Consider the following 65,265-nt stretch of genomic DNA (forward strand, 5'->3'; position numbering starts at 1 on the left):
AGCGCATCACTTTTCTAATGCTTTGCTTATGGTTTCCCTTAAACAGATTGATTTTGATCATGTAATGTAGAAGGATCAGGCTAGCCTCAGGGTTCCTGAATCCGATCTTCCAGTTTCCTCTAAAGCTGATGCCCGACTTTCCTTTCTCGCCATTTCTGCCATGTCTGCTCTCATTACAACAGGGTATCCTTTTCAGAAATATCTCTGTGCACAAATATTCTCTTACTTTTCTTTATTTCCTTGCTTTGTGCAGAAGGTGACTCTTGATTTTATTTCTGCTCTCAATCTTCCCAAACATCAAAGCTCACATTGAGATAAAAGTCATAGAGGCTCCCTGAGGTCAGGTCTAAATAGTAAAAGTTTCACAGAGGATCTTCGCCCCCATTTGAACTATCCCATGCTTGCAAACCTTGTTTTCCTCATCATATGACTTCCAGCGTCTTGCCGCTGAATGGGGAGTCATGGGACTGGCAAAATAAAGAGATGCAATTTCAGGATGTCATTTCATGTCCTGCCAACCAATGCATATTTGACAGAAACGTTGGAGGAGGAGCTGTGTTTGTGTAATACTAAATGTGATGAAGGGGGCGGGGCATCTCTTCATTCCGGTGGAGTAGAGGCTGCGCCTCTCATGTTAAAAAGAAAAAAGGATCTGAAAGGTGAGTTTGAGTCCATGTGTTCCAGCATGTCTGCTCTCTGAGGAAAAGCAGCTGGAGGGAAGTCCTCACGACTGAACACTTAAATGCCATGATTGGAAAATGTTGATGATGATGATGATGTTCTCAAACACAGAATTAAAGTCCTTTTAGTAGGAAATGTGCATGCTGAAAATAACACCAAAAAAGAAGCGTAAATGCAAAACAGAATGCAGATAAACTGTAAAAAAATGCAGTGTAGATTAAAACAGAAGTCAAAACTAGGGATATCCCAATCCGATCACATTATCGTAAAATAGGCCGTATCATATGGATCATGACTCGATCGAAATCGGATGTTGTGGTCCGATCAGTATCGGACATTACATTTATTCTATTATGATCAGTGATTTTATTATCAACTTTATTCCAGAAAAATACTCTACTAGAAGTAAATAAATCTAATAGCCAACCCAGACAGACTGGTGATGGCTAATGCGTTCATTCTGTATTGAAATTCAGTCACAAAATGCAGAGAAAAACAGATGAACATTGTGGGATTTTGGAAATGATGAGACCTGGGGACGTCCAAATCAAGTGTTTTTTGGGCCCCATCAGATTACGTGTCATTTGAATTTAAGTATCTGCTGATACCGAGTCCCAATCTGATACTTTTATAACACATTTAATAAAAAGTGGGTTGCTGATGACAGCCATCAGTGACCACCTTCCAGTATTTGCAAACTATCAATGTGTTTGTAAACTCAAATACTTTTTATATGCCGACGACACAAGTATAGTATGCAAAAGGGAGAATCTCAGTGAAGTAGTAAAAATGGTAAATATAGAATTAAGAAAACTTAAACAATGGTTCAACAAAAATAAACTCTCACTCAATAGGAACAAAACAAAATTACAGGTAATGATTTTTGGACATCACCATATTCCTGCAGACTTACAAAATGCATTCATTTTACAAAAAAGAAAATGTGCTTATCAATTTGTGGTATGGATTTATGTAACAGATTGGATAAAGGTTTAAAACAAACCAAAAGTTTACATCCATTCAAAAAAAAATACAAGATGTCACTGATGGAACTCTACAAGGCTAGAAATGATCAATAAAAACAAAATTGTCACTTCTGCATAGGTGCAATGCAGAATGTAATGTTAATGTTTTGAACAAAACTGTAAATAGAAATACGTACAGCATCAGGTGATGTAAATAAAGGTGTGGGATCACACAAGATTTCTCTTCAACCCACTCCTTATCAAGTACACTGTTTTGTTTTATTTGTCTTTTTAGATAGATTAGATAGATTTGCTTTTTTTTGTCACTGTCCATTGTACAAAGAAATTGAAGCATCACCATTTCAGTGCAGAAATAATGAAAAGAGCGACATATAATATTAACCCTTGTGCTATCCTAGGCACTTTAACATTGGGAGTTGGGTCATCTAGACCCACTGGACCAGGGGTGGCGAACAAGTTTGACACCAAGAGCCGAATTTTCACTGTGAGAGTCAAAGAGCCACAACACACACTGACCTGCCAAGACGTACACACACAAACACGCAATTAAAGCCATATTATTTTCCATAAAACACTCCTCTCCCCTCAACAAAACAGCAGTATTGTACTTGTGTTTATTTCAAGGAAAATGTCCACCCTCAATACACACATCAAATGCAGCTTAGCCAGAGTTAACACAGCAACTAGCCTGGAGGTCAGATACCCCCCCCCCCCCCCCCATACACACACACACACAGGCACCTCTCTCTCATCTCATACACACACACTCTCTCTCTCTCTCTATCTCACTCTGAATAACTGAATATTTCACCATTCATCATTTAACTGGTAATTCTTTGTATCTCAAAATTCCTCTTTCAACGACCCTTGCACCAACAAATACACAAACATTTGGACAGACCATCCTTCTGGTGTCTAAGTGATTCATATTCACAATGAACACATTAAATACATTACATTTCAGTTATGTGGAACTTAAATTATTTTTACCTTCATTATAATATCTTGCTTTTATATGTTTTTTTTTTAAATTGAATGACTGACTTTTTGCATCAAAAGTCTTAGGGGCTGAAGGCGGGGCTAACCCCCAGGCCAGTTATTGCCTGTCTGATCGGTTCCTTTATGTGAGTGTCAGTCAGAACGGACCGATGCCTTGATTTCACGTGTTTCAAGGTAATAAACAGGGACTGGCAGACATATATTGAGGAGACCATCGGCAGCAGCTTGAGAGCAACTCTTTTAGAAACGCGGAATTTTTCTGTTCTCCAAAACGTGGTCATCTAAGATAGCATAAGGGTTAAATAAATGAGTATGTCCAACACGTACAAGTGTACAAATATAAACTGTAATAACGAATGTCCAAAATTTGTGTGCAAAATTGCGCACAAAAATTGTGTCCAAAAATGTTAGATGTGCAAGAGGTATATATACATATATAAACAAGTACATGTGGATGTGCAATTGCAGATTTTATCTGTCCATTTTAGAATTGAGGATGGTTATTGCCTTGCGAAAGAAGCTGTTTTTGAGTCTGTTCATTTTGCTTCTGATGCCTCTGTAGCGCCTCCCAGAGGGCAGCAGGTCGAACAGGTCTGAGCCGGGGTGTGAACTGTTCTTGATGATGATCTGAGCCCTAGTGATGCATAGATGTGTGTAGACATGTAAATGTTAGTCAAAAAGGGTGGGGCCTGTCCACAGACACACTCAATTATTACAGACATACAAAAATCTTCACACACAAACATGTGAACGTGTACACAATATTTTACGGCTCAAACGCACATACTTATGCGTATAAAAAAACACACGTAAAGCATATCATTCCATCATGCACACTATTTGTGCAAAGGTGAGCTGACATGAACCATCAAACTCTTACATAAATACTAACTGCTACAAAAATACTATCAAACGCATACACATTGCTCAAAAATAGTTACCGATAGTTAGCAATAATTTCCGGATTATAAGCCGTTACTTTTGTCACACGCTTTCAACCCTGCGGTTTATTCAATGATGGGGCTTGTTTATGCATTTTTTTCATTTCTTTTTTTATGTGTTTTTTCTAACGGCCGCTAGGGGCGCTCGAGCAGAAAAGGAAAGAGTGAGACAGGGAATACGGTACACGTATCGCGGAAGACGCAAGTTTAATGTAAATTCCCTGTTTTGTGAATGAATAGCACGAACAGACCCTCTTCATGGAAAATGCAAGAAGAAATGCATATGATGCAGCTTTCAAGTTAAACACAATCGTTAAAAGCAGTGTGAAAAAATCCACCATCACCAACGGGTTTGGAAAAGCTGGTCTGCTGCGTGATGGAAAGGACAGCGCAAGCTCAGGAGTGAATTTGTCTCAGGACGAGAGTGACACTGACAGCTACAACGAAGGATAGGCTGAGAGAGTGGTGAAGAATATCTGACGCTATTCCAATCTGACACTGAGGAGCACAGGAGGCGCGTGCAACGCAGAGGCGTCACAGGCACTGTTTGTGTGTAGGAGGAAGGAGCCCGAGCAGTGCAAGAGTGAGTGAGAGCCTCCCTCTTGCGTTGCACGTGTTCTCCCCTCTTTCTTACACACGCTGCACTGCGGTTTCAACACATACACATCCTCATTCTACGACACATGTTTCAATGTGGGCACATGCGGCTTATAGACAGGTGCGGCTTATGTATGTACAAAATGTTTTATCCTTTAAAAATGTAATGGGTGCGCTCTATAGTCCGGAATTTATGGTAATCGTTTTTCATAATTTTATAATAAAAAAGTAAAATGACAAGCATACTATTTTAATAGGTAGTTCTTAAATACCCCTTTGGGTGCATCAGTGATATACCCAAGGTCATAGGGTGTTTCGGGTCTCTAGTCATCAAACCCCTTCACTCTGGGTCACCCAGGGGTGATCAGCCGCCAACATGTGTCCAAGTGGCCCACTCCTACACGGATCCCCCTTCTGGATCCATAGCCATCTTGAGGCTTTTTCCGCAGCTTCAATTATGCTTTTGATGGCTTTTCTGCACAGCTGATCTTATACCCCAAGGAGTTTGAGGGGGCTGGGCTGTAGGAGTGTCGTGGCTGGCACGTCCCTGCAGCATTGCGTGTTTCCATCCTGGTTGGGAGGACTAGGTTTCATTCTCTGTAGTGCTCTATGTATGGGGTTTGTGGGAATTTGCTCATCCAGTCCATGTGTGTTTTGTGGATTTGAGGAAGGCGTTCAACCACATCCCCGTTGTGTTTTGTAGAGGGTGCTCTGGGTCCTTACTGAGGACTGTCAGGTCTCTGTACGACCGAACTAGCAGCTTGGTTTGCATAACCGGCAGTAAATCGGGCTTGTTCCCCGTGCATGTTGGACTTCGGCGCTGCCCTTTATCACTGGTTCTATTCATAATCTTTGTCATGACTGCTGCAGCACTTACCTTGTTTGGCCTGGTTTCTGGTTGGAGCAATCACACTCTATGTCAAACACCTGGTCGGGCTCCTTCATAAGTTCGCTCCTGTGCTTCACCCATTGCCGGAACGTTAGTTTCACTGGTTACTACTTCCAGCCTTCCTGCTAAACTTACCACGCATCTGCACGGATCGTTAAGCCTGTCACGTCATTGCCTAGCCTCGCCTCGCCTTGCCTCCATTGCTCCGTCCACACGGATTCTCATCGAAGCCCAAGACATTCTATTGACTTTATAAAGTGGAGATTCCTCTTCTGAGACCTCCTAGTGTTTACCACTCATCACCGGCATCCAGACCCCTCCTAGCTCTGTGTGCTCATTACCTCTCACGGCTGTGAGACTACAAAGTCCTGCTCCCCCTGCTGGCGGGAGGTTGCCAAAGCTCTTTCAGGTCTGCAGACTGCAACCCAGGACAATAAATCTAATCGTTCTTCACTTTTGAGTTGGTTTCTTTTGGCTGTCCTCAACACAAACCTGACAATCTTTATGGACAAAATTTCTTGGCACAGCCAGGGGCCGGAGGGGGTCTGCTTTGGACACCAAAGGATGGTTCAAAATCAAAAGTAGATTGACAGGCGGATTATGGCAACGTCTGGCATTATGTTTGTCCGTTATACTGCTTGTCAGAAAACAAAGCTCTCTTTATTCCAATACTCACCTATTATCATGAGCTCTTGGTCATGACCGAAAGAATGAGATCCTGAATACAAGCTAGTGAAATGAGCTTTCTCTTTAAGGTGGCTGGGCGTTCCCTTAGAGATGGGGTGAGAAGCTCTGTCACTCAGAGAGAGCTTGGAGTAGAACCGCTTCTCCTCCACATCAAAAGGAGCCAGTTGGTCTGGATGCCTCCAGGATGCCTCCCTGTGGAGGTGTTCCGGGCATGTCCCACTGGGTGGAGGTCCCGGGGAAGACCCAGGACATGCTGGAGAGACTACGTCTTTTGGCTGATAAAGTTTAATGCTTCCTCTGAGAAAAACTTACTCGACAGGGTTGTAGTCATTATACATTAAAATTGTTTAGAAATTGCTCAATTATTTTAGGCAGCAGGAAAAAAAAATTACTTTCGGGTAAATCTTAACAAACAAATCTTAACTTATCTTATCTCATAAAAAATCGGATTATTTGAAGACAAAATCCATCCTCCTCTCTTTCCTCACAAACAGTTGGATCACCTGTCATGAAGATTATGGCGCTTCAGTTCCGTCAAGAAGTCCTTTTCTATTCCATCAAGGCCAGTGCAGAGAGCCAAGTCTGTCAGTTGTGTTTCTGCGTAGGTTTCAATTCGCTTTAGAGCCGAAAATGTTCACTCGACAGATGCAGTGGACACGGGGATGTTCAGCTCCAAACACACAAATCTGTACCTATCCTTCTGATGAAGGAAGTCAAGGAGATCAGTGGGAGATTTTCCAGCAAAATCCTCCATGGCGTACATTACAGTCAACTTTGTTTTTAACGGAGAAGGATAAGAAAGTGCTCCACAACTCTGTGTCACACTGGACAAGGCTGCATGTGACTTCCTGAAACTTCTGTCCAATTAGAAGGTCTGAATACTGTGACGTTGCCTAAGCCTGCTAGAAGGCCCTGCTGACACCAACTTAAAATCTGATTGATCGAAGAAAATAAATGAATGACCTTAGAAGCATTAGAAGGCCTTCAGAACTGACAGTGAAGGCCTCTTTAGCCCTGACCCTGCCTGGCAACAAAGGACAGCCGAAATGTGATTGGTTAAATGCTCCAATGTGAAAATACGTCTGTCTGGAAGCAGCATAACCATCATAAACACAATATAAGGAAATGGACAGACCATTTGGAAAAAAAAATTCTTGAGCATGCATGGACAAAATATAATTAACATATGATTCAGATATTTTATTAGGCTTTCAGAGAAGGTCTTGATGGCCCTGATGGCCCACCACTGATTTTTAGTCCAAGGTGCATGGTGGGGCGGTTGACCGCTGATTGGAAGATTGCAGGTTCAGTTCCTGCCTTGCCCACCCATGTGTCAAAAGGTCCTTGGGCAAGACACTGAACTCCAAATCTACTCCGGTGGTTATATGACGGGGCCAGTGCTCGGCAACCACCCGCCATCAGTGTGTGAATGGGACTGTGACTGTAAAGCACTTTGGGCCTTCAAAAAAGGTAGAAAAGTGCTGTAGCGCAGTGCTTTTCAAACAATGTGCCGCGGCACACTAGTATGCCGTGGGAGATGGTCAAGTGTGCCATGAGAAATTACACATTTTCACTGACCCAAAAACATTCACCATCTCCAGGATATCAGCTCTGTGTTCATCCAAACAGGCCCTGATTAAACACTGAGTAGTTAGGAATATGAAAGATCGTAAAATACTTTTTTCTTTCTGTTTATTTGATTCTATTAAGTGGCCGGGATAGGCTCCGGCCACCCCGTGACCCCGAAAGGGAATAAACGGTAAAGAAGATGAATGAAAAAAAGGATGAATGAATGAATGATTCTATTAAAGACATTTTGATAAGAATGGCGGTACTGCGATTTAGCCGCAGCTTCAGCTCTGTTTTCGGAAAAGTCCTGCCCCTTTAACTGTCTCCACCAATCATTCTTGGAGGCTTAATTATATGCCTTCAGTCTGGCCAATCAGAAGTGGTTTAAGTCTTCACTTCCTTGTTCCGATTTAGCTCGTAAAGTCTCTCAGTTCCAACAAAAATACCAACTAAAGCTTGTCTTTAGCGCTGTAGCTTTCCACAGAATCCGGTGGAACAAGTGAGAAAAACAATGAAGCTCAGAGACGTGAGTCTTTCTGCCATCTGCAGCAGTTTGCACTACATCTCCCATAATGCATATGGTTAAAGTGACAGCATCTCAGCGCTACAATGAGTCTTCCCTGTTAAACGTCTTGAAACCACAAAAAACACACATCAAACAGTTTTTACATCTTCTTGATGAAATCAGAGGTCAACAGTTTAGTTCTCCTTCAAGGTTTGTGTTTATTAACCACCAAACATCCCAGAGTTTGGTCCAAGTCATCTTTCTTACTGAAACACCTTTCTAATAAGGTCTGGATTATTGTATATGTTAAATTTAAGAAGAAGTAATAACAACATTTAAGAAACAGGATTAAGATGAAGTGGCCAACAGGCGCAATTAAACTAAATTGAAACAATTTATTCATCTAAAAAGAAATAAAAACATTTTTGTTAAAGTTTTCAACTCTGTCTAAACACCTTTAAACTGACAAAAAGTCCAAATCTGCAGCTAATCCATCTCAAAACTCTTCACAGAATTTACTACACTGGACAGAGGATGTTCAAGATGGGTCTCAGTAACTCAGACATTTGCGAGCACTGTGATAATAATCTACCCGACAGCTACATGCACGCACTGTGGTTCTGCACTCCTGTCCAGGCTCTCTGGCAGCAGGTATGTGCCGATTTATCAGTCTGGCTTAAGGTTTCAATCACGGCCTCACTGTCACTTTGTGTGCTGGGTGACATGAGTGCCATCGATATAGAAGAAGGATTAGCATCTATCATTTTCATAACTCTTTGTATTGCCAAAAAAACTATTTTAATAAATTGGAAAAACAAGAAAAATATAAACATAAGTCAACACGAAATCTGCTGTTTGATCATATCAGCTTGGAAAAAATGTCAGCCCAAAGCTCAAGTAACTTTGAAAGAATTCAGTCTCTCTGGTCTCCTGTGGTTGACTCCATGACTTAGGGGGTGGAGGGCTTGGTCGTCGCTGCTCCTTGCCCTTCTGCCGTGGTTTGGGGTGGGGGTCGGGGCTTCCGGTGCCTGGCGGGGGCGGTGGGGGGCTCCGTTGGTCGGGGGGTCGGGTCCGGTGCCTGGGTGGGGCGGGCTGGGGCGCTGCATGGTCCTCTGGGCTTGGGTGTGGGGGTGCGTGGTGGGGGGGTGGGGTGGTGGTCTGGCTTGGCTTGGGGGGGTGGTCCCTTTGCCTGTGCTGGGGGGGTTGGCGGGGGGCCCCGCTCGGGGGGGGGGCCCAGCGGCGCCGGATGGGCTGCCCATCTGCACCTGGGGCTGGGATCGGCCCTTCCCTGGCTCTGGGACGGGACGGGACAACCCTCTCGGGGCCCCCGGTCGCTCTGGGTGTCACCCGCTTCGGCTGCGGGGTCTGGGGTGGGGTGGGTGGGGGGCTTGTCGGCCCTGTCCTGTGGGGGGCGTTCTGGGGGGGAGGGGGGGCCCATTATTGGTATGGGTCGGGGGGGCTAGCGGGTCGGGGTCTCCGCTGAGGCAATCAGTGGTTGCCTCGGCCGGTTGGCCTCCTCGGTCCCGTCGAGGCCTGACCAGAGCTCATCTAGGGCCGGCGTCTGGGGGTGGGGGCCTGGGCTTGCTCCGGGGGGGGGCGACGTTTTCTGGCTCCTCTCTCTCTGTGTGGGGTGGGTGGTGCCGGGCCTGGGGTGTCGGCGCCTCCAGGGGTGGGGCCCCTGGGCTGGGTGGCCCTGGCCCCTTTGCTGGGGGTGGGCTGGGGGACGGCTGTTTGACCACCGGGGGACAGTCTACCAGCTGTCCCCAACTTACCCCCTTCCTCATATAACCTCATATTAGGGTGAGGGGGTGGGGGGTCTAGCCTGCGATGCGCCTTGGGGGGGGGCTACTTGGGAGTGGCCCCCCTCCTATGGTTGCCGTATGGAGTGGGCCCCCCCTCTTTCGGTTTTATTTGCACCTTAGACATGTAGGGTCCTTGGTAGGGGGGGTGCTTGGACATCACTGCAAGCAAGCAGCAGATGTCCTCCTGGCACCCTACCCGCCAATTTTAACCGCACCTTAGACATTTAGGGCCCCCTTGGTGTGGAGGGTGAGGGGACATCACTGTGAGTAATCAGGAGATGTCCCCTTAGTGCCCTACTCGCCAATTTTAACTGCACCCCCCTTAGTACACACAACCCTCCCCCTTCAATATATACATTCAAACATAAACACACACACATGCACACAAACACCCTCTCAAACACCCATACACGCACACACATTTTACAAGGAAGGTGGGACCTGGGTCCATCTGTCCCCTACCCCTTCCCTGGTGGGGGGTGTGGGCCCCTTGGCGATGGCGGCCGTGTCCCTTGGGTGCCGGCTCCCTGGGCCCGGCGGTGCTCTCCCCGCACGGTGGGGGGGTTCATATTACACCTGAGCCGGGGGTGTTCGTGTCCCTTGGGGGTGGGTCCTGGTCCTTGCCCCTGGGCGCTGGGCCCCGCCAAACTTCCAACATGGCCGAGCCTGGTCGGGCCATATTTATAACACCCCTTGTGGGCCGCCCTTTTTCCCCCGGGGTTCCCCCCTCCTGGGCGGGGGCGGCGGGCCCCTGCCTTGCTCCTACCTGGACCAACCGTGGGCCGGGTGGGTGGCTGCCTGGAGTGCGGAGCGGGTCTCCCTTGGGGGGTCCTGGCTCGTACCTGGGGTCGGGGCGGGGGGATGCCCGGAACTCCTGGGTGGTGGTGGGGTGCTCGTCTGGGGCTGTGGGCGTCCCTCTCCGGTGGGGCCCTGCGTTGGGCTCTTCCGGTGCGGCGGGGGGCTGCTTTCCTGGCTGGGCTGGGGCGGCGCTCTCTTTCCCTCTGCGCCTCCCTGCTCTCTGGCTCTGGGGGCCTCGCGGCGGTCCTGCTGGCCCTGGCCTGGGTGGCGGTCTTGGTCGCCCGGGGGCGGTTGTTCCCTGCCTGTTCCCGTGTGGCGTTGGGGGAATTCCGGCTGCCGCTGCTGCTGTGGCGGGGGTCTGGGTGTGGGGGTGGCTGGGCGCTCCTCCTCCTTCTTTTCACATTCCACTATCCATTTTAGAAGAACATAAACACTCACTTGAGCACAGGTGTTAGCTCACCTTTGCACTAATAGTTTGCATGATTGAATGAATGAAAGATTTCACACTAGTTGGTTTAAAGGCATAGGTATGCGTTCGTGAACACTATCTGTTTTGTGTACATGTTGACATGTGGACATTTTTCAGCTAGCAGGTGTGTTGATAATATTTGAGTGTGTGTGAACAGGCCCCGCCCTTTTTGTACTACATTTTAACCGTACCGTGGTGATAAACAACCAGTAAACCTGTCTGCTCTATGCTGCTTCATGGTCTTACCCCCCTTCCCCTCCTATTATCACCCTCCTACCCCCCCCTCTCTAACGTCCCTCTCTCTTCTTCCCCTCTTTCCTTTTCCGTCCGGTCCAACACCAAAGATTTTCAAACATGATTGAAATTAATAAAGTTTGGCCTCAATTACAAAAGGGGTTTATTCAGACATACCTTTGGTTTGTCTGAAGATGAGTAACCCCTCTTGTTAAAATAAAATATGTCCAACACAAGAGGCCCTCAGCTCTCATCTGTTTGCCTAGCTGTTGGACAGGACAAGTTAAAAAAAAAAAAAAAAAAAAAAAAAAAAAAAGTTTTCAAAGACTTCATCTTTGATTAAGACAAAAGATAAACTAATAACATTTCAACATGTTCACTTTTTGTGTAGCTACAGAAAACATAAATATAACGTTGGTCTTTTTGTGTAAATCTTATTAAACATATTGTTATCATACAAATGTTCAAAAATTACAGTTGCCTTTGCACTAACATTGCCATAAATATTTTTAAAAAAATCACTATTTAGAAAGAATGTATTTGTTTTTAAATTACATTTACATTTACATTATTTGTAAATTATTAAATTATTAAATTATTAAGTGTGCCTTGGCTCAAAAAAGGTTGAAAAACACTGATGTAGAGGTATGCAACATTTATCATTTAATACAAAACACAAATAAATCTATTCAAAGCAAAAGATAACAAACATGAAGAATCCACTGTGTTGTCCTGGGGGGTATTCCAGAAAGCAGGTTATGCTAGCTCCCACGGTAAGTTTAAGGCTAAAGAAGTGTACAACCACCACTTTCGGTTCCAAAAACAGAGGTATGTGTCAGGGTATGTCAAGTTGCCATGGCAACTCATGCTCTGAACATAACCTGGTCTGGAGCAGGTTTAATTGAAGGTTAGTTTGTTTTCAGAGAGGTGAAGCAGCATGGCGTGTCCATTTGAAGATGATTTAGTGGATGAAGAAGCTCAGATAATACTTTTTCCACCATGAGAGGGTAATAAGACCACATATGGATGTTGGAAAAATAAACTTTTTACTTTGATCTAACTTAATTATTTGCTTCAGTTAAGATAAATCAATTATTTTTAGTTAAGTCAGTTTTAAAATAACACATATTTATCAGACAGTTATTTTACTTTCATTCAAATTAATTCAATTAAGTAGGTGTAACTTTGGTGCTGCTTTTAGATCGGCACCGCAAGGAATTGTGGGATACCATTCCCTTTGCCTATCTAGACGGATTTGGGTTTAAGTGTGGGTTTTTGACCAAATGTGTTTAGTTGTTTTACTGTGTTTTGCCGAGTTATTTTGTCCTGTCATATTTAATTCTTTCTACACCATGAGTGAGAGGGAGGGAGAGGATGATGAGATTATATAGCACCCCTACTGTGAGTGGACATAATGATAAATTCAAAGATATGGTAAATGGTTGAGATATTCATATCCGATATGATCCATTTATTTTATTGTTGTAAAAATGAGTATATCTGCAGGCTAAAGTTTAGAAATATGAGAGTTCAAGAATTACTATAAATTAAGATGGAAAAACTTTAATTGAAGTGGAGTAATATTACATTTACTTAGATAAATATGTAAATTTGAGTTGTAAAAAAAATATTGAGTTGGATAAACGTAAGAAATTAGGTTGAATAAATTTAACTCAATTAATTGTTACCAATTGAATTAATTTAAGTTGGATAAGTTATATATATGCGTCACAATGAAAATAAGATCAGAAACTCGTGCGTTTACTTTGTTCTTTTTCTCCAAGCAGAAACTGTTTCTTTTGCTGATGCAGCCGTGTTACTTTTTTGATGGACGTATAATCTTCATACACCATCATTAAAATATCAGACTCCGTCTCACTGAAATGTAGCGCTCTCTTTTTTTCTCCATGCGTTTCCATGGTGACTCCAGAAATCGGCGATCCATTGAGAATGTCTTTATGTACTTGACGTCTACGTGCATTAACCCAGGGTTACCAAGTCGAGCGTAATTACGCTAGCTCATATCCGGTCTTTTGGAACCGACGCACCCAGAGTAAGCAAGTTCAGGCGGATTTCAGCTAGAGTTCAGGATTAAAGTCAGGGTAGCTTAAACGTGCTTCCTGGAATACCCCCCTGGAGATTAACTCACTATTTCCACATGAGAAAAAATGCAGAATACTGCTGTTTAAACCAATAGACTATAGCATCCAACTACCACTTATTTTGAGCCATAGCAGTTTTATGCAGACACAATGGCGTTTTCGATGTCTATAGGTGACAAAACAAAAGTGATTTGAACGCGTTGTATTGAATGAACTGGGACGGCATTTTTGTTACACGGTTTGTACGCGAAAAGACGCTACTTTTACACCCATCTTGGGACAACACAAGACGGCGTAAATTACGTCCTACTTTTAAAAACGTCTGTAAAAAAGGGCACTTATGATGGCCAAAACGCTGTCGTTTACAGGTTACGGGATTTATGATACCTTTTGCTTGACTTAGCACCCAGTCATGCTCTGTGATTTGGCAAATTTTCCAGGATCTCCCGATTTTTTGTCACAGTGAAAATTGGCATTTAACAATACTTAGATGCTGATCTGGTTTCTTTGGTCAGTAATGATCTTCTCTATTTAGGAAAAGATTCTCAGGTTGGTTGTGGAGCCGCTTCTAGATTGAATTGTTTTCTTACAGACTCTAAATTCTCTTTTTGCATTATTAAATAAAGTGAAGCGGTTCCGGATTCTGCTTCTTTTTCCAGTGTCAACCATTTCTTTACGTTTTTGTGTTGATCTTGTCTCTTCTAGCCTTTTGTTGCACCTAGCACACTCTCCATTCACGCGCTGTGCTGCTCCTGTGAAGGTAAAAATGTGTCTAAAAGAACACACTTGTAGATTTGATGTGAGACTTGTAATATAGAATGTGAAAACTTGTGCATCAAAAATCTGCATCTGTGTGTAAAAATCTTCTGCTTTGAAATGACAAATTTCCATTTGCATATGTTCATTTAGAGTTACAATGTCATGGTATGACTATAATTCGGAGTGACCCAGATGCTGTAACCCAGAAGGAGTCTCGGACATTAAGGTGAGTTTAGAAGTTTTTATATAGGAAGGTGTGTTTTGGCTTATTTCCAACAGAGGCGCGGCGGCTGGCTGGAGGAGAGCAGTTGCAGGATTCCAGAGGTGAGACGGCGTGAAACCAGAGGACTGCGACCAGGTGAGATCCAGAGTAGATTATTCCTGAGGCAAAGACGAGAGGAGCAATAAGTAACACAGAACTTGGTAAACAGAGCAAGAACATGAGCGAGCCTGACTATGCACCGTGGGAGGTAAAACGAACTGGCACCGACTGAAGATCCAGGAGATCCTTAAGAAGGCAGCGGTGATGAGGTAAGTGGTGGCAGCTGGTCGCGTCCAGAACAGAGCAGACGGGGGAGGGGGAGAGTAGCTGGCAGAGGCACCATGTCAGTACCCCCCCCTCAACGACCGCCACCAGGCGGTCCAAGACGACGGTCAGGATGGGCGCGGTAAAAGTCGTCGATGAGGGTATGGTCCAGAATGAGGGAACGGGAGATCCATGAACGTTCCTCCGGACCATACCCTTCCCAGTCCACCAAGAACTGCACCCCCCGCCCACGTCGCCGGACATCCAAAATCCTACTGACCGTAAAGGCCGGGGCGCCGTCGATGGTACGGGCGGGCGGCGGGGAAGTGGATGGCGGGCAAAGCGGACTCTCAGTGACTGGCTTGATTTGAGAAACGTGGAATGTGGGATTGATCTTGAGGGCAGCAGGAAGACGAAGCTTGACGCAGACAGGATTGATGACACGGTCAATGATGTAGGGTCCAATGAACTTAGGAGCCAGTTTCCGGGACGAGGCCTGTAGAGGAATGTTACGAGCAGACAACCAAACCTTCTGTCCAGACTGATAAGTGGGACTCACCACCCTATGACGGTTGGCTATCTAACAGTTGCTCTCCTTGGTGCGGAGGAGAGCCGCCCTGGTCTGCAGCCAGATGTCACGACACCGCTGGAGGTGGAGCTGGACCGAGGGCACTGCCAGATCCAATTCCTGGGAAGGAAACAAAGGGGGTGAGTAGCCCAAGGAGGCCTCAAAAGGTGATATCCCGGTGGCAGTGGATGAATGGGAATTGTGGGCATACTCCACCCACACCAGGTATTTGGACCAGTCCTCCTGATTCTGGGCCACCAGACATCTGAGAGCCGCCTCCAGTTCCTGGTTTGCCCGTTCGGCCTGTCCATTGGCTTGAGGGTGGTACCCGGAGGTAAGGCTGACAGTGGCTCCGAGGGCGGAGCAGAAAGCCTTCCACACTTGGGAAGTGAATTGCGGTCCACGGTCGGACACGATGTCGCTGGGAACCCCATGATGACGGAAAACGTGGTGGACTAGGGCATCGGCAGTTTCCATGGCAGAGGGCAACTGTGGCAGGGGAACTGTGGCAGGGGAATGAATTGAGCTGCTTTAGAAAAACGATCAATGACTGTGAGAATTACCGTATGGCCTTGTGATGGCGGAAGCCCCGTAACGAAATCCACCGCAATATGTGACCAGGGACGGCTTGGCGTGGATAGGGGCAGTAGATGTCCAGAGGGAGGCCTGTTGGAGGACTTAGAACGGGCGCAGGTACTGCAGGAAGAGATGTACTCCCTGACGCCCCGCTCCAGAGTGGGCCAGAAAAAGCGTCGCTTTAAGAGGCGGATGGTCCTGTAGACTTCCCCGTGGCAGGCAATGCGGGACGTGTGTCCCCAGGCTATGACCTCAGACCTGAGGGAATCAGGGACATACAGAGTGCCAGTGGGACAAGATGTTCCGGCGGGGATCTCACCTTGAGCTTGCTGGACTTTGCTCTCGATCTCCTAGGTGAGTCTACCAACGAAACGGGACTTAAGAAGGATGTAACAGTCAGAGTTGGAATCAGTGGTGGAATATTTACGAGACAAGGCGTCAGGCTTAACATTACGGCTGCCGGGACGGTAAGAGATAGTAAAGTGGAAGCGGTCGAAAAACAAACACCACCGGGCCTGGCGGGAGTTTAAGCGTTTAGCGGAGCGGAGATAGGCAAGATTCTTATGGTCTGTCCACACTATGAATGGTTGTTCTGCTCCCTCCAGCCAGTGGCGCCATTCTTCCAAGGCCAACTTAATAGCCAGTAACTCCCGGTTGCCCACATCATAGTTTTGCTCAGCCGGGCTTAGTTTGCGGGAAAAGAAAGCGCACGGTTTGAGCTTTCCAGAGCTGTCTTCCCGTTGCGACAGAACCGCCCCCACACCGGAATCAGAGGCGTCCACCTCCACGATAAATTGCTTGGTGACGTCTGGTTGGATCAGGATGGGGGCTGAAACGAAAAGCGTTTTTAGTTTCTGGAATCCAGAATCGGCAGCAGGGTTCCAAGCGTAGGGTTTATTAATGGAGGTGAGTTGAGTGAGAGGCGCCGCTATGCTGCTGTAGTTCCGGATAAAGCGGCGGTAAAAATTTGCAAAACCCCAAAACTGTTGAAGCTTCTTTCGAGTCTGGGGTACTTCCCACTGAACGACGGCCTCAATTTGAGCAGGGTCCGGGCGTATGTTGCCAGCTTCAATTATGTATCCCAAGAAGGGGATGGTGGATACATGAAAATCACATTTTTCGGCTTTAACGTATAACTGGTTGACCAATAATCTTTCAAGGACGAGGCGAACATGGTGTTCATGCTGGATGGAATTTGCGGAGTAAATGAGGATGTCGTCCAAATAAACAAAAACGAATCTGTTAAGGAAATCCCGCAGGACGTCATTTACAAGGCGTTGGAACACTGCAGGGGCGTTGGTGAGGCCGAACGGCATAACAAGATATTCATAATGGCCTATTGGGGTGTTGAACGCGGTTTTCCATTCATCCCCTTCACGAATGCGCACAAGGTGATATGCATTGCGGAGATCGAGTTTGGTAAAAATCTTGGCCTGTTGGACAGAGTCGAATACAGAATCAATTAAAGGGAGAGAATATTTATCCTTGACCGTTATTTGATTTAACTCGCGGAAATCAATGCATGGACGTAGCGTCTTGTCTTTCTTCTCTACAAAGAAAAAACCTGCGCCGACAGGAGAGGACGAGGGGCGAATGTGACCTTGAGACAGAGCTTCTTGAATGTAGTTCTCCATGGCGACCTTTTCAGGTCCAGAGAGATTATATAATTTCCCCTTGGGGAGAGGAGCACCGTTTAACAGTTCAATGGAGCAGTCGTAAGGTCGGTGCGGTGGAAGTGAACTAGCCTTAGCTTTACTGAAAACAGTACGAAGATCGTGATAACAGACTGGAACCTTAGACAGGTCAATTTCTTTATCTTGAGCAGAATCAGGAGCGTTGGGAATGGGCAAGGCGGAATGGAGACAATTAGCCAAACAGTAGGTGCTCCAGTTAGTGATACGGGGCGAACTCCACTCTATGCACGGGTTGTGAATCTGGAGCCAGGAAAACCCCAGGATTATCGGGGTCTGTTGACAATGAGTAATGAAAAACTAATGGTACTCCCGGTGATTTCCATTGGTGAAAAGGAGAACTGGGCTGGTGCGTTTAGTGATGCGAGTAAGTTGTTTGCCTCCTAGGCCGGCAGCCTTAACAGGATTAGCGAGAGTTTCAACAGGAAGAGAGAGTTCCTGAACGAGACGTTGGTCAATAAGACTATGTTCTGCTCCTGAGTCTATGAGAGCCTTGACTTCGAAGACTTTATTTCTGTGACTGATCTTGACAGGAACAAATAAAAACTTGGAATTGTGGATGAGTTCCGAAACTTTCCCCCGTGGCCTGTCATCTACTAGCGGGGGGTTTAAACGTGCGCGGCATTCGGAAACCATATGACCGGCTTGGCCACAATAGAAACATAAGCCCTCGACGAGCCGTTTTAAACGTTCTTCGGGGTTTAACTTAGAATGACCGATCTGTATGGGTTCCTCAGAAACATTGGCAGGAGTTTCATGATTTGAAGGTTGAATCACATACACAGGAGGAGATGGAATAACCGGAGGAAGCGGAGGCTTACGTCTTTGTTCTGCAAGACGTTCTCGTAGTCGGACGTCAGACCTTAGGGCAGCGGTAACGAGATCTTCAAATGAGTCCGCCTCTGGCTGTGAACATAAGTGATCCTTGACACATTCGTTTAGTGACTGATAGAAAACTCCTTTAAGAGCAGGATCTGGCCAACCCGTTTCGACCGCTAAAATGCGGAAATCTATCAGATGATCGCTTACCGGGCGGTTACCTTGTTGGAGACTTAGTAACCGTCGGACTGCTTCTTCCTGCTTTCGAGGCTGATCGAAGACTAGTCGGAACTCCGCTATGAACCGGTCGTACGGAAGATGAGTGATGGGATGAGAGGCCAGAAAGGCTTGGGCCCATTGTAGTGCCTTGCTGCGGAGAGAGTTTACAATCAGTGAAATTCTGCTATGATCGGCTTGGTAGTACCTGGGAGCCTGTTGGAAAATGAGTTGGCACTGAAGTAGGAACCCTCCACAGGTTTCAACATCGCCGTAAAAAGGTTCCGGCTGGAGACGGACATTTTCTGGGATATCGGCGGAAGTGATGTTGACGGGAACTTGAGCAGCGGCTGCGGGATTAGCATGTTGGCTATTAGCAGCACTGAGTATTTGCGTGATGCTGTCGAGGCGACGAAAAAGATCCCACTGGGCCGAGGACATGAGAGTGATGGCCTCCGCTTGACGTGTAAGATTTCCTTGTATGGATAAGGTGTGTTGGAGCCCTTCAGGGTCAGCTGGGTCAGGAGTTTGGCCAGTTCGTTCTGTCATGGAATGACTATAATTCGGAGTGACCCAGATGCTGTAACCCAGAAGGAGACTCGGACATTAAGGTGAGTTTAGAAGTTTTTATATAGGAAGGTGAGTTTTGGCTTATTTCCAACAGAGGCGCGGCGGCTGGCTGGAGGAGAGCAGTTGCAGGATTCCAGAGGTGAGACGGCGTGAAACCAGAGGACTGCGACCAGGTGAGATCCAGAGTAGATTATTCCTGAGGCAAAGACGAGAGGAGCAATAAGTAACACAGAACTTGGTAAACAGAGCAAGAACATGAGCGAGCCTGACTATGCACCGTGGGAGGTAAAACGAACTGGCACCGACTGAAGATCCAGGAGATCCTTAAGAAGGCAGCGGTGATGAGGTAAGTGGTGGCAGCTGGTCGCGTCCAGAACAGAGCAGACGGGGGAGGGGGAGAGTAGCTGGCAGAGGCACCATGTCATACAACTTCAAATCTGAAATTACAACTGCTCAAATGTGCTTCTACGTGTGCTCCAATCTGCTGGCATAAATCACAACTGCGCTACAACTGCGCTCTGAATCCTGACACATTCCTTACGAGAAACCTGCGTCTAAACTGATCTGTGTCCGATAATGGGACAAGGGGGGGAGGGAGGGTTAGAGGAGGCGGAGTCAACCAATCAGAGTGCAGGACTCGGAGAACTTGGTAAGGTTAGAAAGATCTTCACAGATTCAGACTTCCTGCTTCAATAACTCTTCCGATAAACGTTCAAATGTGACAGAGTATCTCAATCCTTTTGTATTAACACGGAGAGTGAACTACAAATACATTTCTAAAGAAAAAAGTCAGTTTTTTCCAGCATTTTAATGAGAAATGATCTCTTCGTGCTTAAATGCAGACATGCAGCTAGACGGCTGCCAACAGGAAAATCATCTTTTTGTACAATAGGACAATAGGGCCAGGGCTATTGAACACCTTTATTATAAATCATATGTATTAACATTTGAAAAAATATATTAGAAACCATACTGAAGCCTGTGACACTGCACGACGCCAGCGCTCAGTGGCCAGCTGTTGAGCTCCGCCGAGGACGGAGATGCGAGGACCCGCTGACCGACGGCGGAGCACGGCTGTCGTTCAGCGGGTCCTCGCCTCTCATTCCTTCACGGAGTTCGGCGGCTGGGTCCGCCATGGCAACGGTGGAGCACGGCTGTCGCGCAGACTCAGCCGTCGGTCAGCGGGTCCTCGCATCTCCTTCCTCGCCGGCGCTCAACGGCTGGCCGCTGAGCGCCGGCGTAGTGCGGTGTCACAGAAGATTTTTATACACAGATGCAGATTTTTGATGCACAAGTTTTCACATTCTATATTACAAGTTCTCACATCAAATCTACAAGTGCGTTCTTTTAGACACATTTTTACCTTCATAGCTCCTCTATGAAGTGATATTTATGCCACCACATTGCAAACAAAACTTTCTAAGTTACAAATGCCAGTGCATGCGAAAAATTTTGTGATGCAAACGCAAAAAGTATTTTTAAGGCAAAAAAAATGTTTTTGAAAGCAAAAACAAAAAAAAATTAGGTAAAGAAAATTGTTTGCAAGCAAATATTTTGTAGTTTCATTTGCAACTTAGAAAGTTTTGTTTGCAATGTGGTGGCATAAATATCACTTCAAACTCCTCGTGTAATGAGCTTTTGCTACCCCTCCTCTTCTCAGCACAAAAACTTATTGACCAATTATGAGCGGGATGAAGAGAAAAAGAAGTAAGAAAGAGTGAAGGACAGTAAAAAAGCCGGCTTCTCCTCTGGGCCCTGGCCTCGTCCTTGGCCCCCCGGAGGGATCCCTCTCCCCCCGGGATCCCGGGGGGAGAGGGATCCCTGAGTTCTCTGACAATACCAGAGCCCGTATGCTCACATCTGAGCATGGGGATGTCTGTGTCCCTGATGTTTGTTCCTTTCTTCTGAGCACTGCTCCTCTCCAAAATTCCAACAGTGGGGGAGTCCGATCAGCACATGTTTACCATGCTGGCAGGGGACCCCCACTTCTCCTGGACGCCCTCCTCTTGAGCTGTGGAGATTGGACCCCTGCCTTGCTCTCTACTTGACTTCCCGTGGTTCGAGGGGGTGCTTGCCTGGAGAGTTGCAGCGGGTCTCCCTTGGGATGCCTTGGCTAGTTCCTGGGATTGGGGTGGGAGGTGCTCAAGACTCCTGGGTGGTGGGCTGGTTGTCTGGGGCTGGGAGGGCTCTCCGGCTGAATGGGCTATTCTTCTGGCTGGGCTGGAGCATGCACTCTCCAAGCTCCTGTGCCCCCATGCTCTCTGGCATTGGGAGCCCCTGTGGCGGTTCTGCTGGCCCTGGTCTGGGTGACTGATGAGGTGGTTGGTTGCGGTCCCTGGCTCTCACTGCTGACTCACCTTCGGTGGGGGTCTTGGTGTGGGGGTGACCGGGCACTCCCCCTCTTTTTACAGTCCAATGTCCACCACAGTGGACCACAAACACTCAACTGGGCAGAGGTATCAGGTCACCTTTGCACAAATACTATGCATTATTGAATGATATGCTTCACACATGTTTGTTTGTATGCATACGTGTGTGCGTGTTAGAACAGGCACCTTCAGGTGTGATGTTGTAAATCGGTCCTGAGACTGGGGCTTTTCCCTGAAAGATTTTTTGAACCTTTTCAGTAAATCCATTTAAAGTTTCAAACCTCACATTTAGTCATTTATCTTCATAGGCAAAGTGAATAAAGGTTTTATTTAAACTCAAAATGGCTTTGAGCCAAAGAAATGCTCGAATTTGATGTCTCTTTCATTTATTTCATGTTTTAGGAATAAAAACATGTTTTTATAGAAATGTTACCAACATCTAGAAGCATCAATTTGTTTTGGTGTCAGATCCAAAAAAAAACTGATCTGATTTTGTGCCAACAATGGAAAACAATAGATTTCTGAATAACAGAGGAGGCAATTTTAAAAGACTAAGTGCTGACTTGAAGGAGAGAAGGGAAGCTTATAGGTCTTAGTGTCACACGTAACCCCTGTGCTATCCTAGGCACTTTACCACTGGGGGTTGGGTCATCTAGACCCACTAGACAGTGCACTGAACCTTTTTTCTTCAATGATTTGTGATCTTCACTGGTGTCCATGGATTACATGAAATCTTTCCACCTTTATCCACCTTTGTCATGGTAGGGAGAACACGTCAATGTAAGGGTGGGGTCATCTAAGATAGCACAAGGGTTTAAAAACAAGAGGGAATCTATTTGAATGTTATTGGTTATTAAAAATATGCAATCTAACAATATTTTCTGCCATATCAGTGTTTGGTATCTAGTGTAAAATTAAAAAAAGAGGGGTCAATTTGACCCAGAAGTCATATGAACAAAAGAAGGAAAAGAAATGTGTGTAGACATGAAGCGGTGCAATCTTTACAGCATTTTGCCTAATTATGCAACCTTATTAAAAAAAATAATAACTAATAAAAAACTTAAAAAGGAAAACATTTCTTTGACCCATCTATTTACATAGAGATGCTTCTTGCATGTCATATCAGTTTGTACTTTTTTTAACATTCATTCATCCTCAGTCATTCATTTTCTTAACCGTTTTTCCCTTTCGGGGTCACAGGGCTGCCGGAGCCTATCCCAGCCACTTGTGGGCGAAGGCAGGGGACAACCTGGACAGGTCACCAGTCTGTTGCAGGGTAGAATGTCCACAAACACACACCGATTCACTCTCACATTCACACCTAGGGACAATTTCAAGTTGCCAATTAACCTATGAAGCATGTTTTTGGACGGTGGGAGGAAGCCAGAGACCCTGGAGAGAACCAACGCATGCACGGGGAGAACATGCAAACTCCACACAGAAAGGTCCCCCATTGATGTTGTTTTTCATGTCCCCCAGCTGGGACTTGAACCGGAAGCCTTCTTGCTGTGAGGCAAGAGCGCTAACCACTGCGCCACCGTGCAGCCACTTTTTTTAACAGTTTACTTTTAAAAAAAAACTGGGAAAAGATGTTCCAGATGACCTTCTTTTCCTTTCTGCTTTTCCCTTCAGGGGTCGCCACAGCAAATCGTCTTCCTCCGTCTGACCCTGTCTTCTGTATCCTCTCCTCCAACAGCTACCTTCACGTCTTCGTTCACTGCAACCATAAACCTCCTCTCTGGTCTTCCTCTAGACCTCTTATTCCAGATTACCAATTAGGAAAAACAAGAAAAAGACAATATATATGCTGATTTTTTGGGTACATTTTAGGGATTAAAAAACTGTGAAGTTCATCTGACTCAGACATCAAAAATCGAGTGGGTTATTAGGCTGATGCAATGTCATTTTTGTATCTGTTTTCTTAAACTAATTCATTAAAAATAAAAGTTTAAAGGTTAATTTGACTCACACACCAAATTAGAGGAAAAATATTTGTTTTTAAACTATTTTATTTAAAAAAGGAGTTTAGGGGTACATTTAACTTGATATCAAATTAGGAAAAAGAACTGTGAGGGTTATTATAATACAATGCTTTCTTTTTTGTAGCTGTTTTTTAAACATTTTTTGTATTCAAAATATGGAAAAGTTTAAGAGTTAATTTGACCCAAACTCCCATAGGTAAAATGATGGTCCTTGTATGATTGAACGTTTTTTTAAAGACACAATACAGATACACTCATCCGACCCTTAAGAGACTGCTAAATGCACACTCACTTTAATGATTAAATGCTGGTTTTTATTTTATTGCTATTTTATTTATTTATATTGTTATATTTTTACTTTAAAATGTCATACTAGTGAGGAACATCTCATCCCTCCTGTGTATGCCCCTGCAAAATGTGTGATAATAATGACAATAAACGGAATCTCGAAAGTGATTTTGATTTGTAGATTTAACCAAAGATCACAAAAGAACAGCAATAATTGAGTTTTTTTAACCCAGACTCTAATCTAAACTTCATGCAGCCATGAAAACAGAAACAATTCGAGTGTATTCTCTGAAACGTTTTTCTTTTCATTCTCTGCTGCTGCAGCCATAGCGCACGTCTCTTTGGCCACCTTCTCAGATAAATCAATCCAGTCTCTCCAAAACACGCTGCTCTTTGTAATCAAGCGCCTTAATTTTAAAAGTTTACACAACACCGTCTAACAAAGACAGATGGAACCCGCTGACCTTCTCTGTGCACCAGAAAAGCTGCAGCGTCAAATCACATCTGAAGGAGTGCGCACACGTGCTCCCACATTAGGGGAAGAAAACGGAGCGCACTGTAGAAAAAAACTTTGGCCACCTTGAAGCTCACTCATTGCGCGCCAAACGGACAGAAAGTGCTTCTGTTCTGGATTTGAAATATTTGGAGTGAAAAGTCGCGTATTCCTTAAAAGGGGTCTTGATATTGACACGATAAGATCTTTTTTATATTTAAATAACGCTTTAATTCTCTTTCTACACACAAATAAAATGCATTTTGAACAGATTTTTAAGTGCAAAAGAGACAAACAGACACACATTGACCAAACTAAATATAGTCCCCATCACATGTCGGAGATGAGCCACATTTATTCCACAGATTTGTTCAGTTTCACGCGTGGATCAGTGGGAGCATCCTGCCGCTGACGTGGAGTCAGAAACATCAGTGTCGGTTTTCTGGACGCGCCTTTTAAAAGCCGAACTTCACGCAGACTCCGGGCTGGAGCATCAGAGAGGACGCACCCACCGATCCACACGCGCGCGCGCACGAACACACACACACCGGCATTTATACAAAAATAAATGGATCATCAGATCCGGTTTTCATCAACTCTTTTCAGTACAAAAATAACAGAAGTTCTGCGCAGCTACACATGGAGCACCGCGTTCTGGGAATGCAGCAGCTCCTTCCTGTACTGCTGCAGCCACGTTTTCAGCTCCGAGATCCGGTATTCCTCCGGGCCCCTGCCGCCCTGGTACACGACCGTCTCATCCCTCACGACGTAAAGTCTCTCAAAGTAGGCTCCGTACGCGGCATTGGACGAGTTGTCCATGTTGTCCACCACCACCTTGCTGCCGGGGACCTCCGTGAGCATCAGCGCGGCGGCTCTGAGTCTGTCCTCCAGACACCGGTGCTTGGGGATCTGGTGCGGCGCGTCAGAGCTCACCCAGCCGTCCGAGGGATGCGCCTCCTCGATATATACAACTAAGAAGTCCGCAATATCTGCGTACTGGCTCACGACGCGCTGAAACGCCGCCAGACGCATCATGAACGGCGGTCAAGAGCAGCTGCCAAAGTTGAGAATGAGCGGTCTATTCCCTTTCATGCAATCCAGGATTCGGACCTGCCTCCGCTCCTGGACCAGCACCACCTCGGTGTTGGGCGCAGTCTGACCCAGGTGCGCGGTTTTGAGGATGTCCAGCTTCTGGCCGTGCCACACAGCCCGCAGGGACTCCAGCGTGAACATCTTGTTGGAGTCGGAGACGCACAGCGGCGGGTCGTCCGGGCTGTCCTGCCTCTCACCCATCTTCAGCAGCAGCTTCCTCCGGATGCACAGGAAATCAAGGAGCCACAGCATGACGGCGGCCAGGAGGAAGCGGGGCAGCAGCATCAGGCACAGGGCTGCCTGCTTCAGCGCCCGCGCCATCTGGACTCCGCTGGAGTCATCCATCATCTCTGCCGGCAGGAGAGTCAGGCTCCTACTCTGTCACCTTTGGAGGAGAAGGCATTGGAGAAAAGTGTCTGACGCAGACAGACAGGCGCCCTTTTTATAGGTAGAGAAGCATGCGAATATTAGAAACACAAAACAAACCCCCCAAAAAAGAAGAAAGAAAAAAAGCACGCCTCTGGTCCCAGTGCACCGCCCACTCACATGGTGGGGATTACCTTCTGTCAACTTTGCGCTCTGGGGATCCAGAGGCGCAGAGGTGGAGCGAAGGCGCAGCAGGACCCACGTAAACGGACACGCACCACAGCGTGACCGTTTGCGTGTTGTCTTTCGGGCCCAAAAGTCCAGACAAACAGTCAGAATTCCTAAAAAAGAAAATAACATAGAAATGCACCGGGAGCTTTCTGATCCGCTGCCGCTAGACGGCGCCGGACTCACGCATTGGGCCAGAACCAGAACCGGGCCTGCTGCGTAAACACCTCTCCAGTTTTTTTTGTTTTATTTCTGAGTAAAAAGACGTTTTTCTTTATGAGGCTAAACCTCTTAAATGTTAATCTCCACAATCTGAGCTTATAAATAAAGTTTATGGAGGTCAGAATGATTTAACCTTCTCCTTTAATGTCAAACTACTGACAAACATATTAACCTCACTGATCTGGGCTCTCACCTCATGTCACCTCTGCCTGAAATCTCACCGATGACGAGCTCTAAACCACGTGATATTGGGGATCTCTGGCGTCACCGCTCGACCACAGCCGTTTTCCTTAATTCGTTTCTTCTTCAAAGAAAAAAAAAGATGCGCTTTTGAGGAGAAGTTCAAATTTTATTAGAATAAGGTGTGTTGACACTTTAACAGATGAAAAATAGTTGGATCTTCATTCAACAATTTAAAAACAACTGTAAGTTTTGGATTTATTTCCTAAAATGTCATGTTTTTCTAAAGTTTGTATTAACTCAATAGAAAACGCTGAATATGATAAAGAAACTTTTATAAGTTTTGATACATGTGGAATTTTGCCATTTGGTGAAATTTGACTTTTGAGATTCAAAATTAAGACAATGGATTGTATCCTATGACAATTATTAAAATTATAAAGTGACAAGGAATTAAAAGAAAAAAAATCCACAAAATCCTTAACTTTTAGACTCAGTTACTCAAAAGACTATTGTTCCATTAAGTCAATTTTTAATCATGAGAATTGTTGTTTGTGTGCTAAATATTGTCTTATATCAGGAACTGGTGGTGGAGGACCTAAGATGCAGGAGACTAGTGATATGTCCGAATTCCCACCCTAACCCCTGTATAGTGCACTATATAGTGCGTTCGCCAGTTTGTATATTTGTCCGAATCTACAATTCCAAAATCGAGTGCCCTGGAAATTTCCCAGAAGTCTCTGCAAAAAACCAGTATGCCTCGATGCTCACTAGATTGGCGAATAGAGACCAAAATGGATTATGTCGGAACAATTTTTGCCAAAAATGTATTTAAATGTATTTTTTTAATAAATCATCAACATTTTATCTTCAGAAGACAGTGGACTCATAAATAATCATCGCAAGACACTTAAATTAATTATATTTTAACTTCGTGAGACCAATGATGTTATATCCGCCGTTTAAAAAAAAAGAAGAGAGCGTGATGTCCAAATTGCTTTTAAAATTCACGGCACTACATATGCCACACTGTATAGTTTTTTAGGGGTTAGGGTGGGAATTCAGACACAGCTCAGATGTCAGAATTAAGAACTCTGTCTCCCCCTCTGGACACCTCCAGGAACTGTCTCCAGAGTTTCAACCACACTTCATCTCCCAGCATCCCAAGCACACACTTCCTGGATGCAGCACACCTGATTTTCATTTATTCATCAACCACATCATACTCAAGCACTGCACTAAGCCATGTTCAGTGTGAAGTATTTTTTGTGCCACTCTGCCTTCCTTACTAGCGTTGTAGTTGATCTTCTGCCATCTGACCCTGCATTTGACTCTGTTTGCCTGCTGCCTGCCCCCTGCCCCCTGCCCTGACTCTCGCCTGGATTTTTGACCAACCTGCCTCTCCACTGATGATCTTATGCCTGTTATTGACTCCTGCCTGCCTGACCCTTTAGCTGAACTAATAAACCTGGTGCATTTGGATCCAGCCATCTACGTACCTGTTCTTGTGACAGAATACTTTGCAGAACATGGATCCAGCAGCAGGAGTTCCTAGGCTGTCGAACCTGACGGGGTTTGCTGGTCGCCAGCTCCATTGACTGAATTCTGCTATCAAAGCCATCATGTCGCTCCTGTAAAGCAACCCACCTGTCAGCAACACATCCGCTGCAACTTCTCTGGTCGTTCTTTCATCTGCAACAACCTAGAGCCCCTAGAGCAACTATCACTGACGCACCAGGACAGAGAACTAGTCAGGTCACGTTCGCAACACCTATTCCAATCGCCACGATGCTCTGCAGAACCAGTGAGTTAACCCATGTTCACCTTTACTCTGCTGGTTCCTCTACGCTTTGAAAACTGTGTAGTGGAAACTCAAGCTATGATTGACTCTGGGACGGCTGAGAATTTCATTGACCTGGCTTTTGCTCATCCTCCCATGTTCCTTTGCTCACCTGTGATGCCTGGGTGGCCGTCAACGCCTTAGACAGGAGGTCCCTGGCATCGGGCCAGATCCGGTTCCTGACTGAGGACATTGCAGTCATCTCATCAGATCATCACTCCTCTTCACCATGGAACCCCTCGTTGTCACATCATCCTCGGTCTGCCTTGGCTGGAGAGGTATGATCCAACTATAAACAGGTCAGAGCACAGACTCACATTCACCTCTGCTCATTGCCGGCGATACTGCCTTCAGACCTCAGGAAAATCTGAAGGCTATACGCTCCACCGAGACCAATCACAGCCCCCACCCTGACAGAGATCAGTGTGACAGGGGAGGTGGAGGGGTTGTTGGTTAAATACAGGGATCTGCAGGAGGACTTCAACAAGCAGTGTGTCACACCAGTCCTAAGACTGTGTCATCGACCTCCTGCCTGGACCTATGCTCACCCGAGGACAGGTGTTCCCACTTTCTCAGCCTGAATCGGAAGCCATACAGGATTACATCCCAGAGGAGTTAGCAAAGAGCTTCATCCAACCGTCTATGTCCCTGGCCTCAGCCGGCATCTCCGTTGTCATGAAGAAAAAATAAAAATATCGCTATCCCCTGCCTCTGGTTCCTGCAGCTCTGGAGAAGCTCCGCACAGCTCGCTTCTTCACAAAGTTGGATCTGAGGAGTGCCAACAACCTCATCCGCATTTGAGCAGGGGATGAATGGAAGACCGCTTTTTCAACCACCACCGGACAGTATGAGTACCTACAGTGGTCATGCCCTTTGGTCTCTGTAATGCCCCCTCTGTGTTCCAGGCTTTTGTTAATGACATCTTTTGTGACATGCTGCAACGCTTTGTTGTCGTCTAAATTGATATCATGATTTGCTCTGATACATTTTGAGGAGTACGTTGCGCGTGTCCGGCAGGTGTTACAGCGGCTGATTGAAAACAACCTCTACGCCTAGGGGGAGTAATGCGAGTTCCACAGGACCTCTGTCATGTTTCTGGGTTATTTGATCAGTGCTGGAAGTGTGGCAATGGACCAGAGCAAGGTGGAGGTGGTGCTGCAGTGGTCCCAATCAATCACAGTGAAGAAGCTGCAGTAGTTCCTCGGGTTCGCCAACTTCTATTGGCGTTTCATTTGTTGCTTCAGCACAGTGGCGGCCCATCTGACCTCTTTCCTGAAGAGCGCTCCCAAGCGACTGCTCTGGACTCCGGTGGCTGCTAAGGCATTCCGGTGTAATGATTAGTGTTGTGTGGCAGCATCGTTCCTCCCCCATCCTGTTCTGTCTCCAGCCTTCACAGCTGTTTTCACTTGTCGGTTATTATTTGGGTATTTATGGAGTTGTCATTTGGACTTTCGTTGTTGCAGTGTCCTGTTTTGTCCAGCTGTTGCTGCATAGTTTTTGTCCCACATGTGTGTAGGATTTTCTGTTATTGAAACATTTTGGCATTCAAGTCCCTTGGATTCAAGTACTTTCTACGCCTGGGTTCCTTCTAGTTCGACCCGTAACCTCCGGACGCTGAAACAGAGCTTTACCCAGTCGCCTGTCCTCCATCACCTAGATCCAGCCAGCCAGTTCATCGTGGAGGTGGACCCCTCCAACACAGGGCTCGGAGCCGTGCTCCAAGAACAGAAAGGCCATTGCCCTTTCTCACTGTACGACTCCTCTGTGGAAGAAAGTCGCACCAGAACCCGTCTCCGAATGTTCCTGAACCATTCACTACATCTTTTTGATCATTCCTAAACACCTGGTGTAAATGCACCTTAGAGAGAGGGAAAGGAATCCAGGAAAAGAACATCCTGACCCCTCTATGAACTTACTGAATTGTCTTGCAGACATCCTGAACTTTCCCTCCTCTTTGGCAAATGGCCCCGGTTCAAAACATGACAGTTTCAGTCTTGGATTCATGGGTGTGAGAAGAGACAAAGAAAGTCCTTTGTGTTTTGAGTCTTTGGCTTTAATGGATGTCTGTATCGTAGGGATTTATCAAACATGAAGCAAGATTGCTGTTATTTCTGTTTGTATTTTGCAGGTCTGGAAAGTAGATTTAAACTGACACAATTGTATGCACAAATGGATGCAGTCATTATTTTAGTTAAGTATGGTGGCCCTGAAGTCCAAATAACACTAATAAAATGCAAAAACACATTAAAAAGCAAAACAAAAAAACCTAACAAAATATCAATCCAAAATTAGAAAGAAAAAAAACCCCGAAACAAAATAAAAATGAAATGTTTCAGAAAAATTAATGCAATTTCCAGAAATCAAAATGAATTTTTAAAAAAACAAAACAATGAGAAACCAGAAAAAGTAGGTACTATTGGACATCACTGATTGGATGATGATGTTTAAGTTTTGACATTTCTGATGCATCATCAATGTCCGCAAACTTATAAAAGTTTTGTGATTATTACGGATCATATCCAGAACTCTGCAATTACTGTAGTTTTCGGTAACATTTGATCTTTTATTTTTTTGGAATTGTGTTTTGGTTTCTGAATTTTGTTTTGATTTCTAACATGTGATGCCATTTTTTATTATTTGTTTTTTCTTTTTAAATTTTCTTTGGGATCTTTAAAACGTTTTTAGCGTTAAGGGACTTATGGATGTGATTTGAACTTCAGGGCCACCGTAGATGAGGAGACAATGATTAGACACACCGCTCTTTATTCCAGGATGCAAAACACACAAACTGTTGCTTCCAAAAAAACTTGAGTTTTTCATCCATAAGGTTAACAACAGTGGGTTTACTGGATTATGTGAGAAATGAAAAAAGAAAAAATAAACAACGAAACAAAAATGAAACATAACTGTAATTAGTTGGGATTTGCAGGTGAATTACTTAGACTGTTTGCGGATAGAACAAGGGGACGATGAGCGCAGGAATGGGGCCCTGCTGGAATCAGACCGGGATCACCTGTCCCACTTAAACGCGCAAAACATGCATCATGAATGCACTTGTAGCATAAGTGTTCACACCAGATAAGCAGGGAGAGGCAGGGAGAAGCTTTTTCTTTTGTTTTTCTACTGTTTACTAGCCCTTGTCCACCTCCTACAGTTGGTAGGGGTTTGGTGTGAAATGTCAAAGTGGTACAAATCTCATGAATCTTGCTCCAGTCTTTTTTTTCACAGCTCCATTCAGATGTGTGAAAGACTAGATAACTGCGTTTACATGGGCAAAAGTAATCGGAAAGAACGCCTTATCGGAAGAAGAAAAATGCGTCATGTAAACATGCCGTGCGGAATACTCTGCCCCGATCAGACTCGTTTGGATCAAAATTTCTTTCCGATCGAGGTGGGTTATGCCGATTGTTGATCCGATCGTGTTGCATGTAAACAGTTAATTCCGATCGTGTGTCACTACTGCTCTGGTTTAACGTCATGCATAGACGGTGTTTCGCTCCAGAGAAAGCTTTGGAGCTCAAACAGAAACGACCGGCTGCTCTCCGCCCGCCCTCGCCCCGCCCTCGCCCCGCTGGCTCTTCGCCTCTCCCCTGTCTTACACCCCTCACGAGGGGGTGCGGGGGCACTTCGTGCCCTGTGACGTCTGGACCCTGCGTGGCCCGGGCTCGGGTCCGGTGGACTGAGCGAACTGTGTCTCTGAGCAGAGCAGCTGGATTTATAACTTTGTGTTTGAGGGGGAAGGGAGGATGCTTTGTCACGTGTGCGTTTTGTTGTTTTATGTGTGGGAGACTTCGGACTGCGACCCATCCCGCCGCTCCGCGTTAGCGGCCGCCGGACGCAGGAGAACCATGTGTCCGAGCAGAGCTCGGACTTGCAGATCACACAGCGGCTTTGGGGCGGTGTGTGAGCTTTTCAAAGCAGAAATGCCGCTCAGTCAGAGACCGTTCAAACAATCACGTGGAATGGTGTTTCCAGTCGTGTCCTGACTAAATAATGTTGTTCCCACATATTTATGTACAACCAAGAAGATGCAGATTGCGGCATTTCCCGCATGGATTTTATGTTCATCCAACAAGGCTAATGTTGTTAGCGCATGTTAGCCTCTCCTAACCCTGGCTTCTTCCAGCTCCGGTCTTCCACAAAAAAAAGCACTGCCCACACGGATTAAAAATAATGAGCGAACAGGGGCTTCATAATATTCATAACAGTAATAAAAGCATGTTTAGAAGATCTCGTATATTACCGAGCTGCTGCATGAATGTATATGGCAGCTCACTCTGTTTACAGCGGGACTCATTTCCACTTCCAGTATTTTCAACACTACTGCGCATGCCCAAATGATTTATTCCGACCAAAAGTGTGATCATGTGAACGTTTGTTCTAATCGGAAAAAGTTTTTCTGGTCCCATGTACATGTTGGATTTTAATCCGACCATTGATCCGATCAAGATATTTTGTGCATGTAACCACGGTTGATGTCATGTAATTCCTGCCGAGTACAAAGCACATTTATTCATTTCTCCTCCATGATCAATCTTCAAACGGTTGACACTTCCGGGTTTTGTAAAGGATGCCACTCATAAGTCACCATCAAATCCAAGTCTCTGATTGGTCAAAGCTATTTCATGTTTAGGTAGTCGAAAGTTCAACTGATTGAACTTTCAGCGCACGTTCAGTGAATGCACTGCTTGTAAGTAGAGTCTAAAAAAAACGTTAAAATTTGCATTGTGACCCGCGGACGGGAGAGATTTGAATGCAGAAGCCCAAAATGCAGGTTTATGGGCGTTTACATAGACTCTGTGGAAAATTGCACTTGAACATGAGTCGATGCAGCCTGTCTGAATGCAGCTGAAGGTGGAACGCTAAAGTGACACTCTAGCAGCTGCAGTTTATGATGGGAAATAACGGCCTCACAAGTGGGGATCAAGGGAGGACTAGGTAGTGGTGAGGGCTCTGGCTGCCAGCAGCATGGCAGAGAGGAGCGGACTTAAAGCAAAAAAGAAATATCAAAAATAAAAATGTCACATTAAAGAGGAGAAGAAAATAAAAACAAATAATTAATGTCGCCTTTAACCATCTTAAGTGGTTTAATCTCAGCTCCTATTCTGATGATTCACAACGCTAAAAGAAGTCAGTGTTTGATTTTTAAGTCTACCTGAGCTAATTCTGAATCCACAAGAAATGTGAGTGCTTTAAAGTAAAAACAATTTCTTGTCAAAAACCTGCAGTCTGCAGCTGGAAGTTGAAGGTGTGATGTTGGAGGTTGTGGGTGGTTGAGACCCTCAGGTAGGATATGAGATGTAGAGGAGAAGGAAAAACTCTGGAAGGAGATGGATGAGGAGACCTTCAAGGTGTTATTGGAAGAGCTGCTAAATGAAGAAAATCCCAGAGCAGCAAAAGTGGCTGTTGTAGAGCAGGAAACAGCAAAGAACAGTAAAGATGAAACGAGGAAGCCAATGAAAAGGATGAAGAGTGGAAAGGCACTTGGTCCTGATGATATACTTGTGGAGGTATTGATGTGTCTAGGAGAGACGGCAGTGAAGTTTTTGACTGTTAAACAAGATCTTGGAGAGTGAGAGGATGTTTGAGAATTGGAGGAGAAATTTTCTGGTTCGAATTTTAAGAAGGAAGACGTGCAGCGTTTTGAAAAATACAGAGAAACGAAGCTGATGGGTCACAACAAAGTTATAGGAAAGAGTTTTGGAAGTTAGACTGTGGTTAGAAATGAACATTTGTGAATGCGATGGTTTGGAAGGACAGTGTGATGATGTTGGTAAAAGGATGCTGAGGTTGGAGATACCAGGAAAGATGTCTAGAGGAAGAAAAATTGAGGAGGTTGATGGATGTGGAGAAGGAGGACATAAGGATGGTTTGTGTGAGTGAGGAGGATGCAGATGGAGGCAGAGCTGCTGAAAAACAAGTTTCAAACCCTTAACTTTATTCATTTGTACTTAATGTTACTCATAATTGAACAAGGCCAATCAGCTTTCATATCATTCCATTGATTTTTATCTGACAGCTGAAATGCAGAGTTCACACATCATCTGTTGGTTAAAAGAGTCTCTGATCTGGAGCTGTAAAAGCCTCTAAAACACTTTCATCATTAGTGGCAGCGTATTCCCTCTCTCTGTGATCTGGATTAGATCATTGATGTCTTCCACTTGTTTACAAGTGTCTCTCTGGTGGTTTGTGGAGAACTGACAGCTAGTTCTTCGGGCTGAATCTGATTTTCCTAGAATCATTAGAGCCTGAGAGATCAGCTCGGCTTTAGCCTGGTGTGACCCAAGGAGCTTTAGGGGTTGCCACGGAAATGTTAAGTCGCCTGCGCTCATTAACACAGGAGAAGGCTGTCGGCGTTCAACCCTCAGACATCAAATTAAATGGTCAAAAACACAGAAGCAGCCTCCTAAGCTGATGAGAGGATGAGCAGGTGCTGATTTAACGCCCCCTTCACTTCCTAGATTACGCCGGTGCTCATTCAGGGCGACGTTATCGCTGCTTCTACCAGACATTTTATGTTCATTTTAACTTTTATTTTTTATTTTAGTCAAAATTGATCAGCCTTCAAACAACACATGCTTTTTGTACCAGAACAAGACTACATCCTATCTTCAGAAACAACTATTATAGCATCAAATTCATTTCGGCCATTTCAGTCAATTCTAAACATCTAAAAAAGTGACAAATATGGCTCAATGTCATTGTGGGGTACATACACATAAAAAAACACACACACATAAATTGAAAGGTCTGTGGAGCCAAAATGAAAAAGGATAAAAACAGTGTTTCGATGAATTTTAAAACATCTTAACTTTTAATATTTTCAGGCTGAGTTAAGTCAGGGGTCCAATTTGACCCAGTGATACTGCAGTACACGGCAGCTCTATAACACATTAACAATGTTAAAATGGTCGAGTCTTTGAAATGCAACTTTACTGAAACATTACATTTTCTATTTATTTGCTGATTATTAGGTCTAATTTCAAAGTCAGCCCAAAAAGACTCAGAAACTTGGAGCTTCTCTGTTGAAAAGGTTACAGGCTTTATTTGCCTTGTTTGAAAAAAATAAAGAAATCAAATATAAGAAAATGATTTAAAAGTGAATGTAAATTTATTGGTGAATGGATGGAACATTTTTCCTGTATAACTCCCAACAGGTGAGTTTTGTGTGTAAAAACAGAAATTAGAATTTTTTTTTTGTTCAAAATGTGGATAAAGTTGTTGATAAATTGTTTTAATCATCATTTAGTTTGATTTTTAATCTAAATATTTGAATATCTCAGTATAATTTTTAGAAATTGCAAATTATACTGAGTGTGATTGCCTTAGCACAGAACAATTTCGCCCCTTTCATTTATCCTTTTTGCCCCAGAAACAATTTTCCAGAAGTAATTGGTGGGAATCCTGCTTTTATTAGACGTGGCCCAGCTCTTGGCATGGTGGCACGGGTCATGCCAGGGCATCTCAGATTAGACACGGCAGCCTGGGCCGAGCCCACAGCAAAAGCTCAGAGAGTGGCAGGCTTTCAGGTCGGAGCACAGTTTGCCCACTGGTCACATGAGAGTTAATGAATACAGGGCAGCCGGCTGCACATACATGTACCATGCAGCTGCAGCACAAGCCGAACAGCTGGCAGGTGATGGAAACTCTCCGATGTCTGTCTCATAATTTAGCAGGAGGTCATGCTGTGGGTGAAAACACTTCTTTTTTATTTATTTATTTATTTATTTTACAGCGGAGCAGGGTTTTATGCTCATGAAGAATTTGAGTTGTAGTTACTAAGCAACCGTCAAGTAGTTCTTCACAGGCTAATCCGAGGCTGCACGATGAGACAGCAGCCCAGATCTGCAGCATCTTTTATGCTCCAACACCGTTTGAGTGTCTTATATAAAAAAAAAAGTGCTGTGGTGAGGAACAATCAGGGTAGAAAGGCCTAATTTACACATGTATGACTCTGCAGTTATTTTAATGGTTTTTTTTTCTTTTTTACAGAAATGAGCTGAATTCTCTTTTTCTGGACTAGAAACAGGATGAATCCGATTAAAGTGTCAGCCTCCAGACTTGAATATGTTTTTCCAAAAGCTGCAAAACCTATTCTTCATCTTCTAATTCCTGCAAAGGTGGAGACTGTACAATAACCTCAATTTTTTTATAGTTTTTTTAGAACTTTAGGGACTTCTCCATCTTTTGATTTGCATTTGTATTTCCGTATTAAGGAGTAGATTTGAGGCCATGGCTAAGCTGGAACAGGAGAAGAGCCAGCAGATGGTCAAGAAACTGTTCAGGGAGCCTCTGGGAGACAATAGTCCAATTTTTAAAACTTAGGGTTTATTCAAACTGGAAAAATCCTTTGTTCCGGATCGAGTGCTGAACCTTAGGTTTGGACTGTATTCAGACTGACATCAAGCGACCCATTGTGTAACAGACCAAAGCTTGTAAACAAAGCCATGTGACTAAAAATCTCTTCAGTCATTGGCCAGGAACTACGAGGGCGGGTTAAAACAACAAGAGAAAGATGGACGTCCTGCATTTTACAATCCTTTTCGGGACAGTTAACTTATTAACACCTTATACGTCAATGACCAGTTTGGGGAACAACACTTTTTACTTGTTACTTTGCTACGGCAGAGCCGTGCTGCAAGGCGGTTGCTAGCAAGCAGACGTGCCGTGTTTGCTTTGACTCAGAGGATGCTAGCAACTGCAGTGATGAGGAGACGTGAGGTTTGAAGGTACGCTAGGTGTTTACCACATATAGTTTGTTGGAAGCAGCAATGTGTCACGTTAAAAATTGTTTTAATGAGTCTGCATTCATCCGACCACATTTCAATGAGTTACAAAAATTGCTTACCTTCGACTCCAATGAAAATAATTCAATACAGCCCAATTTTTTCACGATACGGGCGTCATCGTCGTTATGCAGGAACCAGAAATTGTCAGTAAGCACTGATTGGTCCAAGTGGGTCTGAGTCATTCTTTCTATGGCAACTACTGTCATAGTCCACAGGTCTACAGCCTTGCCACTTGAAAGCGAGCCACACAAAATCTGTCAATCAAACATTGTGAGCGTTGGATGTGAGACCTTAATGTTTTATTGAGGAACGTCTAATGTGCTGAAACAGATAAGAGGAGGTATCAGACCTCCTCTGCGATTCACTGGATTGGAACCATTGGCCATAGAGAGCTGGACTGAGTGAGTGTGATATCTCCCACTAAAATGACTTCTGACTCCAACCAAATGAAATAAATTCAGTCAGCATTTTATTACGATACGGACGCCGCCATGTTGGAGCCACACATTGTTAATAAGCAGTGAATCTGTCAATCAAACACTTCAAACCTTCGCCATGTGACCACATTCTTTTATTGAGGCATCTGATTGAAAAGTTCACATCTTAAATGACTGACACTACAGAAAAAACATGAGAAATAATTAGGACGATCAAGAACAAGTTAAAAAGAAGTATCAGAGCAAGAATTGTTATTCTGACCAATAAAATGACAGTTACAGCTGTTTATTTCTCTATACAGGTCTATGGGATTTTGGCTTCTTGAAACTTCCTGTTTGGAACACCAGGGGGGAGGAGTCACCCAACCTATTTCTGATGTACAGTCAATGCTGTGCAAATGATGAGAGAGGGGTTGAATTTCAAAATAAGAGCCACATTCAGTGTTACAAATGCAGACAAAGATAGTCCAGAGTTTTAAAAAGCGTCTTTGAAAATGTGAAAAAAGGAAAATTACATTAAATAAATCAATTGTTAAATACAGTTTAAAATGCACATAAACTATCAGAATGTTTGAGATCTTGCTCAAAACAGAAACTTCACATTTTTTGTTTAGATGTTCCAGGTCTTCAGTTGCATAATACTTTTTGTTAGAGACTGAGTTTTGTTACAAACCCCGATTTGATTTGATTTTTCTTTTGGTTTTTCTTTCACATGTGATTCGGCTTTAGTTATTGTAAATGGGGTATACTTTTCTAGTTCTGATTACCTTTTTAGAAAGCCCAAAGCACTTTACAGTCACTGTCCCATTCAGGCATGTACACACCTTAACCCTTGTGCTATCTTAGATGACCCCACCCTTACATTGATGTGTTCTCCCTAGCATGACAAAGGTGGATAAAGGTGGAAAGATGTCATGTAATCCATGGACACCAGTGAAGATCACAAATCATTGAGGAAAAAAGGTTCATAGCACTGTCTAGTGGGTCCAGATGACCCAACTCCCAATGTTAAAGTGCCTAGGATAGCACAAGGGTTAAACTGGCACCAACCTCTATCCACCAAGAGCGATGTGGGGTTCAGTGTCTTGCCCAAGGGCAGTCCAACATTTGACAGGAAATTAACCTGTGATCATCCGATCAGAGGTTGACTAATCCACTTCTCCACCATTGTTGCTGGATATGCTGGAAGTCTTGCACAAACAAATACTGGACAGTATCCCAGATGTTAGTACCTGGTAGTACTGGGTAGACCCCATCTGGCATCTAACCAGGCCCAACTCTGCTTTTTTTGTACATTTCTAAAACAATATTTTTATTTATTTATATCAAGGAGTTGTTTTTTTTGTGTGTCCCTGATCTAAAGAACTGCTTCCCTGCAGTGATCTTCTGAGCCTTCTGGACTCTTTATCCTCCTGGAATATTTCATGTTCGTCTTGTGAAACCTTTTTATTGATTTGTTCCCCTGAAGGTGTGTGCACATATCTTTCTTGTTTCAGTCAAATCCATGCATGCTGTTATTTCCTAGTGGGTGACTCCAATGGATCGCACACACAAAAAAACGTAATCTGACATTTAGCTTTAAGAAAAATACAGAAACCTTTAGACTTTAAGAGCTTGAGTACAGCTTACATAATTTAGAAAAGAATTTCTTCTGTTTTCCTCTGACTCTGTTTACCTCACATGAACTGAAGATTGGTTTGGAGAACCAAAGGTTTTCCAGCCGAAAAGTCATCTGAAAACCATCTGATCACAAAAAAATGCCTAAAAGTTAATCAGTAAATAATTAGCCTGAATTAGATGTAATTATTCATCCGTTATTAATTATCTTACTTTTCAATTTAAAGGGCTAACCTTGAGACCTTTTTAATTAAATTACATCCACCGTTTTTGCAGTCAGAGCAAAAAAAAAATCTATTAAGTACTTTTGAAAAACAAACATGAGCTCTTGAATGTCTCCCTCCCATTTTCTTCTTAAACATCAAGAACAATTTGACAATTAAAAAAGGGGGGGGGGGGGTAACCCCACAAATAATCAAATACAATGGTTCAATGCTTTAACTTATTGTCATTAACAAAAGTGGAAATAGTTCTTGCATTTTTAGTTTTCGTGAATTTAATGGAGCTAAGATATAAGCAAATCTACTTATGAAACATATTAAAGGATTTTTAAAAATAAGAATAAACATTTTAGTAGTGCCAATGAAAGATTAAAAACTGAATCAAATAACCAACTGAGATTAATCCAAAAAGTATTTAGTGATTTCCTAATTTGTTCAACACCAACAGTCAAAAGTCAGCCAAAAAATGTATTTGAACTCATAAAATATGTGATCTGTTTTTTCTTTCTTAATATTTCAGAAAGCATTTGTTTTCCCGCCTGCATCACCTTCTGTCTTTTCAATACGGCTTTATGTCAGACCCAAGAGGTGAATCCGAGCATCTGACGTGCAGAGAAACCTCAAATTCTGTGGACAGGGATTTCTTTATAAACGTAAAATAAGAACTAAAACCTGATTATAACCCAACAATAAAGCATAAACAAGCAACGAGTGTACTCTCTGAATATCAAACCTTTTTTAACATTTAAAAATGTCTAAAGATGCAGGAACTTTTAGATCTTTTGGTAAGTTATTCGACAGGCGTGGACCTTGGTACTGAAAGGAGGCCTCACCCTGAGTCCTGGTTGTCATAGTGGGTAAAGATAAGAGAGCAGAACCTGAGGATCTGAGAGTTCTGGAGGGTTTGGAAGGACTGAAGAGATCTAGTAAATAACAAGGACTCAATCCATTAAGGCAAACTAGGAGAATCCTAAAATCCATCTTGAAGCAGAAAGCCAGTGCAGAGACATTAAGACAGGAGTGATTTGATATGAGAATACACCATTTACCATGATCTCCTGTCATAACTCATTAGGAAGCGGTTGGAGATCTTCAGGTTACATTGTCCCACTCCTGCACAAGTCACATGCTCAGGACTTTGCACAGAAAAAACGACTGTGCTAAGACACATATTTTGTCTTGGCCTATGTTACGCAACCATACTTAGACTACCAAGGGTCATTTTAGGACGCAGAGGTGTTTGTCTTTACTTTCCATACTGTAGACCTTTCTTCTTAGGTTATTGTTGTAGTTCCAAAGTTTCCTTTGTTCCATTGTTTTTGCCTGTCTTTTCTCCTGACAGCAGAATGTCACTTTCACTGAGACAAGTCATGCTAAAGATTTGCTTAATTACATTTTGAAAAATGTCTCATCAACACAGCTTCCCAATCTTTGGACAATCCATGTAATGACACTGACTTCACTCACAGATAACTATTACAATATACCGTAGTAAGTTGAACTCCATTGGAATGATCCGGTTAAACTTGCCCAACTTAAATCTCAGACTGTCTGGAGTTAGGTTTGAATAGCATATTGATAAATGGTGTTTACTTATGTAGCACTTTTCTACCTTCTTTGAAGGCCCAAAGCGCTTTACAGTCACCTTTCACCCCCCCACAAACACACACATTCACATACTGATGGCAGCTCCCCTGCCAAACACTGACGCCAACCTTAACCACCATAGGAAAGGTGTCCTGCCAAAGGTCACTTGGGAGGGCAAGGTGAAAAACCAAACCTGTGATCTTCTGATCAGAGGTCGTCCAAATTGTAAAAAGTAAAGAGTTGTGTTCAATACTGACATACTTAGACGGACCATTGTTGGGTTTCAGCTGTTTGTGAGAACCTTGTGATTGCATATCTCTTAGCCGATAGCAGATTGGCTCAAACTAACTAGGAGAAAAGTTCCTCTGAGCTTAAGTCTTCACTGGTTTCCTGAGATAGGTTGGCCTCGGCATCCCTCAGCCATGATAAGGCACACGCTTGGCTTCTTACTGGACCTCCAACCAGTAGATGGATTAAATTCAAAGCACATGAGGCACACACTTAACTGAGACTATGTTGGTCAGTGCATGTTGCCAAATTGTTGACAATATCTGGAGATTAGCTGCACAGGCTTAAAAGTTCTCATTGTCAGCAGCTGGGTCGGGAAATGCAACAACCAGAACCTCAGCACGCTGTTTTCTGTGTTCATGTTGATTCTTCCACAGATGGTCTCATTTGGCTTTTTTCTAGCTCAATACCAGTGACGTGCGGTGAGGTTAATGGCTGGTGAGGCACTGACGTCATCAGTCAGATTTAAAAACATATGAACCATACTGAGTAACTTATTCACCATTTAATTGACAACAGTTAAGTGTTTTGTTTAAAATATCATTTCAACATGTTTTTTTTCAGATACAAACTGCAGCATAGAAAAAAGCACAAACGTTATTATCGTCTTCCCTTTACTTGTAAATAAAGTCCATACCCCGCTCCTTCTGAAGAAAATGACTTGCCGCTTGCTATCACTAATTCTATTGTTTTTTAGCGTCATAATCTCAGGGCTCACCGGCGCCCCCTAACATGAGGCACGAGAATGTCTGGCCTCACCCAGCGGCTTTTTCGCCGGCGTTTAGCGCTCAGCATAAGAAACACGTCCTTCACATACAGTTATTTATAAAAACAAGCACTGTACATCACATACATCTGCTAAATTATGTAAACTCAGCTCATTTAGTACAAGTGATTGAACCGACACACAGAGACAGCAGTACCGTCTGACTGCATAGGTTTTGCGCAATCCAAGGTGAGGCTCAGCGGGCTGGTGCCTCATCGAACGTCACTTCTCAGTATCTGAACGGCAAATGCGGAAATTCAGCAATTTTGAAAAGAAAAAACACCCAAAAATGGTACATTTAAATGGAAAATGACTGCAAAGCACAAATTACTGATTAAATATAATAATTGAATTTATTTGTCTCTTTTCTTCCCATTATGACAGGTGAGGCACAGCCTCACCTGCCTCTCCTGACTGCACGTCACTGCTCAATACCATTCTGACAATTGTTACATTTTCGTTCAAAACTATCGTTTTAGTTTTTAGAGATCTCCAGAGTCATTAAAGGCCAAGTGTGTCTTGAGTATTATGGGACTTTCCCCACAAAACACAAGTCTTAAAAAAATATCTGAGACATCAAACTACCAAATGGAGGGGATTTCCAGCAGTTCAGGCCAGACTACAGAGAGATTACAACATTTTGCAAATAAACAAGAATTTGCTCAAATATATTATTAAGATATTAAATGATTTGGTTGGAAGGGACTTTACAGGACTCACCAAACAAGATTTGAGCTGGATAACAGGACAGGTTTGACCGTGCTAATGCTAGCATGTGTGGGAAGCTATTATTTGAGTAACTACAAATCTGAATCCTCGTATTATTGTCCAACAAAAGTCACGTCTGGGAAATTATAGTCAATGCACAGAGACCACCCAACTACAGCTAAGAAATCTGCTTCTGATTTTTTTAAGTGTTTTAAATCCTTTATATCTCCAATCAAAAAGACCCATATATATTTTAGTATATAACTTTTTGTCTGTGAGGGGTGAGGAGTACCCCTTCATTTATTTTTGTGAACAGACAGGAGATATTTTATCTTTTAACCAATCAACCCATTGACAACAAAAGTATCTTTTTTCCTCAATTTCTTTAAAAAGGTCATTACATGCCACAAACAAAGATAGATAGACCATCTGGAAATATGCTAACATATTTTGGGGAACAAAAGAACCTTAAAAATATGATCTTTCCTTAGATACAAACTGCACTAAAAGTCTAGTGGATACAGCTCAAAGTACCAAAAAGTCAATAAAAACAAGTCCCCTGCTGATGTAAATCATATTTTTGAGTTTTTCACATGTACATGTGGCATTTTTCTTATGAAGGAGAACAAATGTAATAAAAAACATTTTAATTTCCATTTCTGTGTATTTCTCCTTTTAAATTGCTGTCAATCAAACTGTCGCAAAGACGCTTGGTTTGATTGAATGAGTTGTTGTACTATCCTAACGGCCCATGAGCACATTGCTTTAGCTCCCTGATCTGGTCCACAAGCTCAGGTGACCTTTGCCCAACAGTAGCAAGGACGGGTACTGTTGGGTGATTTGGTTCAGACAGGTACCAAATAGTGCTGCGCCGCTGAAATCATGCTGCTGCTAGACTTTTGTGCCGCGGCCTGCCGCTAAAATCACACCACAGGACCTCAGATCATGTCTGTTCCATGGACTTAACATTGAAACTGGCCGCCTCTACCGCAAATCGCCTTCGGTGAGAATGAAGTTTAACCCTAACCCGTAATCCTAAACTTCTCTGGGTCTGTGAGGCCAAGAAAAACTTCACCACTGGTCGCACTTATTTGAAAAATTACGTGCGAATAGTCACTTTCTTCATCTATTTGCTGTGTAAGGTCATTCAACATGCGCTAGCATCAAATCAGTTCTGAGCCACACTCAGTGCTGTTTGCTGCTGCAATGTAGCATCAATTATCATGTCATTCAAAGCATTTGTCATGGACTTTTTTTCATGTGTAATTTTCTTAAACAGCAGGGTCAGGTACACATTCGTTTTGTCATTCCACACACTGTTCATGAAGAGTCGATTTGGAACCAAAAATAAGTCACTTTTCACCGTTTCTTTGTCCCTAAAGACAAACTTTTGAGATTAGAGACTGTCAGTCGGTGTCGTTTGTGCCCTCGCCATGAGTCAAGCTCTTCACTCATGCAAGATACAGCTGTTCTTCTAAGTAATAAATTCAAATTAAGATCAATTTGTCCACTGTTTTCTCACCTTTTAAGAGGTGTAGCCAAATTATCTTTTTAACAGTACTTAATACTGATGGTTACAGTAGAAACAATCAAGCTGTAGCATTAATTACAAGGCTTGTACTTCTTTGTAAATACCAAAATTGGGTTTGGCTTTAATTAACATGTGCGATCAACTGGAGTTTAGAGAATTAAAAAACTAAGAATTTCCTTGTCTAATCAATCGTTGTGTCTGCTGTATTAAGTTTGTCAGATTTTGGGTTAAAATAGCCGTCATAGATCCAACAATACAAATTTAGAAAGTGACTTAAACCACCGTTCTTTCCCATTCTTTATGTTTCTGATGCAGTAGCTTGTCTAGAAAATGTCTGCAGGCTGGAGTTCAACCCTGCTTTAACACAGATGAATATTTGAGTGAATGAGCAGTTTGACAAGTATGCCTACAGTTGAATCCAGTGCAAGTAATTCACACTTTTCACCGTGACTTGATAAACAATGTAAAATACAGAGTTTCCTATATCCTGTTCAACTTGTTTAACCCTCCCTGGAAACCTGTTATCTAATTCAAGCTTCATTTCAACCAGACAATGACAGTCTTTACTAACTTTTACAGACCCTTTGAAAAAAATTAGAATATATTGGAAAAGTGTATTCATTTCCATAATTATATTTCAAAATATGTCATAGAATACAGATTCAGGGCCCACTGTTTAATTGTTTTCAAGTATTTATTTATTTAAAAGACTGGGGTTCTAGTTAATGAAAACCATAAAAACAGGATTTCAAAATATTTGAAAACTGTGGATAATTCTCTATTTACTTCTTAGTTTATGCATAAAGCCAGAGCTTATGATCACAAAATGCAGTATTTTCAAAATGTAATCTCCATCTCCAATAGTCTGAACAGAGGTCAGGTCCTGTTGGAAGATAAAATCTGCATCTCCATCCAGATTTCCAGCAGAAAGGATCATGAAGTCCTCTAGAACATTCTGGTAGACTGTTGCAGTGATTTTGGATTGCAGAAAGCAGAGTTTACCAACACCAGCGCTGAACATTGCACCCAAATCATGACCGACTGGAGATTTCACTCTGAACCTCCAGCAGCTTGGGTTCTGCACCTCACCAACCGTCCTCCAAACATGGACCTTGATTCGTAAATTCAAATCACATTTTACTTCCATCAGAAAACAGGAGCTTAAACCACTGACCAACATTTTTTAAAACTGTTCTCCACCTCATTCCACTCTTACTGGAGTTCTGCAGGTTCTTATATCTTGTCCTGCTGCTGCATCTTTTCCTGCCACATTTTGTTCTTCCATTTGACTTTCCATTGATCTGCTTGGACACCTTTTCATGTCATGGCAACACCTCCGCCACCGTGTAATTGTATGTCCTGTTTATGGGTACAGACAGGCAAAGTTGACAACTTTACGCTGTTTTACATCATTCTACGTATATAACACAAGGTAACTTCACCAATTGTGATGTAAATTTTTACAATGTTTATCTTAATTCTGTCTGTTTGATTTCACTCGCTCTTCAAATATTCTAAGATGGAAGTTAATCGTTACTTTCTTATGAACGAGCTTCTCTTTCTTGTCTCATGCCAGGCCAGCGGCTGCATTGAAAGTTCTTCTGGGCTTCAAAATAAGACATCACTTCACAATCTCTTACCTTGCATGGGTTGTTAAAATATTGCCATTACTATGAAGCTAAAAATCACGATTAAAACTAAATGTAACCACTGATTTATAGTCATTGACTGTTTATAAAAACTGGACTGAGTGACTTCTCTCCCCGTCATGTTCCAAACAGGAAGTACTCGCTGGTTCCAGGCAACCAAAATTGCATAGAAATAAACAGCTAACTGTCATTCTATTTGTCTGAATAATTCTTGCTCTGATAACTTTTTTGTACCTAAAACCTTTGAACTCATTTTGTGAAAAGAAACTGCTGTGTTTTTGTCAGTAAATGAATGAATGAATCAATGATGACTCGATTGTAGTGGGACCAGTACAATCCATCAACTCTTTATGATTCACTGTTTATTTATTTCCTTTTACCGCGTGACTCATGGTTGTAGACTCGCTACACAGCAGTTACCGTTAAAGAATAAGGAAAAGAGTGAGGTTTTTCTGTGGAAGAGGGAAGAGGCTAAAACCAGAGTCACATCAGGTTCCAAGTCTCAGATGATTATGATAATAGATTTGATTTATCTGTGCTTTTCCAGACGCTCAAAGCGCTTACAATGTGTCCATTATTTCTTCACTCCTCATTCATTCTTGGTGATAGTAAGCTACTGATGTAGACACAGCTGGCTGCCCTGGGGCAGACTGACAGCATAGATACAGCATACCAACAAGCATGCCAACATAAACAGAAAAAAATGCCATAGGTAATCAATCTGTAAAAAGTAAGAGTTGTCTTATCTGTGGCTATATTTAAACGCTGATAATACCGTACCCTTGGGAAACAGTTTTTTCTATTTACATTAAAATTGTCAAATCGTTGAAAAAAAAAGTTTGAAGCAAACATGCAAAGTGACAAAATAAATAGGGGAAAGTAAATAATAAATTGACCACATCTTTGCTCCAGTCCTCACCTCCCCAGAGTAAAACAGAAGTCCGGATGTTTGGAGTCAACCAAATCACGTGATCAGTGTTGTGATTTATATTACGCTAAATTATAATTTCTTTAGCTGCAGGAGCCTGTATAAAATGCTTTGATTCAATCATTAGAGAACTTAACCTAAGAGCCCTAGACCTCCTTTTAATCAAAAGGTTAAAGTTTTACCAGCTGTCACACACCTAAGGTCTGTAGAATTTGCTCTGTGCATTTTTATCTACAGTGTAAAGACTGAGTCATACTGCGTCCTGAGCACAGGTCAACTCAATGTACTGAGAGCAAGACAGGTCGACTTTTAGGCCAGGATACGTCATACTTACTGGGGACAAGCAGATTAAAGATGGCTGTTGCTCAAGCATTGTGTGCATCAGCAACAACTGATTTCTTCTACACAATGTTACATGACCGGAGAAAATAAATAAATGAGTTGTGTTGTGGTTGTAGACACAATAAAACATTTTATCTCTTGCAGTGTCTGAACCCATTTTAACCATTTGACACTAAAGAGGTCGTCGGTTACCAAAATAGCACTTGTTATTTGACCTGCCACAAATCTTTGACCGTTCACGAAGTTCTGACAAATTAAATGGATTCTGACGTGGAAAAAAACAGCTTTGCACCATTGACTGTATATAAGAACTGGACTAATTGACTCCTTCCCCTTCGCGTTCCAAACAGGAAGTACCTGCTGGTTCCAAGAAGACTAAATTCCATAGACTTCCATAGAGAAATAATCAGCTATTGCTCAGTCATTCTATTGGTCAGAATAATCATTCTTGCTCTAATACCTTTTTTTATATTTACATTTTCTTAATAATCCTAATGTTTTTTTTTCATTATATTTTTCCTGTAGTGCCAGTTATTCAAGTTCTAAACTGACCAATCAGAGGCTTCCATAAAAGTATGTGGTCGCACATTGAATGCTCAAAACGTTTCATTGACAGATTCCCCTGAACCTGCTTTCAAGTAGTAGGGATGTGGCCTTTTAACAAGCTCCTTCCTGATTGGAAAGAGTGGTTGCCATGGAAACTTCGACCCAGACTGACTTGGCCCAATCATTGCTTATTGACGTTGTCTGTCTCCAACTTGAAGATGTCCATATTGTGAAAAAAGGCGACTGAATTGACTGCATTTGGTTAGAGCCAGTAGCAAGGCATTATCAGCTTTGTACTGTTATGCAACACTTTATGAATGTAACACTTCACGAACATAAAGAGTAGCAAAACGGTGCAAAGCCAATATGAAAAGGTGCTTTTCTCCATGTCGTTATCAGCTGATTAACATTGATCGTGATGGTCCACGAGTTATGGTTTGTTAAAACATGTATGTTAGTTTAATCAAAAAACCAGTTTGCATTCTGTTGCCTTGTTCTCAGTACTTCGATTGGAGATTGGTGTGGCACACAACAGCTTATCAGCTACACAAATCGAATATATCTTTGCGGCTCTGGAGAGGGCGCTGGTCGGCCATGGCCCGCAGGTTGAGAAGCACTGGTCTAAAGTAGGCCATAAACAGATATAGGGAGATATCACAACACCAATTTGAAATGCAAAACTATCCAAGGGTGTTTGCAGTGACACAGCAGGGAAAGGAGAAGTAACTGCTCTCCAGGCTGATCAGACTTAATTTATATCATGTTAAAATCTTCCTGGGGTTGCTAACCGGATTGCGTTAAGCCTGCAAGCAAGATAAACACGGTGCACAAGTTTAGTGTACAACTGTAAGCCTGTTTATGTCTGTGGAAATAGCTCAGACATTCCTCTCACTTCCATAGAAACCTAAGCTCAGGGTGGTAATAGGTGACTTTGTTGTGTTTTCTAAGCCATATCGAAGGGGACTGACCCAGTGACGTGGTTATTTTAGACGAGCAAATTTTTCTTAGTAAGCAATAAAGGCCAGTGAGAAAGCTCACTGAAAAAATCAAGTCAGCATCTTAAGTGGTATCTTCAGAGAGTGGAAAAATAAATTAAGTTTCTTTTTTGCTTTTAAGATTTGACATATGAGGGTTTAAAAATAACAGGATTCATTCAGATCAGCACCATTTCCTGGAGCTCTGGAAAGTCAAAACTCTGACATAGGTGTGTTGAAGCGGAGAAATGAGTTCAACCCAGTTCAAACCTTCATGTTTTGATGGTTCCTGTCTGAAATCCTGCCAATCTGTTGCAACACAAACCAGAAAACAACCCCAGGTATGCGTTCCTGTGTACTGGGTTTTCCGAAACGGTTGTTGCAAGATATTTGATTTATTCTCATGTAAAGGTTTGGTCATGTTGTATCACTTTCTAAATGATGCCTCTCTTTGGGGGGTTGTTATGATGTCAGACAACTGGTACATTTTGTGTCATTTGATATGTGTTAGGCAACGTTTGTCAACTGATTACTCAGTCATGTGAAACATCCTCATCCAGTCACTGCTTTGCCTTAGAAAATGCTCCAAGCCTGCATGAGTCATACTTACGAAAAAGGAAGAAAAAAAATGCCCTTTTTTCAGCATCACCTTTAAAACTGTCAACTAAAATCTGTGAATTTGTTTACAGCCTCTAAAAATGGGTTTAGGGTTAATTCTTTGGCTAAATATTCATTAAAGCTTTCAATTAGGGAGGCATTTGAGCAGGGTTTCCAAGAACTCTCTTCAGAGAAGTGAACTGGAAGTTTCTTAACGTGCCTTGTTCTCATATGTGACTATTATTGGAGTGGAAACGCATAGATTCAGGGTCACAACTGTTCAAAAACTAGTGTAATTATGTGGTAAATTTTTTTGTGCTACTGTCTGGCAAAGCCAGGGTACACCTGGACAGGTTGCCAGCCTGTCGCAGGGCCACATAATCACACACCCAAACACACTCACAACCTCACCTAGGGACAATTTAGAGTAATCAGTTAACCTATGAAAAATTTTTTGGACAGTGGGAGGAAACCGGAGTCCCCAGAGAAAACACACACATGCACAGGGAGAACATGCAAACTCCAAACAAGAAAGTTCTCAGCTGGGTTTTGAACCGGGGCACTAACCACTGCGCCACTGTGCAGCCCTCAATTTATCATGACTTATTATTAATTCATCGAAGTAATCTATTGTTAGTTGAACTTAATAATTACAGTGAAAAGCCTCATTTTGAGGCATTTTCATTCAAATTTGTGACACTGTGGCGCAAGATTAAAATACAACATAAAAGTGGCTTTTATGACATTTTTTTATTACGACATATTTCTAACCTTTACTTTTACACAGAGGATTTTTTATCTCAAACATTACAACAACAAAAAATCCAGAACGCTCTAATTAAAAACATCCAAAAACAGTAGGAACACTTTTCTTAGCAATCCAAAAAACAGGAACCACAACTTCTCATTGAAACCATGATGCACTGCTCAAAGGAATAAAGGGAACACTTTAAAAACTCCATGTTACTGCAGGTCAATCACACTTCTGTGGAATCAAATCACGCAGCAGTTTGAATGTTGAGTCAACGGTACAGATGCGATCTGAGGTCCTGCGGCGCTAATAACAGGAAGTTTACTACGTTTCTAAGTATTAGGATGACTAACTAAATTAATAGTTTAATAGTTTCCTTCCAGTTTTAGCTGGTGGGTGTTTTAGTTGTCTGCTCAATCTGATGCCTCATTCATTTACCTGTAACTCTTACATGCTCGTAACCTGGAGCAATCTCAGATTTATGACTTTTTTCTTGCAGCTTTATCTTTTCATCAACCTATATATCTTTACAAGCGGAAGTGGTTATGGTCGTATAAAATCATTAAAAAGTTCAACAAAAAAAGCAACACCCAGGACAACATTTATACATCAGTACAGCTGAGTTAGAAGGTGATTACATCATCCCCTCCAAAAACATGTAGGATGATAGCTTTTCTGAAACAGGAAATCGAATGAGACACAGGTATGTATCCGTAAAGCAAAAGAGGATACATTCCTGTATTGGTACTATTTGCATATACGTTTCCTGTCTACGGCGTGTCAGAACATTTACTTCACATTTCATTCTCTCCATGTTTTTGTGACAAAGCTTCCTGAAGCACCTGCTACCTTGCAGCGGTTTAGGTGTCATCATTTCTGACTGTCATCTTCAAGTCAATCTGATTATTCAGGAAAAATCTGGATGATAAAAAAAGAAATCTGCCCTGAAACCTCAATGGTATTTCCCTACCTGTGCTGGGTTGACAGACAAAGTGAAACTGTTGCAACACTGAAATGATTGAAAATGCTGAGGTATGCATCACAGGCCACTAGTTGGTGATGAGGCTTTATAACATACATACTGCAGGTGACCAGTGTGGCTGGATGGCTCAGTTGGCTGTGTGCATGGGTGGCACATGGGAAACCAGTGTTCGATTAGCAGGAAGCATGATAAGCTTCATTCAGTGTGGGTCGCTAGGCAAGACCCTTCACTCTATTGCCAAGTAATCTCTGCCAAACCAAGTGTAGGGATCAGTGAAAGCTGAGTTACTGTGGCCACCTATTAGGGGATATGCAGAGAGGTTAATGAATTTCAGGTAACCACTGCATGTTCATTGACTGACTGGAATAAATAAAGATGAAGTAGAAGGAGAAAATGTTTAAACCACTTCAATTGAAATACTCTTTTTCTGCTAATTGCTTTAAAGGTGAAAGTGACTCAAGAAACAGAAACAGTCGTTTCGTAGCACAAATCACACATTGATATTCTTAGTGGTATTTTCTTTACAAATAGCAAAATGAATAAATGTGTCAACATAAAGAAGAGAGTAGAGTCAGTATTTTATGCCTGACTTATGACTTGACATGGGACAACAAGGAAGCAAAATTCGTTTTAATTTTGAAATGGTATGATCCTCCCCTCCTTTTTTCATTTTTCCTTTCTTATTTATAAGCTTCCTTCCTTTTTTTTTAACTTCATCTCTTTCTACTCCCTTCCTATCTTTTTTTTTATGTCCATCCATTTTCTTCCACTCATCTGGGATAGGATGTGGGGACAGCAGTCCAAGCAAAGACGCCCAGACTTTCCAGCTCCTCCGGGGGAATCCTGAGCTATTTCCAGACCATTCCAGGATCATAGTCACTCCTGCATGTCTTAGGTCTTACTACCAGATTCCACCCTGTGAACATGCCTGGAACACCTCCCAAGGGACGTTTCCATCCAGACCAGAAGCCCGAGCCACCTTAACTGGCTCCTCTCTATGTAGAAGACCAGCGGCTCTACTTCAAGCTCCTCCCCATCTCTAAAGGAGTACCCAGCCACACTACAGCCGGTACTAGGTTACCAATTATGATGTGTCTGTACAAACAAATGGCAAAAACACAACAGAACATTTCATCCTTCAACAATTTCTGTGAAATCAGAGTACATGTGTAAATATTTACAGGAGTAAATCTTTTAACCCTTGTGCTATCCTAGCTACTTTAACACTGGGATTGAGGTCATCAAGACAGTGCGCTGAACCTTTTTTCTTCAATGATTTGTGATCTTCACTGGTGTCCATGGATTACATGAAATCCTTTCCACCTTTATCCACCTTTGTCATGGTAGGGAGAACACGTCAATGGTCATCTTGACCCCATAGGATAGCACAAGTGTTAGTGAGACATTTTTTTGCTTTCTTCTAATTCACCAAGTTTGATTCACACAGTTAGCTTGTCTTTTTCTTAATTAAAATAGATTAGTATTGTGTCAACTATTTTCTTTGGTTTAGTTTCACTCTTCCATCGGCTAAATAGTTCATCTGCATTCACACTGTAGTCAACAACACTAAAGTTTACTTACAAATGAACTTCATAGGTTGCTTTGTTTATATTTGGCTGTATGAACCCAAAGGGCAATGGAAGGGAATGAGCTCTGGTACTATAAGCATTCAGTGGTTTGGTTTTGTTCTTGGTCCTGTTTTTGTTTTTTTTGTAAGTCACTCCAGTTTTAGGTTCATGATACACAGCTGTTTTCAGTTCAGTTAATTACTCTCAGCCTATTTAAGTGTCTTGGTTTCTGTTCATCCTTGTCAGGTCATCTGCTCTGTGTCACCAGTTTGTTTCTCCCCATAGTTTTGTCATATTTCAGTTTGTTAATTAAGTGTTTTCTTTCCTGTCGCCAATCCTGGTCTCCTGCATTTTGGGTCCTCCACCACCAGTTCATGACAGGTACAGATCAAATGAGAACAGGACATACTGTGAACGCATCCTAACTGTTCTTGTCTTTGATCTCCTTAGGAGGCCATAAAAATTTACATTATTGCTGAGCTGCACCAGAGTTCACTTGCAAGTACTTAAAGACATTCATTTTCAGGAGGAGTAGAGTCTAGTTCAGGGGTGTCAAACTCATTTTGGTTTGGGGGCCAAATTCAATCCGTCTGATCTCAAGTGGGCCGGACCAGTAACATAAAGGCAAAATAACAGCTTTGTTTTTGTAAATTCAATTGGAAAACATGCCTCAACCAACATGGTAGCCTAATCATTTATTATCACACATTCATTCATGGAGGCAATGGATCTTAAATAAAAGTAATTTCACTTTAAAAAAAAAGGTTTATTCAATTTCATACAGACTGAATATTTTACATCTGACACTGAATCAATCCCGATAATAAACTCAAGAGGGGTTCCAGAAAAAAACGAAACACCTTGCCTAAAATGGAAATGTCCAAACCATTAAAAAATAAGATGAATTAAACTTGCAAAAGTTTGTGAACATAAAAATTTGGAATTAACCCTTTCTCTCCTGAAACTTCACTAGGCCATGAGTATCAGGATTTAAATCCTGTGCAGAAACACATTTACTGTCATTCACGTGTGCAGAACACAATGAAATGTCCAAGAATCTTTTCCTGGTTGCTGCCTGAATTTTGTGGCAACACCTGCCTTCTTCCTGACCTGTGATGGGACGCCATAAGTGACAAGACTGATGTTACGTGACCAGTTCACTCCAACACTGTCCAGTGCAGTAACTAAAGAGCTGACTATGTCATCAGCTGTTGCTGTGTCCGCTGTGAAGGTCTGTTCAACACCTCTAATAACTAGAAGGAGCTGCATTTCCAGAAGAAAATGCAGGGTTGAATGTTGTACTGCTGAATTAAAGCTAAATTTGCTGAAGAAATGCCTGAACTGTACTGGAAAAACCTTTAAAAGTTAAAGGATCAAAAGTCCTAGCAGGAATACGCTGAAAAAGTTAAACATTGTAATAGTAGAATGGCTAAAATAGGTCAAAATTTGTAGGAGTTAATCATTAAAGCTGAAATTGTTGAAAAAATGGATGAACTGTTGAAAATTTGAAGATGTTGCTAAAATGGCTAAAAGGGCTGGCATTGGAATCAGCATCATCAACTGACTCAAAAAAACACATTGTTTGAGAGTATCATATTGGTAAAAGCTACATGCTCTAAGTTGATAGAACATCCACTTTTTTCAAAATGGCGGCTTTTCTATTAATTTTATCTCCATAGAAACCATTTTATTTTTGGGTTGCCTGGTGATGACGAACAAATCGACGTCAGTTTCAGACATATCGGCAAAAGTAAACCTTTGGACGACCTTAGCAACGAAGTTTGTTTGCTAACCACGCCCACATTCCTTATATGTCCAGATCCAGTTAATTTCAATATGTTCAGTTCCAGCCATGGATGAAGTTTATTGCAATATTTGCTTCAGATTTTGTCAAAAAATGGCCACCAAACAGTAGGTTGTGTCGACATCCTATAATGATTTCCAAACCTATTTTATAGTCCAAAGCCTTGTGATCAATTTAACGTTTGAACGGTGTCTCTAGCTAAAGGCATGTTGAAGTTATAATGGTTGAAAGAACCAAAGGTTTTCAAGGATTCTCCTTGTATTTAAATGGAGCATAAATCCTGGAAAATCCTGGAATATCCTGGAATATCTTGAAAAGTTCAAGGAAATGAAGGACCGAAATTTATAGCTGAAAGGAACAAGCTATAAGAGTTGAACATTTCAATAGTAGAATGGTTAAAATAGGTTAAAAACTGAAGGTTAAAATCGCCTCACATGTAGGCACAAAATGGCCGCCAAAATGTAGGTTGTGTTGCCATCCCATAATAATTTCAAAACATATGTTGAAGTCCAAAGCATTGTGACCATTTCAATGTTTGAACAGTGTCTCTAGCCAAAAGCATGTTGAAGTTATAATGCTTGAAAGAACCAAAGGTTTTCAAGAATTCTCCATGTATTTAAATGAAGCAAAAATCTTGGAAAATCCTGGAATATCTTGAAGAGTTCAAAGATTTGAAAGACCAAAAGTCGTAGCTGAAAGGAATAAGCTGAAAGGGTTGAACATTGTAATAGTAGAATGGTTAAAATAGGTGAAAGTCTGAAGAAGTTTAAAATTGCCTCACATTTTGGCACAAAATGGCCCCCAAACTGTAGGTGGTGTTGCCATCCCATAATAATTTTGAGCCTTATATTGAAGTCCAAAGCCTTGTGAACATTTCAATGGAGCAAAAATATTGGAAATCCGGGAATATCCGGGAATATCTGGAAAAGTTCAAGGAGTTGAAGGACAAAATGTCATAGCTGGAATAAGATGAAAGAGCTAAACATTTTAATAGTTGAATGGTTAAAATAGGTGAAAAATTGTAGAAGTAGTTTAACTGTGAACTTCTGCACGAAAAATTCTCCATGTATTTCAATGGAGCAAAAATCCTGGAAAGTCCTGGAAAATCTTAAAAAGTTCAAGGATTTGAAAAACCAAAAGTCATAGCATTAATAAGCTGAAAGAGCTGAACAGTTTAATAGTGGAATGGTTAAAATAGGTTGAAAATTGTAGAAGGAGTTAAGTGCCGAAAAACGGCGGAAGACAGCATGAGAGGAAAACAAAGGGTTGAATGCTTTACAGCATTCAACCAAATATGCACAGTTGTACACATCTGTGTTGTCTGTGCTTTCATCAATAGCAAAAATGCAACAAATGACTGGATTCCTTCATTGGGCGCCCAAGTTTCCTCAGAGATGTTGTTTCTGCAGTTGTAATCCTTGACAGACTTGTTTTGGAAAAGGTAGACTGCTTTTTGGGGCACAAGACTTCTGCAGCCTTCAGCATTTTTTCAAAAGTTCACTGTCCGAAAACGTTTTGGATGTTTGCACCAACTTCTTCGCAATAAGGTGTCTGTCACTTCTCCATCACTGATGTCACGGCTGCAGTAAATGCAAACAGTTGTTTTTTCCATTCAGCTAATGGTTGATAAATCTTCTTCTAAACTGCAAATGGTGAAACTTTTCTTTATGGTGAGTCTCATAGTGGTGATAAATGTTATATTCTTGAGCACTGCCGCCTGTTGATGACATACCAAGCATGCAGGTTTTGCATTCAGCTCCGTGAACAAATAAAACTCTGTCCATTTTTCCTGGAAAGCTCAGCACTCCACTTCAACCTTTTTTACTTTTTGACAACATTTTGGTCATTAGGGTGTCACCACTGATCATTCTTATAGCAACAGAAAAGCGGTGAGGCTCGCAGGGAACCAAACTACTGCTAACCCATACGCAGAGCTGTTAGGTTTCGCTTTTGGCATGTGCAGAGATATGCTGTTTCACCTGTCTTGCTTTTCCTTTGCTCTCCCTAGTGGCAGAAATGCGCATTTCGGTAATTTCTTTAAAAAAATCATAACTCGCCACAGGAATGAACTAGAAACGTGCTTTCTTTTTTAAACATCCTTGTGATTTTTACTCTTCATGCGTGCGCCGAACTAAACGACGTGACGGATGACCACGGGCCCTATGTTTGACACCCCTGGTGTCAATAGGGTAACATCAGAATTCAGATGAGCTTTTACACCTGCCGAACACAGCAAAACCCAGTAACCCAGCGCCCTTTGATCTGTTAGAAGACTTTTTGAAGAATAATCTGCTGTGATGCACTTGGTCATTTTTTCGTTATAGTTAAACAAAACTGCCATCTTCTAATCCTAATAGCATTTCCCAATATCGATTCGATTATTGATTTATCTTGTTTTGAAATGTTTTTTTAACGGTACTGGTCACTTTAATTGGATTCTTCCAGAGAAAGCTTGATCTGTTTCGATCTTAGGAATAGAAATAGATGAATCGATTACTTGATTAATCATTACACTCCTATTATTTCAGTCTTTACAGTTGGGGATATGCAAGAAGTGAGTGATATTTGTGTCTTTAAAGAGCAGTATATGATGGATCCAAGCAGTCCTTTGTAAGAAGTGTCATCTCATGGAATAGAACCTCTTTAGCTTTGGAACAATTAAGGATGTGTTAAGCCTATCACACCAGAGCCCTAGCTTCCGTGTCGACATTCTTTGGGACTGCCATCATTCTTCAACGGTTTATGCAATTAATGTAATTCCAGTGGATTCTGAAGCAGAGAAAATAGGTTTTGTGCTGTTATACAGCAATTTACAGTGGCAAAGTGATTGGATAAATCAACTGATACCGATGCCGAAAAAATAGCTGCTTTTTAATTAATAACGTGTTGCATAAAGGGGCAATGCCTGATATGAAAAGCCAGAATCATCTGACTCATGTTGATCGCGTAAACAGTCTAAGAGTAATGGTACATGAAAGAGTGTATGTTATTTAGGTATGTCCGGCGACATCTCCAGTGTCAAAGGGTTAAACATCCTTTATCATGTTGGAGGACCAAATTAGAGGATTTAACCGTGTGCAGAGTAAAACTGCTTTACAGGCCAAACAAAGCAAAACATCTTAAGGGGAAATGAACTGGTGTGAACCAAACAATTGTGAAAGTCTCTTTTGCCTAACCAACAACAATTGATTGATTCAAAATCCAATCTTTTCAATAAAACCACTTATGGCTAAGATTAGAGAGAGCTGTCCCAAAAAGAATATGCCTGGGTCAGGTCATTGAAACACAGCCTTAAAAAGTGAAGACAACTTTGAATAGAAATGCAAAAAAAGAAAAGAACCCATGTGTTGCAATGATGCTTTCAAAGTCCAGACCACAAACTAGAGTGAGAGGATTTCTAAGAATGGCACACAAAAACAAATGTCTGCACATTGGGGATCAACAATGAAAAGGACCAAATGGGTGTTTTCCAGCATTTTTTCTTAATTTTGTATATCAAAAATCAACAGTTTTATAAACAATGAGTTGGGTTTTTTGATCTGAGGTGGTATTTAGCTGTGAAGTCTTATCAAAACTATGAAAACGATCTTAAAACGCTGTAAAAAGAGACAGATTTCAAACTTTCCGGAAGCAAAAGGCAATTCAAAATGCAGGACTGCGAGTGAGTTCAGTCGTATATCAGACACACATTACAACACCATCCGCCCTTGATATGTTCCTGTTTATGAGACAGAATGTTCTGAGTTTGAGGACATGACACGTGTGCATTTTCATTATCACCGTTTGACCTCAGCAAACTCCATCTGCTTAGAGTAAATCTATCACCTCGTTTGAACTTTATGGGTGCCCTGAACTGCTCCTCCACCCAGCCCGCCCCAGCCATCGGGGCCTGGCAGTAAAGCTCCTTAGTGGTGGAATGACACAGAATCCAAAGAGTCATTTTTAAGCACGGCTACAATTAAAGCCCTTCCAGGAATCACAAAGGAGGCATTTAAATGAGTTGTTGTAGGTCAGCTACTGTAAAGGATAATTAACACCACAGCCTGCTTACATGTGGATCCTCCTATTACGTAATGCTCCTTCTCTTTTGTGCTTAGAATGGGGTGGGGGGGTGGGCAGGTGGTTTATAAAACAACCAATTACTTAGCTGCAATGCTGAAGTCTACAAAGCACACATGCTTTCCACCTAGTCTTTGTCTTTTTTTCTGGCAGCCCCCTGCTCCACCCCCTGTCCTCATTTCGTCTGTCCGGTCACATCCTCTCCGGCTTGCTTTTCTTGTCTTCCCCCTGTCACTGCCTTTCCCTTCTTATCGTGTCCCCATGTCACCTTACTCGGTTTCAGTCTTACAGAGGCTTGAAGAACTCGCTCTGTGTGACGGGGGAGCCGGTGAACGCAGAGCACGCACGCACACGCGAGGGAATAGAGTTCTGCGAAACACACTCTCTGGCCTAATTGATCTGTTTATGATCATGCCCTGTATTGATCTGACAGGGAAATTATTCACCTGAGCCCACCCAGAAAAGCACATAAACAAGGGAAGCGGGGAACACAGGAAATGCGTCACAAAACTGCATTTAGGCTTAAAGCTGAGGTAAAATTTCTGTGGCCCAAGGCCAAGTAATGACTAAACACCGCAGGTAACCTACTGTGTATCAGAGATAAGGCAGTTAAGCAGAGCTGTGCGTGGTTAAGTGGTGACTTCCCTCTGCTGGATTTAGAGAAAAACATGACTGAAAGAACACCCAAAAATGAAAGACTAACCAAACTCAGAGGAATCTCTGTGTTTCTTTCATTCGTGATCAGAAATCTCTGGAAAAAAAAGCTTGAAGACTCAAATTTGAATTCTATGAATTTCTTATAGTTTCTCAACTTTAAAAATCGTCCAATTTGACACCCTGAATGTGACCAAATAGAAACTAAGAGGCAAAAATACTACAAAATCTAAAATCTTTGACTCCTCCCATCGCTCAGTGACATCCCATAATTTTACAATAAAACCAAGGAAGAATAAGCTGCTTGTAAATTAACAAAATTGATTATATTGTTATATATATATCTGAAAAACACCTAATCATGAAAATCCTGTCACCTTCTGGACTATAAATGTATGTAGCTTTGTATGAGTTAATATTTTCTTATTTTTAAACCAGTACCTCTTCAATGAACTATTATGATTATGATGATTATGATTGTGTTAATTGCGGTGTCTTATGGGTGGATTCGTTCTCTGACCTCTCACTGTTTTAAACTGATTTTTTTATATCACTTTTCTTTTTATGTTAAAGCAACTTGTGCTCTACATATGTACGATGAAAGGTGCTCAACAAATAAAGTGATTCATTGATTGATTCATCGATTGATTAAGAGAAAGAAATAACATGGAATCTGGACAAAACATGCTTTGACCTTGGTAAATGATATATGTATTTTAAAGTTTTTGGATTTTTTTGTTTTCTTAATTTAATGGCAATTGTACCAATAGGTTGATGTCTCTCATGAAAAAACGCAATGATGGCTTCATGTGCTGCTGGAATGATTGGAAAAATGCCTGTCTGACTCAAAAAAACAACAGTTCTTCTGGCAACACATAAATGAAGAATAACTTTCTAAATCTGAACAAAAGTCAGTGTATTTGTAGTCCACCATCTATGGGGAGACACCAGAACTACAGGGAAAATACAACAATGGTTTGGCAGGCCATATTAAACAGTTTGATGTACCGCATATGGCGCCCGGGCCATAGTTTGCCCACTTAGTTTTTATTAAGGGGCGAGTTCCTGCTACCTAATGACCACATGCAAATGCTGCATGCATGTGATGTGCATGTAATACATAGGATGTCAACTACATTCTAGCAGGATGGCTGCATGCAGGGAGTGCTCACTTATCACTTGATGATCACGAAAAGGCTCCTTGCTTTGTGCACAGGATTTGGAAGGGTTGAAAAAACGAAAAGTTTGCATATCTTTCTGTATAAAGGTGGTAGGTGATGTGGATTTATGCTTTAATCACTTGCTTTTATCACTTTAATGCCAGAAGCTCAAACACATACTGAAGCATGATAAGCAGATGCTCCGACACAGAACACAAAACAGCCACAGTCTAAATAGACAACATAATGCAGAACACCTGTGACAGTAGACCTCTGGAAGGAGAGGGCAGGACAGGAAGGATCACAGCTGAAACCCAAGACAGGCCTTTCCATGACATAACCCCCCCCCCACACACACACGTCCGGCTTCCAGATGGACGACGAGGCTGATCAGGGTGAGCTCGATGAAAATGTGAAACAAGATTATGGTCAGGGACCCATTGGAGATCCGTACTGCGGACCACGACCCACCCTTCTGGTGGCGAGGAGAGACTTGACGGTGTATCGACTGTTCACGAGACGGGGGGCCGGATGGGGTGCTGGAGCGAGTTGACAAGGGGGGACTCTGGCAGGTTTGATCTTACTAACGTGAAACACTGGGTGGACTCGTGGAGATCGGGGCAGTTTCAATCGTACAGCCACAGGGTTGATTATCCGAGTGATGGGGTATGGACCAATGTAGCGGGGAAGCAGCTTTCTGGACCCTCCCTTTAAAGGAATGTCTGGAGAGGACAACCACACCTTGTTTCCCACCTTGTAGACAGGAGACGATTGCCACTACCAAGAGTCGTTCCTGGTTCTGCAGAAGCTCAAGCCTGTATTTGCTCCAGGTTCAGTCCAGACAGCGTCTCACAAACGCAGCAGGACTCGAGGATGAAGCCAATTGTTCCTGGTGAGGAAACAAAGAGGGTTGGTAACCAAAAGCAGCTTGGAAGGGTGTGTAGCCAGAAGTGTTGACCAGGGAGTTATGGGAATACTCAGCCCATGGGAGCTGAGATGACTAAGTCCGGGGGGGTTTGCTGCACGTGGCTCGTAATGTCGTCTCCAAATCTTGGTTATATCTCTCTACCTGGCCATTAGTCTGAGTATGGAAACTGGAACTCAGACTAACTTTGATCCCAAGGAGGTTGCAAAACTCCTTCCAGTAGGTGGCAATGAACTGGGGTCCACTATCTGAGGTGATGTTCTGGGGAAGTCCATGCAAACGGAACAAATGCTGAGAGACAGCTAGGTCTTTGGGAGATGGGAGTTTCTGCAGAGGTATGGCGTGCATCGAGCTGTGACGGTGTGGGATTTTTTATCACTGCGGTGATGAACCAGCAGGGGGCGCAGTGTCGCGGTTAACCCCCCCCCCCCCCCCCCCCCAACGCAGTGTTCTTTATTAACAAATAACAGTAACAACTAACTACTACCTATCTAACTAATGAACTAACTATATAGTGGGTGTTGTATAGGTGTTGTAGAATGACTATGTGTGCGTCAGCGGGAGGGAGGCTACACCAAATGATTAATACTTTACCCAGATTTGGCGCCAGTTCATAGCTTACAAATGCTATAATATGAAGCACCTCACTTTTATCATTTCATAGGACTAGCAAACTAAAGTCTCTGGACTTGGGCCCTTCTTGAATTAAACAGGGGTGCTGCCATTTTGGATAACTAGTGTTGCCATCTATGGGATGAAGCAAAACTCATGCAAGGGAGGCCCAAGTCCAGGAATTGCACTTAATGCATTTTAAATATCAAGCATAGTCAATACATTACAATGGACTTGGGACTTTTTTGCACATAATCAGTTAGCTTTTCCCCTTGAAGACCATAGAACATATAATATCTCTATTTTGAAAAAATTGTGGACTTGGACCCCTTTTGAAATAACCAATTCAATTGTTTGGAGTGGTCAGGCTGAGTCAGAATAGGAGCCTTAGAGAAACGTCTCTTCAGCTCGGTAAAGGTCTTATCTGCCCCCTCATTCCAGACAAAACGTACCTTCGCTGATGTGAGTTTATGCAGGGGTGCAGCAACGCCACTGAAGCCTCTGATGAAACGCCGGTAAAAAATAGGCAAACCCGAGAAAATGCTGGAGCTGTTTGCGCCCAGATGGAACAGGACACTCTAGGACGGCTTTGACCTCAGAGCTGGCCATCAGGACATCAGACCTCAGGAAGAAGAGGGCCTACAGGAAGGATTACAGCTGAAACCCAAGATAGGCCTTCTCATGACAGTAAGTGTTCATTACCATGGTGCATGAAGATTTACACTCTACGGGCTCACTGAGCGTACCACAACCTTGATATTTTGTGCAGGCTGCCAACGTGCCCTGTACAGGTTTGCCCATTTTTCGTCCACAGACAGCCACATAACTGCAGGCAGTTGTGACCAAGACCTATCACAGCAGTTTTGTGGTCAAAACAGGAACATCATACTTGCTTTGTCTAATCTGACCAGACAGGAAGAAAACTGATTTACAGTCAAACATACAATGTAGGTGCGTGCCACAATAATAAAAATATCATGTGACATAACACTGCTTATTGTGCAGGCGTGTCAGTTGTTAGTATAGGTTTAATTTCATTAAAAGAAAACTCATTAACATGTTTGTCCACCCTGTACAAGCAGGAAATGATATGGTTGCTGTGGATCAATGAGCTCCACATTGGTGTCCATTTTTCTTTAAAAGGATGAATTCCCCACTCTTCACCCATACTGCACAGATCGTTTGTTTCAAAGACCATTCGCAGTCCAAACCAGCTGCTTAATTCATTACTTAGTTGGGCACCCTTTGCATGAAACCCTGCAACAGTAGGACATGATGATTAAACTGTGGCTCTGCTGAAGTGTCATAAAAGCCCAGGCGTTCCTGATGGTAACCTTTTTTGCTGGTTCTTGTGTCTTAATCTACCTCTTCACAATGCTGATTTACGAAGATACCAAAAGCAGAGTGCGTAATAGCTTGCAGGTGCAAATCCGTTCTGTGTACTATTTAAGCCTTAGTCACATGGAGTCATAGAGCGGTCAATGGGGTGCTGTGGGTTTTTGGGTAATCTGGGCCCATAGAGGGGCATTTTAAGGGGAGCAAAGGTGTGTCTTGCAGTTCCTTTGAGGCTCATGTGACCACCTGAAGAGACCTCTTGAAAATAGAACGTACCATTGTTTTGCGAGTGGTAAGTGTATCCTAAAATATTTCTACAGATATTGTCAGTTGTACGCACTTATGACATGCAGGCAATTGTGTTGTACTTACGCCGAGTTGTTAGTAAGGAGCGGGCACTGGCCCTTTACTGACCGCAAAATGATAGCATCGCACAGTTGCTGCAGATTTGTCGGCTGGACATCCATGATGCCGATCTCCTGTTCCACCACATCCCAAAGATGATCTGTCTAAATCTGGTGACTGTGGAGGTCATTTCAGTCCAGTGAACTCATTGAAACCAGTCTAAGATGATCCCAGCTTTATGACATGGTGCCTTATCTCGCTGGAAGTACCATCAGAAGATGGTTCACTGTGGTCAGCAAGGGATGGAGATGGTCAGCAACAATATTCAGGTAGGCTGTGGCGTTGGAACCATGCTCAGTTGGTACAAAAGGGGTCCAAAGTGGGCCAAGAAAATATCCCCCACACCATGACACCACCACCACCAGCCTGAACTATTGAAATAAGGCAGGATGGATCCATGCTTTCATGTTGTTGACGCCAAATTCTGACCCTACCATCTGAATGCGGCAGCAGAAATGAGGACTCATAAGACCAGACAACGTTTTTTCAATCTTCTACTGTCCTGTTTTGGTGAGTCGTTTGTTGAAAGCATTTTCAAACGGCATGTTTCGTCTGCTTCTGATTCTCCACAATAAAATTAAAAATAAAAATCTTAAAAAACACAGTTTTAATCTAAATTTTCTTACTGCAGTATATGTCCTCCTTCATCAGAAAAATGCTTCAAAAACATGTTAAAAAAACATGGTTTTTTTTTGGGGGGGGGGGTCTTTAATACTTACACTTGTGTTTGTTGATCCAACATTTTTATTCTACCCATTTTTGTACAGCTGCTGTAAAAAAACTCATTTTGTCTTGTGGGAAGAGTAAAGTTTTATCTTTGGTCAGTCAAGCTCACAAGCATGTGAGGGACTGAGTCATGTGAGTCCATCACATCAGTCAGGTCCACAGTCTTCCTCGGGGTCTACGAATCCAGACAGATAGATTGTTTAAAAGTCCAGGAAACTTTTGCAAATATTTTGAGTCAAATACCTGATCAATGTCTGGAAACCAAAGAAATATTTTTTGCAAATATCTTGAGAAAACCTCCCCTTTTAGTTGAAAATGACCTTTTAGGGGAGAGGCATTTGCTTGTCTTTTATTAGATTAAGATGTATTTATGCAACATGTCTGAGCGCAAACAAAGTTCAACCTCATCTTCTTCATGACCTGAACCCACTCAGTGGTGGAGAACCTAAGGCTCTATCTACAGGGTGGAATCACGTAAACACCATAGCAAATCCTTGATTTATGACAGCACCGGATGACATGGTGTGAGCTTCCTCTGTGTCTTCAAAGCAGTTTTCCAAGTATTTATATCGCAGACGTCAAAACATTAACTGTTGACCAACGTGTTGCATGAAATCAGATTAACAAACAGATGGCTGATGCTGCGATTCCCCAGAGCTCTGAGGAGGAAATGAGTTTTACAACGCAACAGCATGCCGTCACAAATGCTTTTTTAAACTGTTCCTGGATCATTCTCAGCTGACCTTTGACCTTGTTGTGTTTTTGCATTTTAATTGGCTTAATAAACTTTTTTTTAACCAAACCTTTGAATGTGTTTAGATGTATTAATTTTAGTAAATAATAAAAAAAAATAAGTTCAATTGAAATTTGTCTTTCTATGGAGTTTCATACGTTCTTCTTTTGTGCAGCTGGATTCTTTTCATAATTGTTTGCATGTAAAAACATTCCGTTTTGGTGTTTTGTGGTGCAATGTCATCATTTGTTTGTTTTATTTGCGTTCACGTTGCTGTTCTCATCTAAAATCCTCAGCTTCTTAGTTTACTGGACATCTATTTTCTAAATCTGGTTTAGTCCCATTTTGGGTCATGTGATTACTTTCCCAGCCACTGTTGGTCGAAGGCGGGGTAAACCCTGGACAGTCCATTGAAGGGCCACACATTAACCATAAGGAACAATTTAGAAACATCAATTAACCAATAAAGAATGCAAACTCCATGTAAACTCCACACAGAAAGGTCCCAGTTGGGATTTGAACCCGGA

The 65,265-nt window shown here is 42.6% G+C and overlaps 1 protein-coding gene and 1 long non-coding RNA gene across 2 annotated transcripts; both read right to left on the minus strand.

Annotated features, from left to right (window-relative positions):
- Positions 1-19,026: 19,026 nt before the first annotated feature.
- On the minus strand, positions 19,027-19,378 carry LOC105357217. The gene is made up of 2 exons (XR_911242.2): positions 19,262-19,378; positions 19,027-19,180 (listed from the first exon to the last, which is right to left on the minus strand). It is a non-coding gene; the product is annotated as an uncharacterized LOC105357217 (long non-coding RNA).
- A 4,943-nt stretch (positions 19,379-24,321) lies between these two features.
- LOC101170321 (thyroxine 5-deiodinase-like) lies at positions 24,322-25,914 on the minus strand. Its single transcript, XM_011491966.3, has one exon. It carries the CDS (start codon positions 25,554-25,556, stop codon positions 24,750-24,752), a length of 807 nt encoding a protein of 268 aa, XP_011490268.2. The 5' UTR covers positions 25,557-25,914; the 3' UTR covers positions 24,322-24,749.
- Positions 25,915-65,265: the final 39,351 nt, after the last annotated feature.

This window comes from Oryzias latipes, chromosome 24 (genome assembly GCF_002234675.1).
Source record: "Oryzias latipes chromosome 24, ASM223467v1".
NCBI lineage: Eukaryota > Metazoa > Chordata > Actinopteri > Beloniformes > Adrianichthyidae > Oryzias > Oryzias latipes.